At 38.6% G+C, this 71,776-nt stretch overlaps 2 protein-coding genes across 4 annotated transcripts; one reads left to right on the forward strand and one right to left on the reverse strand.

The window, feature by feature from the left end:
- The first annotated feature begins 381 nt into the window (after positions 1–381).
- RMND5A (required for meiotic nuclear division 5 homolog A) lies at positions 382–55,348 on the forward strand. 3 transcript variants are annotated; one of them, XM_016136417.2, is made up of 10 exons: positions 455–632; positions 16,985–17,127; positions 33,835–33,969; positions 35,342–35,442; positions 44,601–44,767; positions 45,476–45,641; positions 47,862–47,964; positions 49,635–49,789; positions 50,957–51,044; positions 51,515–55,348. In XM_016136417.2, the coding sequence occupies exons 1-9, from the start codon at positions 491–493 to the stop codon at positions 51,018–51,020; spliced, it is 1,176 nt and encodes a 391-aa protein (XP_015991903.1). In that variant the 5' UTR covers positions 455–490; the 3' UTR covers positions 51,021–51,044; positions 51,515–55,348. The 3 variants fall into 3 exon arrangements, with proteins under 3 accessions (XP_036080093.1, XP_015991903.1, XP_036080094.1); XM_036224201.1 differs by having other exon boundaries at positions 51,519–55,348; XM_036224200.1 differs by having other exon boundaries at positions 382–632; positions 50,957–55,348.
- Positions 55,349–60,728: 5,380 nt separating this feature from the next.
- On the reverse strand, positions 60,729–69,272 carry CD8A (CD8a molecule). Its single transcript, XM_016136404.2, has 6 exons — positions 68,653–69,272; positions 68,199–68,564; positions 67,456–67,566; positions 67,133–67,240; positions 66,474–66,504; positions 60,729–64,339 (listed from the first exon to the last, which is right to left on the reverse strand). Exons 1-6 carry the CDS (start codon positions 68,696–68,698, stop codon positions 64,288–64,290), a joined length of 714 nt encoding a protein of 237 aa, XP_015991890.2. The 5' UTR covers positions 68,699–69,272; the 3' UTR covers positions 60,729–64,287.
- Positions 69,273–71,776: the final 2,504 nt, after the last annotated feature.

Below are 71,776 nucleotides of genomic sequence, written 5' to 3' on the forward strand. Positions count from 1 at the left end.
TTTAGAGCGGAGGCACGAGCGTATGCCCGTCGCGTTCCTGCGCCCGCCCTCCTCGAGCTGCTTCCCCTCGCGGGTGCGCTTGGTACGGTCCGCGCCGCCCCCTCGCTACGGTGCCCCCCCCCCCGGGTCGGTGGCTCTTGGTGCCGCCCTGGAGAACCAGGTCATCAGCCGGTTCCCGTGAAAACAAAAACAATCGGCGGTCGCGGGCAGCCGAACGCAGCGAGCGAGGCCCGAGGACGCAGGACCGGGTGGGGCGAGCAACCCGGAGTGGCGGCGACGCGCCAGGGGCCGGGAGCCATGAGGCAGGCAGGCACGGGCTGCGCAGGGCTCTCCCGGCGCCGGGGCTAGAGTGCCCGCCGCTTCAGCAGCCCGCGTCGCCCGCCTGGGGGACGAGGAACAGGACGCGGCCTCGGCCGGGCCCGGGCCAAACGACTGCGATCACCTGGGCGCCGGGGAGCCGAGCGCTGCTGCCGCCGCCGCCGCCGCCGAGATGGATCAGTGCGTGACGGTGGAGCGCGAGCTGGAGAAGGTGCTGCACAAGTTCTCCGGCTACGGGCAGCTGTGCGAGCGCGGCCTGGAGGAACTCATTGACTACACGGGCGGCCTCAAGCACGAGATCCTGCAGAGCCACGGTAGGGCGGCCTGGGTGGGCGCACGGGGCCGGGCCCCTCCGGCCCGCGCCCTTCAAGCCATGGCGGGCCGAGATGGGTGCCCTCAGAGGGCCGTTCCCTGACTCCCCGAGCGCGCGGAGACTCCTGTGACTCCCCCTTGCCTCCCATTTCACTTCATTCGCCTCGAACCTGCCCGACCTAGTTAACTAAAAGTGAGCGCGAACCTATTCGTAAATCTATCCCGGAGCCACGTCCATGTTAGACCCGCGTGGTAGTCGGCCCGCCGCACCTGCAAACCTCCGGCCTCCTGGATGGGTGCTCCTTGTCCCTATAGGCCTGGAAGGTCTCGCGTGGTAGCCGCGGTGCGGTCCCGCGAGCTGGAGGTGCGCGAATTGCGTTGGATCCGAGAGTCTGGGTGATGGAGAATGAGAGGATAAGAAGCCCATTTCTTCTTCCCTGCTCCAAATCTTTGGTCGGGGACTGACTTTCTTTTTTACTTATTTTTATTTAATTAGAATGTCGAGTGTTATTCTTAGCCGTCGGTTAACAAAACAGTCGCTCCTTGCAACTTCAGAATTTGTTGTGTGAAAGCAGCGCTGACATGATTCCTAGGGAATTAGCTGAATCAAACTGGTTAGCTCTCCTAATGTAGCCTGTGATGAGACTGAAGCAAATTGTGGCACAGGTTGTTAGTTACTTACCTTAATTGGTCAAGTTTTTCCTTGTTTTCCTTTAAGAAAACAGATTTTCTGTAGAAGGTATTTTACCTAGGTTATTTCGTTGCTTCCCTAGGCCGTGGGGGCAGACACTACCAGAGTTAACTTGTGGAAGCTGGTAGGGAAGGGTTTTGTTTTTGTTTTTGTTTTGTTTTTAAGTAACTTTAAAGATCTGGTGTCCTTATATTGAAATATTCACTTAGGACTAAAAAGTAAAGGACTTCAATAAGTTTATTCAGGAGGTTGGGAGGGGGCCTTTTCATCTTGTAGGCTGAACAGAAATGTATGTAAAGGAAGGTTGGTAGCTCAGGTAAAGGATACTTGTGGCAGGTGAGATAATACCAGTGACATTAGCTGAGCGGCTCTCCTTCTACACCTTCCTTTCTCAGACAGATTTCAGTTGAGAGTAAGTGCTAGCTAGTCCATGGTAAGGGAGTCTTATAACATTCTGGGCTCCGCAGTCACTTTTGAACTCTGGGGAAGAAGCAAACCTGCAACTGTAGTGGGGGTAGGAGTTGAAATATATTAATATGGAAAAATGAGCAGACCTAGATGGTTGTTTGTGAAGGGGAATGGCGGTGGAGTGGGCTGGGAATCCTGTGAAGGCTCTGGCGAATTTGGTTTTGGACAAGTGAGATGAAGAGAAGTCAAGTGCTTAATGTTTACTGGTGACTAAAGATGCATAGATGGAGTTCGGGAAAAAAGGTGTTGGTCTGGAAAAAGAATATAAAAGAATATCATTTTTTAGCTTAGTTTGTCAGAAGTTCAAGGATTGTACTGAGCTCTGATTCTTATCCTTGATTATTTTGATTAAACTTAAGGTTCTCTTAATTTCCCCAACTCCGAGGGAAGAGGAGGGCACTGATGTCCTTCAGTTGTACAAGCCTTTAAATGAGTTACCCTGTAAGGAAGAATTTTTGGTTTTCTTTAAGGTTCAGTATGGTCTATCTGTTTGGTGATCATTTCCAGTGAGCCCTCCTTGATCTAATTCAGATACTGCATTGGTACTTCTCAAACTTCACTCACCCATGTGCACTTTTATTTTTCAGATGGATTTACGATTTTACTAAAGTCTATTTGTCATCATTCCAGGCAGTGATAGTTGTGGTCATAGGTTTCGTATGTTGGGTATAATAAACTACATATTAAAAATCATAACTATTAAAATATTCTTTTACATACAGGTAAAAAATCACTGTTCATATCAGTGGTATGGGAACTACATTTTGGACAACTCTTGATAAACATAAACAGTATGGATAAATATAGGTGATTTGACTTGTGTTTATATGCTTTTTAGCATTTTTTTTCTGTTGGCAAATATATATATATCCTTTTGTAGTGGAAGAGACAACAGAAAAAAACTAGATGTCGTATTGCTGATGTTCTAAATTTACATTTAGTGATAGGAGAGTAGACTGAAACAATTGTTGAACAGTATTATGACATGTTTAAAGTGTACTTAGGAAAATGTCAACCTTTGTAAGAGTAAAGTGCAGTTTTTTAAAAAAAATAATTTCAGGCTGTTCTAAAGGAAGTCTTAATATGGTTTCTGAAAGTGATTCTCAAGGAATTTTGTAAATTTAAATTTATTTTAAGTAGATAATACAGTCAAATGGCATAAATTCAAATGATAAAAAATATACCCAGTAAAAAAATTTTCTTTCACTCTTTCTTATTCCTGGACCACTTAACTGGCCACCTCACAGACAAAATTTCCAGAAAAAATTTTTTAAGGGAGTTCATGGAAATAATTTGTCACTATTTATTTTGACTTTGAAGCACTGGACTTGTAATTCTACTTACTGTGATTTAGGCTTAGTATTATCTCAATTTGCAAGTTGGTAAAGACAATTTCATTTGTGGGACGTATCTAAAACTTTTTTTTCATGTGGTGTAAGTAGTAAAACCCATTTAAACCATGATCCTCTACCTTTGTTTATCTTTTCGGTGAATCGAAGAGAGTTTAGTTACTGGTTGCAGAACTGTTTCCTTTCTAAAAATTTGAGGGTGACTAATGAGAAAGTAAGTAGGCATTTAAGCATGAAAGAAAAAACAAATTACGGTGGTCACATTTTTAATTTCTGTGGAATGGTCTTGTATCAGTAGACAGAAACCAAAGGTCCAGGGTCATATGTTAGGTGTAACTTTTCATTCTAGAATTTGGATTTTACATATTGTTTGTATGTATTGAAAAGTAGGTTTATATATCAATTCTTTCTGTGTTTCAGAGCATACCAGTATTGAATGAATGTAAAAAAATCAGGGTTTGGTGGACTAGTGGTTTGTTTACTTATTCAGCCTTATCCTTTGGTGTGCTTGGAGTAGGCTACATAGTCTGGTCTCTCATTTGTTAACCAAACTTTTTGCTAAATACTAACAAGACACGCAGGAATAATGATTAAGTTTTAAATTGAATAAAATTTGATATCTACATTTAATATATAGTCTGGAAAGTAGCAGCTATGGGTGAATAACAGTGACCATTGTTCAAATACTCTGAGAGGAGAATAGACTAGTAACCAAACTACTTGAGCTATTTTAAGATGGTAAGAATAATAGGTCATTGTTGGTGTTTTCACTTGGGTTTAGAAGCAGATTTAACTTTGTCAGCCGTTCCTTTCCAGGCTCATTTAGGAGAGAATTCTTTGTTATTTGGCACCTTTTTCATTCATACTGGAATATTACTCAGGATTCTTTTGGTTGCAGGTGGCAGAATAGTTTTAATTAAAATGGAATTTGTTGACTCATAACTAAATAAGCTGAGGGTAGGCCACGCTGGCTCCAGGAGTACAAAGGATGTCATAAGGATTGGTCTTGTTCTCTTTGTCTCAGCTGTGCTTTCCATGGTTGGTTTTATTCTCAAGGGAGCTTTCTCCACATATAGATAAGGATGGCCAATGGAGCTCATGTCATCCTTACTACTAGCGACCCCAAAGGCAGGAACAGGCTTTTTGTATGCATTTCCAACAGAATTACCAGGGACTTTTCCCTAGTGCCTTGGGTTGGGTCATACAATTCTCTTCCTGATTCAGTAATGGAGCCAGGGCGTGGAGTTCATTGGTCACCTTGGTCTGTGCTTGCCCTGTGTCAGTAGATGTCTGATCATGTGATCCACTGTTGATCAGGTAGAGGAGTTTTAGAAAGGAAAACTTGCACTTAGGACAGAAATGATAGATGTTTGTTATAGATATATATTGTAGTTATAAGCATGTAAGTTATATCGAGTCAAATGTTTTCTTGATTAGCCCAACCTTTATTTCTCAGTTTTTGCTTTGCCTCCTAACTATAATGTTCTTATAATTCAAACATTTAATAGTTAGTATGACTTAATATGTAGACTAGAGAAAACAACTTGATTCGTGTTACCTTTGGGAACTTACCTGAAATTGCTTTACTACTTGACATAATAAAATCCATTTCCTTAGGTTATTTTATCATTTAAGTAGTTTCTAACTTTGTATAATAACAGGGATAAAACTCACCAGCACTTCTGTGATACTGTCATATTAGAGTTAATCGAGAAATTTCCATTGTTTTCATGTCTTAGTCTGTTATTAGAATGGTGAAAATTATTCACTTCGGATATTAAAACTGACTTGTTTTTATTTTTAGTCTTCATCTGTAAAATCTTTGAAAATAACCTCAAAACACAATTTAAGGGAGAATTGTGCAGGACTCTGGCCCATAGGTAAATACTTGGAGCCTGTGGTACTCCATGTAATTCCAGAAGTTGGTACATACCAGGGAGATGATGATCTCTAACTGGTCATTTCTTTGGAAGCTCCAAGAATTTGTAGAAAAGTGGCAGAAGCTTTCAGTCTTCTTATATTAGGTGCTAGTCTAATGCCTCAAAGACTAGGGACTAGAATCTCCAGCAGGACTTGAGCCTTTTAGAAATATACTTTCACCTTGTTTGGTTGGATTTGGTGATTGTTGATCTCAGAATGGTTCTATGGGAACATTGTTTGGAGAATCCATAATAAGGCTTATGTTGCCAAGTCTTTTTCCACTTAAAATTGAGGCCTCAAGAGTAATTTGTTTTGTACCGTGGTACAGTGTATGCTGTGTATTATCTTTCATGACTTTGCTATATCTGTGGAATCCAGGCCATAGACCAGTAATGGTCCTGGCTTGTTAGGAACCAAGCTGCACAGCAGGAGGTGTGTGGCAGGCAAGCCAGTGAAGCTTCATCTGTATTTGTAGCTCTCCCCAGACCTAGCATCCCGCCTCAGCTCCACCTCAGATAGATCATCAGGCATTAGATTCTCATAGGAACACCTGTCCCTTTTGCCAAAAAGGTTGAGGATTGCTATCTTATTGATATATTAAGATATTTGGGGAGAGATAAGGAGAAATTTCTTTTAAAAGAAACATGCAGGGCCTCAGTGCTCCAGGAACTTGTAGGCCAGTTGAGGAGATGAGTTTGTACTTACCCTTGTCCTTGAGCTCAGAAGATCTGGGTTTGAATCTTTGCCCTGGCATTTACTGCTTCCACAATCTTGCTTAGCCTGTTTCCTTTTTAGTAAACTGTTAGCTTATATCAGTTATGGGAATTAACTAGGTAATAGATGCGAATTGGCTTTGAAATCTGTAAAATAAGGTGTATTTGTTATTTTTTAGGTCTGTGCCTTTAATCAGTGTTAAGCGTTGTTTTAATTGAGACAGTCTTACTCTTTAGGTGTATTTATTACTCATTATGTTAAATACCATTCTTCGCCCAGAGATCTATCTGCTTAACACTGTAAGGAATACTCAAAAGGTTTAAGAGTGTCTTCAAGAAACTTTAGTTGGATCATGAGATCAGACTTTTACATTTAAGAGGGGAAGAATAACAAAGGACATGGCACAGTATGTATAACTGTTTCTGTTTGGTACAAATACTAAGAATTCAGAGAAATGGGAAGGGAAGGAGCCCTTAGAAAGAATTGTATGGAGAGGGAGGGTAGGTATTTCAATTAAACTTTAGAGCACCTGGTCAATAGTAGCTAATCACCAATTATAGGTGAAACTAGGCTAAGTCTTTTGGGAGTTACAGAGGGTAAGCAGTTGTTCTCATGCCCTAAGAACTTTCTGTCTAGTTCCCTATGAGACTGGTATGTTTTTAATAAACACTAACAATGCCTGTAATATAAGGCCATATACAGATAGTCCCCTTATAGGATGGTTCCGCTTATGATTGCTTAACTTGACAATGGTGCACAAGCTATATACATATTCAGTAGAAACCATTCTTCGAGTTTTGAATTTTGATCTTTTCCTGGGTTAGGGATATGTAGTACAATACATGATGCTGTACAGCAGCAGCAAGCCACAGCTCCCAGTCAGCCACATGATCACCAGGGTACACAGTTGATACCCTATAGTGTATTCATTGTGTTAGATGATTTTACCCAACTATAGGCTAATGTAAGTGTTCTGAGCACGTTTAAGGTAGACGAGGCTAAGCTGTGATGTTTAGTAGGTTAGGTGTCTTAAATCCATTTCGACATAATTTCAGCTTAAGTTGAGGAGCATCTGTATATAGGCCAAATGCTGATTGGTACAGACAATAAGGAGTGGGAGTTGAGACAGGGAGAGACTTCCAACCTGCGGGAAGTTTCAGTAACAGAGATTGAATGTGGGTAGTAGGAAGATAGGATGGGGTGCCAAGAGAGGAGGTTGGTAAGAACAAAGGTGCAGAGGAGGGAGAGTACAAGAGGCATTTTGGGATCCGTGAAGGACCAAGGTGAGGAAAAATGGGGTTGGAGAATTTCAGTTATACTCATGGATACCTGAGAAAGTAGTAGACTGGGAAGATATTGATGACTTTGATTGGGAGGGTTTTTTGAACTGAGAGGGACATGGTTAGAGACCAGTTGTCAGCAGCATTTAAGCTGGTTGGAGTTGGAGTCAGGTTTGGCATGAAGACTACTAATTAAGGTTAAGTGTCAGTCTAGATCCGATGAAATAGGGACTGGTTCATGGAATGGATGGAGTCTGGAAGACTGGGGAGAAGGGCTGGAAAAATCAAAGGCTAATTTAAGATTTTGAGCACAAGTGACAGGTAGACAATTATGGAACCAGGCAGAAAAGAGGAATTCTAGGAGAGGGGAAGGTAGAAATTTGAGTTCAATTTTTAAATATGAAATCCACATTTAAATACTAAAACCTTATGAAGTTTACCCTTTCATTTTAAAGATATAGAGATGCCTAGAAATAATTTTTTACATTTTGAATATGAAGAGAGTAGGCTATCTAAAGTGGACTACCCAGCAGACATTTGCAGCTACATCCTCTTTTTCTTCTCTCCCTCTGGTTCTTGCCTCATAGTCTACTTTTTGAAGCCTTTCCTTTCTTGTGGCATTTTGGTCTAGCTTGCTGCTTCAGGAGCACTATCAGTCTGTTCCATGTAATTTAGCTATTTAAAAAAAAATTTTAAGTCTTTTTTTCCCCTGTAATTTAGCTCTCAAATATAAACTTTCTTGGGTTTTTTTTTTTTTTTTTTTTATCCTTATTCTTGGTTTTACAGTACCAGATTATGATTTGGTGCAGTAGATCAGAACACCTATCTGCGTCCACTGTTCTGTTCTGTCAGGGGTTCACCGACAAATAACTATACTTTCCTTTGCAGATTTACCAACTATTAATATACTGAAAAAAGTTTCTTTTGTTTTCAGTGTATACCGTCTGTAGTAAAAAAAAAAAAAAAAAAGAAAGAAAAAGAAAAAAGAAAAAATTAAAAAAGAAAGAGTACATTTTATTTGTGTCTTTTCCTTCCCCTGAGTACATTTCTGTTGAGCAGGTGCTGTGTCCTAGGTTCTGTGGTAGCTCGTAAGAAGTGTAAAACTTTAATAGGCCAGTTTAGGTTGCCACTCACAGTATGATAGTGCTTGTATTATTTTTGTAATACAAACCTTAACTTTTCAAGTTTCAAGTTTTTATATTTTAATATTTTCAAGCATATTAATGTTCACGTTGTCAGCTACTACTTTAGAATCAATCTTGGACCTTTTTATCCTTTATCTCTTTCTACTCCCATTTTAATTTTTTAAATCTGTCTAGTACACAGTCTGTACCCTGAACATGGCTGGACAGGTATTTGGTGCTCAATAAATGTTAATTGAATTAAATGTCAATAGTTTTCTCTTCTTTAAGTCTTTAGAGTTTCGTTTTGTGTGTTTTCTGGTATGAAGACTTTTTTTTTGTGAGAGTGAGGTAAGGTAGATCACTTTCCCCCTTATGGCCTTCTCCCCTTTATAACCTTCTTAATGATGCTCAATCTTTTGGCTTTTTCTACTTTAATTTCTTTCTTAAAGGAACTAATCTAGAATGGACTCTGGATTATAGCTCTATGAGATCTGAGTTTTAGGTACAGTTAGAATTGTTTACTAAATGAATTTCTTTGTATTTACATTCAGACTGTGTGCCATTTTGCTTTCCATTTAATTTCAAATTTAAGCTCTTTGTTCATATTATTAAAGTGGAGTTAACTTTTAAAAACTCAAAAGAGCTCAGATGCAATATATGTAATATTTATAAATTTAAATATTTAAAAATATTCCTGGATATTCGAAACAATGTTAAGTCAAGTCTTTGTAATTTCTGAGAGTCCTGCTATTTATTTTTACCAAAATATTTTAGTCATAGGTTGTGAGGTTTTCAGCCTTTTTGGAAATCTAAATAATCATCATCAACCTTTCGTGTTGTTCCTTATCATTTTTTATAAAGTGCACTCAATTACATGGGTCTCATCTCTCATGTGTTTGACTCTTAGGCAGCATGTACTTCATGGTGTAATTGACATCTCTAAATTGCCTTTTATAGACCAAATTAGAATTTATGATTATGTGCCAGTGAGCAGACATATCAAGCTATAGCCTTGTAGTGCTGCCTATCAACCAGCTGTTTAGTTTTAGTAGCATTATCCTTCTTTAACAGTTATTTGAGGGTCCCTCCCAATTATAAAAATAAGTATCAAAATTGAAAATGCAGTTACTGAGTAAGGATGAGAAACATAGTTTTCATTCTCATTGATATCTTTGTCTTGATTGTAGTAGATGAACCTAAATGATGAGCAAATTTTATCACATAGTTGGCCATAGCTTGTTTTAAGCCATGTGATCAGTAATGTAGGAAAATAATAGATATATGTGCAAAATCCTAAACTATGTTGAAGATTATGTATAAAACCATCATATAACTAAAAATTTTATGATTTTTCACTTTGTGAGAAACAGACACCCCTTTTAACGTGTAAGTTGTTTTTACTTTCCAATATTCTGGTTTGGAATACACTTTTACAGGAATATGTTATGTATTAAAGTTGAGGTATATTTAATTTCCTTGACAAATCTTGGGATACTTTTTTTCACAAGCAAGGACACTGGCTCAGAACACAAGCCCATAAATTCTTATTCCAAGTTTTAACCTACATGTTTAAAGTTCTTTTCTTTTTTGCGGGAGTTGTTATTTGGAAGAGAGAAGAAACATAACTGGAGTAGCTCTATTTTGTGAATGTTTTATTTGAAAGTTGGTGTGTGTGTGTGTATTGACTGATATATTTATTTGGCATTGGGAAAATTTAGGCTGCAGTGCTATTGCATAGGATGCACTAAACATCCTGTATGAGAGTGGAGGATCAGCGAACTGCCAAGTGTGAAACTGTTGACAGTTTTCAGAACGTGTTGGTTCAGAGTGCATTGGTAATGCCATAGTCTCCACTGCTGGCCTTGAAATTGAGAATATGTAATATACAATTTATTATTTTTCTATTCAGTTACTGAATGCTTAATATGTGCCTGTTACCATGTTAAACACTGGGGATCAAAAATTCTATTCCTATCTCTAAGTAATGTGTGTGTGTGTGTGGGGGGGGTGATAGACAAATAAATATTTATAATGAAATATGAAACTCTGATAGGGAAGTATTTATAATGAAGTGTGAACCATGATAGAGTAGTACAAGATGTTATGGAAACATATTTTTCTAATTTGTTGTTTTTGTGAAACCAGTGGACATAAATCCTAACATGGCTCTGCAGTGAAGCCCAGGGATGGAGCTTGAAGTCTTAGCTTGATTCTCTAAGTACAGTTTGAGAGTTAACCTAAGTATGCTTAATTCTGTTTGGTGAATGTCTGATTTTGGAGGAAACCATGACTATTCCAATTTCTGAGAAGATCATCTTTAAAACCTATTTATAAAAGATGCTTTTCAGTATTGAAAGGAAATTGTCTATAACTTAGACCAATCATGTGTATTGGTTCTTTGCTTGGATTTAAATCCCTTATTGACATGCTAATTATTTTGTTGAATCAAGTCATAATAAAAGGGACCTTACTTGCGTGGTACAGCCACTTAGACAGTTTGGTAATTTCTGACAGAACTGAACATACTCTGACCATAAGATGTAGCAATTACTCCTTGATATTTACCCTGAGGAGCTGAAAGCTTAAGTTTAAACAGAAACCTGCACATGGACATTTATAACAGCTTTAGTCATAATTGCCCAAACTTGGAAGGAACCAAGATGTCCTTTAGTAGGTGAATGGATAAATAAACTGTGGTATAGTCACACAGTGGAATGTTATTCAGCACTAAAAAGAGTTGGGCTGTCAAGTCATGGAAAGACATGGAGGGACCTTAGATACATATTACTAAGTGAAAGAAACCAGCCTGAAAACGCTATAGATTCCAACTACATGACATTTCTGAGAAAGGCAGAGCTGTGGAGACAATAAAAAGACCAGGGGTTGCTAGGGGTAGGGTGGAAGAGAGAGAGATGAATGAATAGGCAGAGCACAGAGGGTTTTTAGGGCAGTGAAAATGCTCTATATGATATTATAGTGATGGATATATGTATACATTTGTCAAAACCCACAGAATGTGCAACAGCAATGGGGGAGGCTCTGCATGTGTGGGGACAAGATGTAAATGGGAAACCTTCTTCTAAATTATGTTGCAAACTTCCTCTAAAAATATAAACTTTTTTTTTAAGTACTTGTGATGACTAAATGATGACCACTGCCTCAGAACTATATCCTTCATTATTGTGTATAGGGCCCGAGTCCACAAAGTTAATTGCATTGAAAGACAGTTGGCACAGGGTTTCATCCTGGGTAAAAAGCGACCACCACAGTGGCCATCCTGGATTCCATCATTCACCTTCAGATCTAGTTTAGTTATGGTAAAGATGGCTGTCACAGTAATTCCTCACGGCTTTACCTTTAGGAACTGGGTCCAATTAGATTTCTTTCACAGAAGGGTTCTCCTAGAAACATTTTGTTTTCAAATGGGGAAGTCAGAAGAATAGTAGAAGTCTCCTTTAGGTCTTAGGAGTTTGGTTTCACTCAGTTTGGTTATTACAGTGATTTTCAAACCTGTTTTTACCTTTGGCTATAGTCCACTGAATCCATTTGAAAATGCATTAGTGGAATCTTTCTCTTTGAACAGGGCTTTCCCGGGGTTCTCTTTCAGATCATTCCATTATACTTTTCTTGTGCTTCCAAATACTTTGTAGAAACTATTTTTCCTCTGGGCATATCAAAAACTCTGTGTTAATTAGCTGACTTATAGTACTGGTATCTATCATTTATAAACTTGACAACCAAAAAGTATAGGGACTTATAGATGGTAAAGAAAGAGAACAGCAGCATCAAACTCCAGATTATAACTTGCTAAGATTTGAAAATACGAATTTCAAGGTTGCAGCATGGAAGTTCAGTTGATTAAGTTCCAAATAACCTCTTTTCTAGCTTGGTCTCTGCTTTTTGTTTGCTAAAGTATTGTTTACTTTGTTTATTGATTGTAGACACAAACATGACTAGAAAGATAGGAGTTGTAGCTTGCTTTGTAAAGTTTTTTTTAAGTTGAGATATAGTTCACAAACTGTAAAATTCACTTTTTCAAAGTATACAACTAACTGGTTTTTAGTATATTCAGAGTGGTACAGCCATCACCAGAACATTTTCATTAATCCCCAAAGAAATCTCGTACTCATTAACCATCACTCTCAATTTCTCCCTTCCTCCAGCCCATGGCAACTGTGAATCTACTTCTGTCTGTAGATTTGCCATAATATGTGCCTATTTGTGTCTGGCTTAATTCACTTAACATAATGTTTTCAAGATTTATCCATGTTGTGGCATGTGTCAGTGCTTTGTTCCTTTTAATGGTTAAATAATATTTCATTGAATAGGTATGCCATATTTTGTTTATTCAATCACCATTTAGACTTTTGGCTGTTATGAATAATACTTCATGTACTGTGTGGACATGTTTTCAGTTTTCTTGGGTATATACTTAGGAGGGGAATTTCTGGGCCCTATGGCAACTGTTTAACTTTCTGAGGAACTGTCAAAGTGTTTTCTATAGCAGCTGCACCATTTTACATTACACCAGCAATGTATCGAGGATTCTAAATTCTCCACATCCTTGCCAACACTGTTGTCGTCATCCATCTTTTTCATTATAGCTATCTCAGTGGGTCTGAAGTAACTTCTCATTGTAGTTTTGATTTTTCATTTTCTTATTGACTAATGATGCAGAGCATCTTTCCCTGTGCTTATTGGTTATTTGTATAACTTTATTTGAATCCTTTGCCCATTTTTTGTTACTTGGTTTGTTCTTGTTGAGTTGTAAGAGTTATTTATATGTTCTGGATATTAGACCCTATCTGATATATGATTTGCAGATATTTTCTTTCATTTGGTGGGTTGTCTTTTTCATTTTCTTGGTAGTATTTGAAGCTCAAAAGTTTTAATTTTGATGAAGTACAGTTTAATTATTTTTTTCTTTGGTTGTTTGTGTCTTTGGTATCATGTCTGTATAACCCAAGGTCAAGAATACACCCATTTTCTTCTAAGAATTTGATTTCAGCTTTTACATTTAGTTCTTTATTCCATTTTGAATTACTTTTTCTATATGGTGTGATTCTTTGAATATGGAAATCTAGTTATCCCCGCACCATTTGTTGAGTATGGCTTTCTTTTTAACTTTCATTTTCCCTTGCTTTGTTTACCATCATTCCAAATACTTAAATAGTGCCTGCAGATGTGCAAGGCATATGATAAGACAGTGGCGTAGACAGTTTATGATAAGAACCTTGTCTTCCCTTCAGGACTTACATGTGGTTGAGACTGATGATAGCATGTATATGTGAAGTTGTTAAATGATGTATGATTCAGTGCCAGAGAGGTGTTGGAGAGAACAGAGTTTGTTAGGATTTGAGAAGACTGAGTAAGTTTAGGCAGAGAGGTTCATAGTGGAGACTAAGCCATTGAGGTTAGGTAAGGTTTAGATATAGAAAGACCACAAATGATCAGCAGAGCTACTGAAGTGGATAGATTTTTTTGTGGGGGCCAACGTATCTATGGAACGCACCTTTTAGATAGATTTTGAAATTTCCGGATTTACCAAATCTTCTCTTAGCCTAAATTATGTTGTTAAGAGTTGGAAGCACCTGACACATACTTTGAAACTGTACTTAGAGAAAAGGGGCATTTCTGTTTTGGCCATTCAATATTGGATTGGGTACCTATGGGTACCATCTTCTGTTTGGTTATCTTTTTATATCCCTCAGTAGTTGTCATTGAGCTAGACTTTTTGTATTCCTTCTTCACAGTCCCTGCAACCTTCTAGGATTTCTTTTCTTGAAACCCTAGAGAAACTGTTCTTGTCATGGTCACTGATAACTTCCACATGGTAAATCCAGTGGTCAGTCTCAGTTCACTTCTTATCTGACACTGTTGCGCATTTAACACAATTGGTAACTCTCTGCCCATTGAGACATTTTCTTCACTTGGTTTCCCCAACACTAGGCTTTCTTGATTTTTCTCTGATATCACAGTTAGTGTTTCAGTAGTCTTCGTTAGTCTCCTTTTCCAATTCTCTCCAGCCCAGACCTTACTCTTGAACTCCAGGTTTGTATATCTAGCTGACACCTCCATCTGCACTGGGGTGACTATTCAACATCTTAAATTTAACAAGCACCAAACTGAACTCTTTATCTTCACCTTCCTCTCATACCTGCCCAGCCTTTGGTTTTTTTCATCTTAATTGAAGACAATTCCATCTTTCTAGCTGACTCAGGCTAAAAACCTTGAGGTCATCTGTGAGTTCTTTTGTTCCTTCACATCCAGTCAGGAACTCCTATTGGCTTTACCTTCAGAATATATTCAGAATCCAATTGCTTCTGACCACCTCCATATCTAACATCCTGGTCCGAGCCATTGTCACTTACCTGGATTGCTACCACAACCTTCTAACTTATCTCCCTGCTTCTGTTCTTGTACAGAGCAGACTTGTCAGCCAATTTTACCATATTAAAATCTTATGTCAGTTTATGTACCAGCTGTGCTCAAAAGCTGGCAGTGGATATCCCTTTCACTGGAAGCAGAAGCCAAAGTCTCTGCAATGCTACAAAGGCCCTACAAGATTAAGACCCCCACTATTTCTTGAGCTTCTCTCCTCCCGTTTTCCTTTGCAGGAAATCTACTTTAGTCACACTGGCATCCTCACTATTCTATGAATAGTCTAGGTATAATTGTATAATACGGTTTTTGTCCCCTCAGCCTGGAATGCTTTTTTCTGTAGGGGAGGAAAATAATTTTCACTTTACCGTTGTGAGTTTTTGGCTGCAATCCCTGTAATAAAAGACAGATTAACAAGAGAAAAACAAGCTTATGAACATGTATACCTCATGTGTACAGAGTAATACCTAGGGGAAAATGAGTAACTCAAAGAGGTCTCTTAAAATTGAGGCTTAAATACCACCTTCAGCTAAAGACAAAAAGGTGTGGGGAGTCTAGTTATGGGAAGGTTACCAGGAAAAGCAAGGTAAACAAGAATATGGTTTGTTATGCAGATCTGAGTCCTACCTTCTCTGTTGATAAAAGTTTCTCATAATTTAGAGCCATTCTTCTCTTCCTGGAACTGAGAGGGACTCCATTTCAAATGGAGCTTTCTTTTATAAATGTAAATTTCCCTTACTAAAGGGTAACTTCTGTCATTTCTCAAAGTAATCCTTATGCTAAAGAAGCATGTTTTGGGGTGGCATATTCTGCTACCCTTCACCCCTAAGGTAGTCAGATTGCTAATTCCCTATTTCTTTCAAGCCTTTGCTCAAACGTCACTTTCTCAGTGAGGCCTACCACATCTACCCATTTTAAGACTGCAATTTCTTAAGCCACATATACTCTCATCTTTTTTATTTTGATTCTTTCCTCCACAGTAGCATGTATCATCTTTTGCCATACTATATATAATTGACTTATTTTGTGTATTGTTTATCTTGTTCACCAGAAGATAAGGTTTAGGGCAGAGAGTTTTGGTGGTTTTGTTTCACTGCTATACTTATCACATAATGAGTGCACAATAAATATTCATTGAGCGAATGAACATACTAGGGTTACTCTACTTTTGGGCTTGTTCTTGTTCATATTCTTGGGCCCTAAAGTTTAAGAACCACTGCTATATAATATTGAGTAGGATTTTGGAAGCCACACCTTTTGCTTACAGTGGAGATATGTAAATACATGAAGTAATTGATAGATATAACTGAAATTGCCTTTCTCCTTCCTTCCCTCCTCCCTCCTTTCTTTTTCCTGAGGAGGTAGCACAGGGAAAGAGAATATAAACTATAGTAACTTTCAATTCATTTATCATTGTGAGTCAAGGGTCCCCAAGACCACCTTTAGTGTCCATTGATCACTAGGAGGGAGAAATGGGACTCAGCATGTAGTCACACTTATGGCTAAGAGTTATTATAGCAAAAGGATATAAAGCAAAGTATGCTAAGGGAAAATGTACATGGGCAAGGTCCAGAGGAAACCAGGAGAAATCATCTAAGAGTCCTCTCCCAGTGGAGTCCTACTGGAACATGTTTAATTCTTCCAGCATCAAATTGTAACACTTTGGAAGTGTTTTCTACCAGAGAGATTAGAGAATTGTACTCAGGGTGTTTTATAGTAGACTCATCATATGGATACCTTCTCCTCTGCCTAGCTGTGCACCAAAATTTCAGTCTCTCAGAAGGAAAGCAGGAGTTTAGCATAAACCACATTGTACAAATAGTTGAGGCACAGTGAACCAATTCTTTTCAGTTAAGAGTAGTGGGAACCCTCAGGTAGTCCAAGTTCCCAGATAAGGGTCAACCTTGTAAGGAGGCCTTTCTAAAGATAGCGGTCTTAGGCCTGTTAACTCATTTTTACACATCATGATATCCAAAGAACTTTGTTATTTTTCCTTCTAGTTCTTTATATAGAATATAAAGCGTTTAGACTAAATAATCTCTCTTAGGAAATTTAGTAACAGTCAAAATGTTTTGAGAATGACTTGAACAGTTTAAGTGGATTGAGTAAGTGGGTTTATTTATTGATACATATTTTCTGAAAAATCCCTTGGCAGTATTATTCATAGTCTGTGCTTATTTTAGTAATTACAAAAGTGGTTTGCTTTGTAGTAAAATTTTATTCAAAAAATTTTTTAAGAATTAAGATAATTTTCTTAGTGTTCACTTGAAAAATATTATCATGAATGTGGCCATCTGCTTCAAAGCAGACACTGATTTTTCTTTACTTTTCTTCTACTTTTCATGTTCCAAAGGGCCTATTTGAAACTTGTCATCTTTGCGTTTGATTTTGTGAGTAACCAATCTTTTTTTTTCTTTTTTTTAATAGGCCAAGATGCTGAATTATCAGGGACACTTTCACTTGTTTTGACACAGTGCTGTAAAAGAATAAAGGATACTGTTCAGAAATTGGCCTCAGACCACAAAGACATCCACAGCAGTGTTTCTCGGGTTGGAAAAGCCATTGATAAGGTATGGTGTTGAATGAAGTGTTTGGTATTTTTAGGCATCAGCCTTCATCTCCTGTCACTGCTTTAATAACATTAGCTTCATTATTTTATGCTATTCCTCTCATTCCTGCTTTTAATAACTTTTGCAAATCTGGTTTTACTATATCATTCTTAAAGTTCCCTGTTGCTATTATTTAAAAAACAAAAATAAAAACAAACCAGAAAAAACTCTTTTTGCAGCCTGGTTATTTATCCATCTGCTTAAATGAATACAGCTCCTATTGTCATGATGAGTAAATTTCCAAAGAAATTTTAACTTACTATGAAGGAGTTTGCTTACAGAAGTAACTTTTCTTACTTCCTGAGTAATTCCCTGGCTATGACTCTGTCTATGTGATGGAATGATTAAGAAAACACCCTTGCATCCATTTCCCCTATATTATCCTAACCAACTCCTGTCTTCTGGTGGGCATACTAGTCACTTTTCTTCAGTGTTGCATTATGTGTGAGTGAGGTGGTTGCTAGCCATCAAGGCCTATCACTTGTTGGGTGATTTTTCTTATAGTATCTCTTGACTCTTTGACTTAGTGGCTTCATTGTAAGCAGTTATTATTTTTAGCAGTTGGCCAGTGTTGCCCTTGGAGTTCATAGTCTTAGTGGGGCCTGAGAGAAATGGCCTAAGATTACTGTGTTATATTTCTGAATACATAAGCCACTGGGGAGTTTGTGACTGGTTATAGACATTTTTGTTCACACATTGTAAAATTCTGGGAGGACAGGAAGAACTTTTGGGGTCGCTCTTTGTAGCAAAGGCATCTCCTAACCCATCCCATCCTATGAGTTTAGTCTGTATACACAAGAGCAATAAATTTAATGTAGATAAAAACTCAGGGAATTCCAAGAGTAGCTCTGTCTAACTCGTGGATGGATAAGCCTGTTAGAAATTATCTTATGGAACAGTTGTATTGAAAGGCTAAACTTGAGTCAGTCTAAGTCAGAACTATGTGCTTCTAAGGAGATATTATTAACTGGTGTGTGTGGTATGTTAGGACCGTGAGAGGCAGGAGTTCTGGGGACTGTTTGTGTGGCTGTGGCTTGCAGAAGTGTTAGTGACCTTTCAGAGAGCTGACCACTCCCATAGTGCTGAGGGCTTCAACCTAGCAAAAGTGGCCAGAGAAGTGGTGTGGGCAGCAGCAGCCCTGTTTTTGGATCAGTAATGGCTATTTCCAGCAAAGTCTAGGAAGTCAGTGAATATTCTCTGAAATAACTTTGAGGTTGTGACACCTCTTTGGTAACTCCAAGGGAGTGAACCCAGCTTTGACATCAGACTGTTTCGGCCTGTGACCTTGGAAGTCTTCAGTTGGTACCTGAAGTGATTATTGGTGTGTACTAGCTTAAGGACTTACTAGAATGGTGGTGGAGCACTTTAGAGATTCTTCAATTATTGTAGGTGAGAAACGTTCAGTTTCTCTAGGATGAAGTAACTACCAGTGGTGTTTAGGAAGCTTCAGATTTTGGTGGCTGGCAGTGACCAAGGCATTCTAGTGATTATGATAGTTCATACCCCAGGAGGTTCCTGGAAGCATTTGATTTGACCACAAGGTTGCCTACAATTATGATAGAAGGTGGGACAGTAGGACCAGAAGATACCTTAACAGTGAGAAGAGCTAAAGCTTCCAAAGCAGCCATCAGAGAAAGTACCTGAGAAGCACCCAGATTTTGGAAATATGTGGGGATCACCTCAGCAGCTATATCACAAGTGTGTGGACTACTGGCCACTAGGATCAGGAGCATTTGGGCAAATAATTCACCAGCTTTGCATTCTGCCGCTGGGTTCCCCATTTCCCAGTTTATGTACATTGTCCTATCATAGTTATTGTCAGGACCCTCTTTTACTCTTGTCCTCCTAGCTGGTGGTAACTTGCTGAGCATGTCTTCTACTTGATCTAGCAAGTCTTTACAAATATTTGTAAGGGTTATCAAATAATTTGGTTAATCTTTGAGACAAAGCATTTAAATGTATTTGGTGCTAGAAATGACAGTATCTCTGAGAATGGATACCAGGTAAACATAGTGAGTAATCTAAAGTCTGGCTTTTTAGATAGGCATGTGTTTGGGGAGAATGTTCCTAATTACCTGTTTTAATTTACTCATTTCTCCTTCGAGGACTCTTTTCACATACTTGGAAGTTATAAGGATTTTTTAAAGTAAACTTTTTTGTAGTTTTATGTTCTCAGGAAAGTTCTAGGTGACCTAGAATTCTTCTGATCCGTCATATGAAATTATGTTACTGAGTTGATATTGATATTTGTTGAATTATAGTAGAAGGGAACAGAAAAAAGCCTGAATCTTTTAGCTCAGTTCTTTAACCTCTTTCAGTGCATTCTCTCCAGTTGTTTTTTGTCATCTACTTGGCCTCAGCTGTAGAGGAAGCTGTCACTATACTAGACCTACCTAGACATTATGCATGAGCTTCTTACATACACAAGAACTTCTGTGTAGGCCGTTGTCGTATGAGACTCCATTGACTCGTAAAGTCTTCTTCTTTTTTTTTTTTCTTTTGAACCTGGTAAATTTGTACAACCTTTCAGGGCCACCTGTTAGAAAGGCTTGGTGGACTCATGTACATTGGTGGTAAACAAACAGGATGAAGCCGAAGCCATTGTGGCACAAGCCTTTAAGTACCACAACAGACAGACTTGTGTAATAAACTGGAATGCTGTTCAGCAGCCTGTGAGCACCATTTTATGGACACTTGTCCCTACCCTCCAAGAAGAGGACAGTCAAAAAAACTGGTGACTCCTTTATGAGAAAGCTGGTTTGAGTAAGGAACTTTAAGTAAATTTTTGACACACTAAATAATTTTTTTTCTTTAGTGTTTTAATGCTGCTTGTGTTTTAAAGTTCTATAGTTCTGAAGTTCTATAGTTCTAAAGTTCTATAGTCATCACTTCTGTGAAATGTAAGCAGAAAAGCAGTTTGTGGTATTAGCTGAGGTGTTTTGTGACTTTTAATTATTGTAAACATAAAATGCTGTTGAAGATTTCTGTCTTAATGTGTTGACTTTTCATATATTCATAGTATTATGCTCACTATTTAAAATACATAATATCAATGGAATATAAACCTAAAAGCAACAAATGAACAGGACAAACAAACAGAGACTCATAGACATGGACAATAAACTAGTGGTTACCAGTGGGGCGGGGAGAGGTAGATGGAGAAAAGGGATCAAATATGGGGTGACAGAAAGAAATCTAATTGTGGGCGATGATCACACAATGCAACATATATACATGCTTTACTGCTAAATTGTGCACCTGAAACTTACTGGATTTTCGTCACCATAATTAAAAAAATAAATAAAAATAAAATAACATAATATCAGCCACTGGGTTCTATGGCTGTTTTTTTCTTAAAAAAAAAAAAAAAAACCATAATATTCTGGTCTATTTTTAATTTCTTCTCCTATTTTAAGAGAATCTAGACATATTGAATTATACACTTAAAACCTATATGATTTTATTAACCGGTGTCACCTCAATACATTTAATTTAAAAAAAAAAAAGACTATAATTCTCTCCTGTTTAGTGTTTTATTTAGTGTTTTACTGGTTTTGACTTTTTAGTTTATTTCCTAAGTAAGAAAAGTTAATGAAATGATTGCTGCTCTAGGGATGTGTGTGTGCATATTAAAATAACTAATACAAAGATTTTAAGGTGTTTAAAATTTACTGTGAGACAGTTGAAAGCAAAACACATAGTACATGTTCTTTAGAAGATTGTGGTCTAGTTTGGTCATGTAAGTGTGCTTTCTGTGTATACAGAAGAACTGAAAAAATTCTGAGGCAACATAAAATAAGTTTGCTTGGGATAGACTCTACTTACTGTAAAGTAAGGGAAAGATTATTGTGCCCTTAATTAAGGTTCGTGGCGTTGGCGTCTTAAATTTGACTTGGAAGAATAGGTAAATGGTTTTCTGTGGGGCCAGGAAAGGTGCTAAACAACTTGAGAATATGCTTGACTCTTGTTAAAGACTCAGGAACTGACATGATGAGAATGGTAACCCAGTTGGGAATAAGCCAGGATCAAGTTGTGAGGGAAGGCCTAAGGATTTGACCCAAGGAGATTAGGGGAAAACGGAGTGAATGATAAAAGCCGATGCTTGCCCTCATTAAATAGTATAAAATTAGACTAAGGACAAGTCAAGAGTAGGAAGATAATAGCTATCACTTATTGAGTATTGACCATGTTCCAGATACTGAGCTAAGTGCTCAGTATATTTATATCTCATTATAGGGGTACATTATTCCCATTTTATGTATGAGGAAACTAAGACTCAGATACAAAATAACATACCCTAGGTGTACAGCTTAGAAGTGATGGATCAAGATTTAGAAAAAGATGTCAACAGTCTGTTTTTAAACACTGTGCTGTAATAGGAAATTAGGGCATTGCAAGGCTGGTGAGGTTCTGCTGGGGAGAATAATTGTTAAAAAACATTTTTTTTAACATTGCCTAAACTGATCTTTTGCCAGTAGAGGGCGCATCTACATTGGTGAGGCAGATACTATATTAAAAACAAATAGAGTGTATAAAAAGTGAAATATAAATATTTTAAGATAGTTTTGGTGAGCAGTCTGGAACTTCCATGTAGGTATGACCAGGTGTATGAGAGGAAAAAAAGATACCAGTGGGAGATAATGTCCTAGGTTTAGCCTTCAATAGTAGTTCAGGTAGACTGTGAGTGAGGACAGGTGTATACAAGCTCTAAAGTTCTGCTACGTAATGGATAAACCCTTGCATAGTAGAGAGAAATTACTGTTAAGGGGGAAAAAAAACAGAAAATGTGCTTTGCTTAAGAAGAAAAAGAACTAAGTTGAGTTCTGATATACATACAGATAATTCGATATATATTCTAGGTGGAATTTTTAGAATTACTGAAAAGGAATAATTAACAAAATTATAAAGAGACAACAGTGATGAAACCAAGGACATGTTCCCTAAAAATAAAAAATATCAAACTAATTCCCCTCTCGCCAAGAAAATACAGTAGTCAGTGTGTCTAAATTTTTGCAAGGCATTTTATAAAAATCTCATCTTTGGTCAAGATGGAATATGTTCCTTTGGCCATAGTGCCTGGTCTGGCCATTTGGCCTGACCCACCGAAGCTTGGCAATGATTGTTTCCTGCAGGGTCGGTATATCAGTATCCCTCCCTAGGATCTTTCTCATTAGAGCTCTTAAGGGAAAGAGGGCTGGGAATACATGAACCTAGGAGTGATTAGTAGTCCCTAAGAGAATTTGAGAGACCCCGGTTATCTGAGCTTTTCTTTAAATCCAGCTTGTTTGGGGAAAAGAGATTTCTCTTGTGGGAACCAAGAGTCCTAACTCCTACAAGCAGCTAGATGCTCTCTGGGTCTCTTCACTTGTAGTGGGCTTCAGTTTCTATGAAACAATATTAGTTTTGCCCTCTTCAGTCTGAAGAACATTCTCAGAAGATGAATTCTCCCTTCTCTGCCATTTGTCACATTACATCATTGGCTCTTAAGCTGTGGGCCTATATTATTCTTACTACTTCTGCTCTGAGCAGAATGAAAAAACATTATTTAATTGATAATGATAATTATTTGATGAGTTATAGTCCAGTCATCAGAGGAAAACCTGGACCTTTGCAATCAGGTCTTACATTAAGATGCAGAATCAGAGAATCCCACTGGACCCGGAGGTGATATAGACCCACTTTTGCCTGAGGCTACAAAGTGAAATAACTTACTTGGTCTAGCATCTAACTCAGGTTGGACTGAGAGGGGAAAAGGACCTTATACCGATTAAGCTGTGCCAACTATTCCAGACTGTAATCGTACTCAAGTGAGACTTTGAGGAGCTTTTCTCAACTGGAATTCCTTCAGGGAATTAATCACTAGTACCCTGAGGCTCCTGCTGTATGCATGAATTTCTCTCCTATACAAGGTGTGCTCTGTCTTTGGAAAAATTAGTGAAATTGTCACTCAACATTTCCGTAATCTGTTCAGATACAGAGGCAATCAGACAAGGTCTACCAGAGCTGAAAGGTATCAAAAATAGTATGCAGAATAATTGTGAGGGGATTGTGATGCGCATTTGACAGATTATGGAGGATTTTAAGGATCTTAAAAGCCCATGGGAGTTCGGCATATCTCTGACCATGCCACATAACCCCCGTTGGTAAAAACGTATCAGTATGGCTTTATGCCCTTCCCCCTTTTTTGATCTGGCACAACCTACCTTTCTGTCAACTTTGAAAACCAAAGTGGAGATATGAATATTATACAGTGGGGAGGATGGGATGTCTAAAAATGTAGTATCTGCATCTAAAAATGCATCTGTAAATGCTGATTATGACACACTACTAAATTTATTTTCCAGTCCATAGTTTGCAAAGCACTGCTGTCTGGAATATGCCTAAATATGGATTATTTCATCAAAGGCCTATGCCTCATCATCAACTTTAGTAGGATTGCTAAATTTTTCCCTAAAGGATTTATACCAATTTGCAGTCCTACCAATTGTGTATAACAGTTCCTGTTTCTTTACTCCTCATGTACAGTTGGTGTGATCAGCTTTTTAAAAATTTTTCAAATTAATCACATGGATGTGAAATAGTATCTAGTTGTATTAATTTGCATTTCCTTAATCATCTTTGAGGTTTGAGCATCTTTTCATATGTTTGATTATTAGAATTTCCCCTTTTTATAAGTTTCTTAATTTTTTTTTTTCTGTTGGGTTGTTTTTATTTTTGATTAGTAATCTGTGGGTTATATGTGAAGTAGCTATCATTTCCCAGACTGAGTGGAACTAGAATCCAGATCTTATTCTGTACATCTCTCAGTACATCTCTCCTAGACCAGATTAACTGGATGCTTAGAAGGGAAATTGATTCCTGTAAGTGCAGCGGTACCCTGTTAGACTTAAACAGTTTTCCTTCAGAAGTAAATGGGGAAGTTAAAAAAAATTAACAGTCCTGAAGAATTGGTAATTAAATAGTGGGTTTTATCATGTACTGTTACCACTGCGATCAGTAATTACAATTTCATAAAATGTACTTCAGAATGGATCAATTTTGGGCAATGAGCAGTGAAAGCTAGTCCTTAAGTTCTAACCAGTTTGTAAGCATGTTCGTGTTATGGCTAAAACATAGATTTCAAAGTATCATAAATTTACTTCTGCTTCAACTTCCAGATTTTAAAACTTTTAATTCATCAAAAATGTTAATGACACTAAAAGTACATGAGATAGTGTATGAATTAGTGTGTCCTGGATTTCTCTTTTCAAGCCATAACATCTTCTGCAGGTAGACAGACCCTTGAATGTGTGTTTTGCCTTTGATTCTTTGAATCCTGTCCTTACATTTAAGGACATTTTTCCTTTTTTAAAAGGAAAAAGTATAGTAAAACAGAAGTGCTAATAATAGATATTTCTCTTCATTAGTTACTTCTTGGCTGGGTCACAGTGCTGCTGATTTCCTGGGCAGCCTTGCAAATGAGTTTGGTCACTTAGCAACAGAAGCTGGAACCTGTCCTAGCTCTGATGCAATAGTAAGAACAGACAGTTTTAACAAAAGGAGTTCTGACACTGTATTGCATTTCCTCAACCTCTTTTTATAATTTAGCTTTAATTTTTACTGCAGGTGAGCAGAAAATAAGCTATGAAAAAAGCTTACTTATCTGCCTCAGTGATTTAAACTGGAAAATCAGAGTGGTAGAAAGGTGCTCAGAAATTTTCATCAAATGTGATGCTTATTCACATTTAGTTATATTTTGAAGACTAGCAAGTAAGTTTATTATTCGAATGTAGTAAAGATATTCCGAGTGTTAGGGGTTTTAATTTTCTTACCTATAGAATAGCGACCACGGTACACCTTATGGAAATAAGAGTACATGAAAAGCATCACTGTAAAACTTTAAATTTGTTGAAATATTAGACTCATATTTTAAAGCTTCCTAGATGATCAGAATTTCCTTTTAGTATGTAAAGGAAAGATTTGAAGGAATTCTGCTTGATCTAAGAAGTTTACTCTCTGGTGGTAGCCATTAAAATTCTGACTTAATATATACTGCCAGATAAAATTCTTTAACATGATCTGTACTTTGAGCTGAGTAGTGTGTCTTCCAAAGTTGTATTTCTTTCTTGCAGAACAGACAACTTATAAATTTGTTATGGGTTGATAGGGTGGAGAATAATTATTAGATGAAGAAGTAGAAATCCGAAGGTTATATTTGGATTGAAAGAGGTTGATAGGTCTGTAAGGAATCTTTCTTAGTCTTAGTGATTCTTGCTTATAGGGTGCACTTAGACATTTAGGGGAGTTATTGGCAGATTTCTGAGTTTGTATTCTATTATCTTCACATACCTGTTCTTTTATTTATTTGGATGACTGTCCCCAGGATAATAAAATAGAGTATCTGTGACATCAATCACCCTTCAAGTTCTCTGCTGTAGTCTAGAACAACAAAGTAGCACCATCTCCACTCCCAGTGTTCTAGTCGTCATAGATAGCACAAAGATAAAATAATTTGCTTAAAAGTATTGATGACTGTTATAAAATCATCTCTCAACAGAGAGAATCTGATGAGCAGATATGAACTTAAAGAATCTTAACCAAGCAATTTTGGCTCTTTCTTCAGACCTAGGGATAGTCTGTTCAGTATGTGCATGGAAGCTATTGCTTTAGCATCTAGGTACTCTGTATTATTTTCATTCGTTAAGTCTGTAGTAGGCCAAGAAAGAGATCTATAAAAAGAAAAATGAATAAAAATTAAGACTCTGACAGTAATTTTGCTTTTTTGTTTTTGTATTCTGTCTAAGTAATTCCAAATCTTAATATATTATATTTAGTTTTAGGCTACTGACTTGACATCTAAGAATAGGGTAGATAACTCTTTAAAGAAAAATGTCCTTAAATTTGGAGAATTCTTCCTCATTGTGGTAATGTAAATGATAGGTGGTTTGCAGTTTCTACTGCAGGTTACCTTCTACCTGTTCTTGTATGTACTATAAAACAATCCTGTGTCGTTTGGATTGTATTTAAACAGTGATTGACTAGGTTTGTAATTTCAGTCCGAAAAAAAAAAAAAATGCAAGATAAAGAGGGTATTGCCTATGAAAGATAAAGGAGGATGGCAGGGAAACTTTCATACCACAAAGTAGACTTGTTCTTTCCTCATACTTGATGTTCCAAGTTGCCATTTGGTATCATTTCCCTTTTTCTGAAGAACTGACTTTAGCTGTTCTTTTTAAAGCAGGTCTTCTGGCAGCAAATTTAACTTTCCTTCATCTGAGAATGTCTTTATTTCATCTTCATTTATGAAGGGTATTTTGACTGGATATAAAATTCTGGGATGACTTTTCTTTTAGTCCTTGAAAAATGTTGTGCCACTTCTTTATGGTCCCCATGATTTCTGTTGAGAAATTTGTAGTCATTTGAATCATAGTTCCCCTTTAAGAAATGCATCATTTTTCTCTAGCTACTTTCAAGGTTATTTTTTTTTGTCTTTAGTTTTCAAGTTTGATTGTGAGGTGTATGGTGTGGATTTTTTGATTTGATCCTTTTAAGAGCGTTCTGAACTTCTTGAATCTGTAGGTTTATGTCTTTTGCTAAGTTTGGGATATATTTTTCAAATAATTTTTCTGTACTATTCTCTATTTCTAGTACTCCAATGACATGAATGTTAGATCCCTGAAGCTCTGTTCATTTTTTTCAAACTTTTTTTCTCTTGTTCAGATAAGACAATTCCTATTGATCGTTACTAACTTTTAGCTCTGTCACTTCCATTCTGCTATTGAGTCCTTTCAATGAGCTTTTATTTTGAATTCTGTATTTTCTATTTCTTTGCTAAGACCCTCCGTCTTTTTTCTTTTTTTCTTTTTCAAGATGTTTGCCAGTTGTTCTTGGAGCATTTTATAACTGCTGTAAATAAAGTCTGATGGTTCCAACATCTGTGTCATTTTGGCACTAGCGTCATTGAACATCTTTTCCAATGAAAGTTTAAATTTTCTTGGTTCTTTGTATGCCAAATAATTTTGTATCCTGGACATTTTTATTTTATTTCAGTTTTCAATTACAGTTGACATATGCTATTCTAGTTTCAGGTGTACAACATAGTGATTAGACTTTTATTTTTTAACTTACAAAGTGATCACCCAGATAAATCTAGTACCAACCTGACACCATATGAAGTTATTGCAATATTATTGACTGCGCTCCCTATGCTGTACTTTACATCCCAGTGACTATTTTATCATTGCCAATTTATAGTTCTTAATCCCTTAACCTTTCTTACCCAGTCCTCTAAGCCCCCTCCCATCTGTCTACCATCACGTTCTCTCGTGAATTCGTTTCTGTTTTGTTTGTTCATTTATTTTGTTTTTTTTTAGATTCTGCATATAAGTGAAATCACATGGTATTCGTCTTAAAATGTCTGACATATTTCACTTAGCATAATGCCCTCTAGGTCCATCCATGTTGTCACAAATGGTAAGATTTCATTTTTTTTTATGGTCAAGTAATATTCCATCTTAGATATGTACTACATCTTCTTTATCCCATCATCTATTGATGGACACTTAGATTTTTTCCCTAATATTGTATTGTGAATAATGCTGCAATGAATATAGGGGTTCATATATCTTTTCAGGTTAGTATATTGAATTTTTTTGAATAAATACCCAGAAGTGGGTCATAAGGTAGTTCTATTTTTAATTTTTTAAGTTAAAAAACTTTTCGATAGTGGCTGCATCAATTTGCAATCCCATCATCAGTGCAGAAGGGTTTTCTTTACATCCTCACCAACACTCGTTGGCTGTTGATTTTTGATGATAGCCATTCTGACATGTGCGATATAATCTTTCATTGTGGTCTTAGTTTGCATTTCTCTGATGATTAGTGATGTTGAGTATTTTTTCATATGTTTGTTGGCTGTCTGTAAGTCTTTGGAGAAATGTCTGTTCAGGTCCTCTGTTCTTTGTTTAATCAGATTGTTTTTTGGGGGGTGGGTTGTTTTTGCTGTTAAGCCGTATGAGTTCCTTATATATTTTGGATGTTAATCCCATTTCAGATAACATCATTGGCAAATAATCTTCTATTCGATAGGTTGTCTTTTTGTTTTATTGATGGTTTCCTTAGCTGTGCAAAACTTTTTAGTTCGATGTAGTCCCATTTGTTTATTTTTTATTGCCTTTTCTGAGGAGACATATTTAAAAAAATATTACTGAGTGATTTAAAGAGTTTTTACTGCCTTTGTTTTTTAAGAGTTTTATGGTTTTGGGTCTTACATTTAAGTCTTTCATCTATATTTAGTTTATTCTTGTATATGGTGTAAGAAAGAGATGTAGTTATATTTTTTTGTATGTTTCTTCCAGTTTTCCCAGCACCATTGGGAAAACTTACCACTTACTGAAGAGACCGTCTTTACTCAGTTGTTTTCTTTGTCATCGATTAATTGGTTGTTTTAATTGGGTTTATTTTAGGGTTCTCTATTTTCCATTAATCGGTGTGTCTGCTTTTATGTCCGTATCATGCTGTTTTGATTACTATAGCCTTATAGTATAGCATGGTAATCAGGTAGCAGGATATCTCCAGCGTTGTTCTTTCACAAGATGCTTTGGCTCTTCGGGGTCTTTTGTGTTTCCATATAAATTTTAGAATTATATTTTAATTCTATGAAAAATGCCATTGGTATTTTGATAGGGGTTGCTTTGACTGTAGATTGCTTTGGGTTGTATGGACATCTTAACGATGTTAATTCTATCCCATAGCATGGTGTATGCTTCCATTCATTTATATCCTCTTCAGTTTCTTTCTTCAATGTCTTATAGTTTTCTGAGTACAGGTCTTCTACCTGCTTGGTTAATTTATTTTTTGGTATTTTATTTTGTTTTGATGCAATTGAAAATGAGATTGTTTTCTTAATTTCTCTTATAGTTTGTTATTAGTGTATAAAAATGCAACCAATTTCTGAATGTATCCTGCTGCTTAACTGAATTCATTTATCAGTTCTAATAATTTTTCGGTGGACTTTTTTAGGGTTCTCTCTAAATAATATGTCATATGCAAATAATCAGTTTTACTACTTTTCCGATTTGAATGGTCTTTATTTCTTTGTCTTTTCTGATTGCTTTGGCTAGGACTTTCAATAATACGTTGAATAGAAGTGGAGAAAGTGGACATTCTTGTCTTGCTCCTGATTTTAAAGAAAAAGCTTTGATGTTAGCTATGGATTTGTCGTGTATAACCTTTATTATGTTGAAATATATTCCCTCTATTCCCACTTTGTTCAGCATTTTTGTCATAAATGGATGATGGATTTTCAAATGGTTTTTCCCCATCTACTGATATGATTGCACGATTTTTATCCTTTTGTTTATTTAGTATATCATGTTAATTGATCTGCAGATATTGAACCAACCTTCCATCCCAGGAATACATCCCACTTTATCTTGGTGTATGTTCTTTTCTACGTATTGATGAATTTGCTTTGCTAATATTTTGTTGAGGATCTTTGCACTATGTTCATTAGAGATATTAGCCTATTATTATTATTATTATTTTTTTTGTACTGTCTTTTGGATTTGGAAACCGGGTAATGCTGGTGTATGAAATGAGGTTGGGAGCCTTCCCTCCTCTTGAATTTTTTTGAATAGTTTGAAAGGGATAGGCACTAATTCTTGAATGCTTGGTAAACTTCACCTATGAAATCATCTGGTTCAGTATTTTACTTGTCGAGAGTTTTTTGATTACCGATTTGGTCAGTTGTTTTTGATCTGTTCAGATTCTGTTTCTTCCTGATTGATTCAGTCTTGGAAGATTGAATGTTTCTAGAAATTTATTCATTTCTTTCAAGTTCTTCTATTTGTTGGCATATCAGTCTTTTTAAATAAACCTTTGTATTTCTGTGGTGCAGTTGTCACTTCTCTTTCATTTTTGATTTCATTTATTTTAGTTCTTTCTTTTACTTGATGGGTGTGCATAAAGGTTTATCAATTTTCTTAACCTTTTGAAAGAACCAGATTTTGGTGTCATCAATCTTTTGTATTTTTTTTTTTTTTAATTCTCTGCCATTTATTTCCACTCTGATCTTTATTATTTTCTTTCTTCTGCTCACTTAGGGCTTTGTTTGTTATTCTGTTACTAGTTCCTATAGGTGTCAGATTAGGTTGTTTATTTGAGCTTTTTCTTATTTCTTGAGGTAGGCCTGTATTGCTATGACTTTCCCTCTTAGAACCACTTTGGCTGTGTCCTATAGATTTTTGTGTCATTGTATTTTTATCATTTGTCTCAAGGTATTTTTTTATTTTTCTTGATATTGTTGTTAACTGATTCATTGTTTAATAGCATGTTTTAGCCTCCACGTGTTTGTGTTTTTCAGTTTTCTTCTTGTAATTGATTTCTAGTTGCATACTGTTGTGATCGGAAAAGATGCTTGATATGATTTCAGTTTTCTTAAATTTATTGAGACATGTTTTGTGTCCTAATATGTGCTGTATTCTTGAAAACGTTCCATGTGCACTTGAAAAGAATATAGATCTTACTGCTTTTGGGTGAAATGTGTATCCTAGACATTTTTAATGTTCTTTTACGAGACTCTAGTTTTTGTTTAAAATCTATGGAAAATATTAATGTTTTTGTTTTAGGCCATTGTCCTGGTAGTGGGTTCAGACTTCGAGTTATAACCAGTCTTCTCTGAGTTGTAATTTCAATGTCAGCTTTGTTTCCAAAGCCGTTATAGAGCTATTGAGATATGTCTTGTTTGTGTGCCAACCACTGGTCATACTAGGACCTGGAAGCTAGGTCTGTCCCTTAGTTCAGTTTTCAAAGTCTGTGATATGCTGCTTAAGGTCAGACCCATGTATGTGCAGTTTGAAGATGAGCCCAAGAGTTCATAAACAACTATAAGGGGCTACTTTCCTGAGTTCTTCCCTCTGTGATTTTTCTCGTACTTTATGGTTCTCTGGGGCTACTTTATTGGTCATCTGGTCAGAAAGCTGGAGCTTCATTTATCTTGCTTCCTGTACATGACTGTCTGTACCTAGGGCTAGGTAGTGGAAGGGCGGAGAGCAAAGATGCAATAGGAGTTGTTGCTCTCTTGGCACCACAGCTCCTCTGACTGAAGAGAAAGGATCTTCTCCTTCAGACTTTTACTTCACTTGCTGTGATAGGCAGATTTCTAAAGATATTCTCCCTAGATTTTTGTTCTCTGGTTAGTCTATCAAATATTAATCTTGATACTTCTATGAAGGAATTTTGCAGGTACAATTAAGGTTACTAAGCAGTCTACCTTAAAATGAGAAGATTTTCTAGGTGGGCCCAATGTAATTAACATGAGCCTTTTAAAAGCAGCAGAGGAAGGTAGAAAGAGAAGGCAGAGAGAGTCATAGAGGAATGTCACCTGTTGTTGGCCTTGAAAATGGGGGGGGGGGGGCGTGAATCTGGGAATGGAGGTGGCTCCTAAAAGCTGAGAACAATCTCCACTCTACAGCCAATAAGGGAATAGGGACCTCAGTCCTATAGCTACATGAGACTGAATTCTGACAACAGCCTCAATGAATATTAAGTGGATTATTCCCACAAATTTTCCAGATAGGAGCCCAGATCACTGAAACCTTGATTTTAGCTTTATGGGGCCAGGAGCAGAGAAATCACAGCCTGTTGGACTTCCGCGAGATAATAAGATTGTGTTTAAAAAGTGGCAGTAGAAAGCTAATATACCTACAGATTGCCTTGAGCTAGAGGTGCAAGAAAATGGAGGGGCAGAAGTATCAAACTTCCTCTGTTCTCTGATAGGAGGACCTTTCCTCCAGTTCCTTATGGCAGAACTAAAGGGCTTCTTCTGGAGCTCTCTGACCACATCCTGGGTACCCTGTTCTGAGTTTTGGCTACATTGCATCTAGGCTGAGAGATATTGGTGAGAAAAACAGTAAACTCACCACCAGTTCTGTGACCTTCTTTCTCAATCTAGTTACTATTATTCAGTTTTTAGTGTCCTCATATAGCTCTTCCATTCATTGTCCTTTTATAACTACATTCAGTGGAAGAGACAGGATGGAGTGCGCTTATTTGATGTTACCCTGAACTGGGTAAGTATATTATTTTACTATAAAATGAATATTTGCTCTTTGTATGGAGCATGGTAATCTCCAGTGATAATTTCTCCTATTACTTTAGTGCACATTCTTTCAGAATTTTTTCCTTAGCATTTAAAAAAATGGGGTCATAATTTTGTAGTGGTTGTTCATTTTCACCTAAGGCATTAGGGAAATTTTTTCATGTGAGTAGATAGAGTAATGAACTTTACTTTCCAGTTGTGAATAGTAATGGAATAATAGCGACTACCAATAATGGAGTGTGTTTATTTGCTAGGGCTGCTTTAACAAAGTATCACAGACTGAGTGGCTAAAAAGATATTTATTTTCCCACAATTTTGGAAATTGGAGATTCGAGACTAAGGCGTTGGCAAGGTTGCTTTCTTTTGAGGCCTCCTTGGCTTGTAGATAGCCCTCTTCTCCCTGTACCACATGGTATCTTAGCTTGGGCTGCCATTACAAAATACCATAGACTGGGTAGTTTAGAAAAAAAAATTTGTTAGAGTTCTTATGACTGGAAAGTGTAAGATCAAGACCCTGGCCAATTAATTCATTTCCTACTGAGAGTAGACAGCCCCATTCCTGGCATGTTGATCACCGTGTCCCTGCGTGGCGGTGGTGGTGATGGTGGTGGTGCTCTGGTATTTCTCCCTTGTCTTACAAGAGCACCAGACCTATTGATTTAGCCACCCCACCCCCGCTCATGATTTCCTTAACCTTTATCACTTCCTTACACACTTTATTTCCAAATACAGTCACATTGGTAGTTAGGTCTTTAGTGTAGGAATTGGGGGCAGGATTTGGGGGAATATAGTCCATTATACATGGTCTTCCTTCTGCACTTGTGAGCTGATTTCCTGGGTTTTTTTTTTAAGGATACTGGTCCCATTGGATTGGGACCCACCCTAAAGATCTCATTTTAATTTAATGTGGTATATACTGGGAGTGAGGACTCCACAGGAATTTTAAGAGGATACAGTTCAGCACAAAACAGGGAGGTACTGTTCTTTTCTTAAGGAAGCTGAGGCTCAAAGATCTTGAATAACTTGGCCAAGATCACACACCTACTAAGATACAGAACCAGGATTCAAACAGGTAGACTGCCCCCAGAGCCTACCTTTTTAACCACCTGGCTGTTCTCCCACTTTTTTCCTCCACCTTGGCACTGTAGTTGTTGGGATGTGCCATGCATTATTTAACTGATCCTGTGTTGAGCATATGGATTTTCACTTTTTTTCCCCCTGTTAGACAATGTTGCATTGAATATGCGTTTACAGGTATCACTGCACACTTCTGAAAATAATTGCTAATGTATAATGCCTAGAAATCAATTTATTCACAGAAATCAATAGTAAATTTATATATTTTTACAAACTGCCCTCTAAGCAAGTACCTGTTTACTCTTCCAGGAATAGTCAATGAGAACTATAAGTTTTAGAAAAGAACAGTGGAAAACTAATTTCTGTCATAGGCTACAGATAAATTTGAATTGGGTACTTATTGACGGTATCTCAGTGTGAAATGAAGGCCATTCTTTCTGTTAGATCGCATAAAAAACATATAAAGTGATGTATTTTAATCAATTCATGAGTTCTTTTTTTTTTTTTTCCAGAATTTTGATTCTGACATTAGCAGTGTGGGGATAGATGGCTGCTGGCAGGCAGACAGCCAAAGGCTTCTCAATGAAGTGATGGTGGAGCACTTCTTTCGACAGGGAATGCTGGATGTGGCTGAGGAGCTCTGTCAGGTAAGTTTGTCAACTGTGAAAAGATGAAAAAGAAATAAGGGAATTCCTTGGGGATTTCGAGTCTTCTTCTAGCCATAGATTTGTAGTACTTTAATTATCAGGGCTGACCTCATTTTACCTGGAAATCTTATTTTTAATTGGTGAAAATTATAATCCTAGAACTTTTTTTTATTCAAGTTATTTCCATATTCCTGCCCCATAACATTGGTCTCAAGTCCTCAATCAATTTTTTCTTTTCATAGAGAAGGTTAGTATAGAAGAAGAAATAAAGAGATTTATGTTTATTCTTCTGTTCTGGCCCAACTTGTAGAATTTCATTTTGTCAAATGAATTTCAAGCTAAAATTAACTTTAGTTGAGATCATTTTTCTTTTATTTCTGTTTGACATGAGCCTAGGGATCTCAGAACACTACCATTTGCCACCTAATATCATAATGGTTGCTAGCAGCTGCCATGTATTGAGTATTTACCATAAGCCAAGCTCTACCTTTATTCCTCACCTTAGTTCTGGGAGGTATAAATTACTGCTTCCTTTCTACAAATGAGGAATCTAAGGTTTGGAGCAGTAACTTGCCCAAGGCCTTAAAGATTCTTAGTGAAGGAACTAGGATTGAGTCCCAGATTCACATGTTTTCATATTCCGTCTTGAGCTACCATGTGCTATTTTCTGTGTAAGGATTGTTAGGATTAAATAATTTAAAGCTAGTTTGTAAATAGAACCTCTAAGCCTCTTCTGTTTTAAACAGATAAACTGTAACTCAGGTCTTTCTCTATACCCATATGGGAATTGTATTTGTGCCCATATACATTTTCTAAAGTAAATTATGTCATTTAGGGTTAAGTTTGCTTATAAGTAACAAAGACCCAAAATGCCAGTGGCTTAAACAAAAATGAAGTTTATTTCTCTTGAACAGAAATAGGAGATGGTAAGTCTTCCACAGCATATATAGTAGTTATGTTCCGTGAAGCTCTTAGGAACCTAGGTTTTTTGTAGCTCTGCTATTTCTAAGGTGCCCCTGTCCTTATGGTTCAGGCTACCAGCGAGAGCTATGTACCTTTTGGTATTCCAGGAAGGGGCAAAGAAAGAGTACATGCTTATATTTCATTGGCTCTGACTTAAATCTTGCAGTCATACCCAGCTTTATTCTATATGGTTATATGCCCATCTAAAATTTGGGGATTCTACAGCTAAGAAAAAGAGGGAAGAATGATAATAGGGATTGATTATCTGTCTGTGCCATAGAAATACATGTTAAAAAAAAATTTTTAATGGATTGTTCCGTATTTAATTTAGAATGTTTTTATTTATCTTTATTCTGATTACTTCTAACAAAAGTCTTTTTGTTTTTTTTTTTTTTTTACATTTTTTTAGGAATCTGGTCTTTCTGTAGACCCCAGTCAGAAAGAACCATTTGTGGAGTTAAATCGAATATTAGAAGCATTAAAAGTCAGAGTTCTGAGACCTGCTTTGGAGTGAGTTACTGAGTTTATTTTCTTTTGAATACTTTGAGAAAACACCATATAAAAAAAAATTAGAAAACTCTTTAGAGATTTTGAGATAAATATATCTCGCCTTCAGAGAAATAAAGGAAAAAATATTTTTTTCAGCTAAGTGAATATGGTGGATGTGTAATATGAGAAATGATTAAAGCTTACTTCATTTATCAGTTGGTCTGAATTCCCATGAGCAAAAGGGTTTCCTTTGTTTACGTACATACCGTCACTTTAGCATTATAACTGAAGTACTGTTGTTCAGGTGGGCTGAGTTTGATATTTATACTTCCATAATGTGCTGGGTTCTATGTTAGTATTCTGAGAAACAATTTAATTGGTTATTGGAACTAAGTGATATGTATAAAGAGAGCAAATACTGTTATGATGGAGTTCTATTCTAGTTATTACTATTATAAAATTTAATGAACTTGTCATTGATAGGAATTATCTTAAATTATTGAGTAACCTATGATAAATATCATCCTAGAGCAGAATCAGCAAATTTTTTATGAAGAGCCAGGTAGTGAATATTTTAGGATTTGCAATCCACATAAGATCTCCATTGCATATTCTTTTTTGCTTTTAATAGTCTTTAAAATTGTGAAAAACCATCTTGGTCACCTGGCATACAAAATAGGTAGCAAGCTATATTTGGCCTTTGGCCATAGTTTGCTGACCCCTGTCCTAGAATTTTCTAATGTGAGGATTACTAGGTTATTCGTTTGAAAAGAAAAAGAAAAAAATCTCAAAAAATAAAAGGAAGAAACTAGATAATAGAAACAGTGATATGTTGTGAGAGCATATCTTTAAAATTCTAGTATTTTAAAACTGGCAGTTTTTGAGATCATCATTATCAGGAAAAATATATTGGGAGGATCCTTGTTGATTTTTATAAAATGCACAGTTTTCTTCCACTAACCTCTAACTTATTTAATTCTTATAGGTTAGTTTTCTGTTTCTTATCATTTCTCAGTTCTTAGAAATTTTTGTAGAATCCTAAAATCAGCCCAAATGAACAGATAGAGATGGATTATTCCTATGTAAATTTATAAATTCCTATATAAATTATAAATATGAGGTAGGTAGGTACTATATTTTTAAAGATAGATTTTACTTAAACAGTACTTTTGTGTGTGATGCATAGTGCCTTTATGGTTTTTTTGGTCTGTTTTTCATTTTTTTTTTTTTAAGCAGATTTTAGATTGTGACACAGTTGGAAGATTAAATTCAAGCAAATACCTCAAACACCTTTTAAGTAAAGTATGGCAAACAAACACTTCTATTTTTATAGTCCATATAGATTAAACATCTGTAAAGGTTAGTGAGGGAGCCTAAATAAAAGTATAATGGGTTTCCCAGTTGTTTCATAGTGATTTGGAAATAATATTCAAGTTATTCAAGGTAGTATCCATTTATCCATTAATTTTTCAGGTTTTTCATCGAACTTTTTTGAGTGCTTACTATATACCAGAGACTGCTGAGTATTTGGACCACCTCAGCACTCAAAGTACTCTAGGCTTTTTCCTTTTGGAATAAAGGAAATTTATAAGACCTTTTTAACTTTGTTTTCTGTAAGATCCAAATTTCTTAATGATAAATATACATGTCAATTATTTCTGTAAAGATTTTCTGTTATTTGTACCCTCAAGCAGTGCATTTCAGGCAAAAGGAGGACTTCTTTTATCCAATTGGTAGTTAACAGTGGATATTATTATACAGTAAAAATTTTCTCATTTCACTTTTCTGGGATTATTGCCATGTTAAATATCAGCATAAGGAATTAGTGGTAATTATAGTTTTTAGTACTTATTATGTGCCTAACATTATTCTAAACACTTTACATGTATTAACATGTATTTTAACATACATTATTTTAACATGTATATTTTACCATGTATTTTACATGTATTAATTTATAATCTTCATAATAATACTATGAAGTAAGTATTCATTTTACGAGGAGAAATCGAGGTCTGGAAGATGCTCCATGAAAAAGGATATGGAATCAAAGGTTATGTGAGAAATGTTTCAAATATTTCCTTAATACTCTCCTCTTAGCAATCCTATAGTAAAGAAACTCATTTACATTTGTTAAACTTAGTGTTTCCCATGCGCATTTGACCAAAGAATCCTTGTCCCCACCCCACTCTCATAGGACCTATTAAAATCCACAAAATTGGAGTTCTATAGAACATCCAAGTTTAAGATAAATGATAGTTTAATAGACATCCTGATTCAACAACTCAGACTTTCCCAATTCTTGCCTATTATTAGTGAATGCAAGCACACATTTTCAGCATCTTTTATGGGCAAGCTATAGAAAATACACTCTCTTCAACTTGTAGAAAAAGTTGAAAAATGTAGAACTTAGGTTTTGGGGTTTCTGATTTAGATACAAAGGGGAAGAATCTTTCAGTTCTGTGGCATCTTCTGTTTGTGCATCTGGAAGGAAGCATGGAACCACCCATGAGGGGAGGTGAGAGGCTACACCAGTTCCTCTAGGCAGTCTAGGCAATTGAGGAGACAGATGCCAGCCCCCCCCACCCCCCCACCCCCCCAAAATTGATCTGAACAGAGGCCATGGAAGGACTAGATGAGAAAGAAGTCTGGAGAGTATTAGCTCATAATTGCACATGACGAGACAATGGAAAGAGGGCAGAAAAGAATGGTGATATGGCAGAGAAGTGGCAGAACAGCAGCTAATTATATATACAGATCTAGTCGTGGCCGTGCCTATTCTTTGTTCCTGCTCTTATATTTCTGAGTTTGTGTACAGATTTTTCTCTTCATCCAGATTATTTAATCTGTTTTTTTTTTAAATTTCTCTTGGCACCTAGCATAATTTTTATTTCATAGTAGGCATTCAGTAAATGCTGGAATAGTTTGAAGAAGAACTATGAACAAACAGGACCTCCTCTTTCATATGGCAGATAGAAACAAAACCAAAATAACTATAGATGCTCCTCAACTTTCAGTGGAGTTATGTCCCAATAAACCCAGCATAAGTTGAAATGTTGTAAATAGAAAATGTATTTAATACCCCTAATATACCAGACATCATAGCTTAGCCTTGCCTATCTTAAAACATTCTCAGAACACTTAACATTTCGTCAGTCTACAGTTGGGCAAAATCATCTCGCTTGCTGCTGCCAGCATCACAAGAGAGTATTGTACCACATGTTGCTAGCCCAGAAAAGATCAAAAATCAAGAATTAAAGTATAGTTTTTACTGGATGCAGATCACTTTTGCACTGTCATAAAGTAAAAAAATTCTGAATTCAGACCATCATAAGTCAGAGATCGTTTGTAGTATCAGCAAGAGAAGAACAGTAATTTAATACAAAGAGATGAATAAATATTAGAAAAATAGAAACTGACCTTGTAGCTTGTGCCAGCATTTTGAAAGAAAGTGCTTGCCTTTAGGGGAAGCCACTTGGTTGCTTTTCTAAAGGTGCTTCAAAGAGTAATATTACATTGATGGATTTGGCACAGTCCAGGACCTGACTTTCAGCCTTGCAGATTTAGGAACCTTGTTTTTTCAACACCCAGAGCAGGCCCAGGGGCCTCATAGCGCTTTAGAATTTGCAAAGCCTTAGTACAATGTAATAAGGGAACAGAATGGTTATAAGAAAGAGAGAAGTTACAGAATTTTTTGCAGAAGAGAGAAAAAAATATTAGTGTAGACCACAGAAAGGTGTTAGATTGAACAGACCATGAGTAATTTGAGGCAGACAGTTGCTCTGTGTTTCTGTCACAACTTTAATGTGGTCTCAGGAAGGGATGAGCAAAGCCTTTATCATCTACGCCATGTCGCCTGGTCTCTACAAGAGGCATTTTTATTTCATTATCACCAGAAATAGACAACAACAAAGACTGGTGAAATTGTGAGAGGAGAGAGATAAAACGACTAATTCAGTCAATTAGGTTTCTGGAAGAGAACAGCTAACTCTGGAGATGGAATCTTGTTTTGATTATTTTTGGAATAATATGGATATTCTAAATATGGGGCTAACAATGTGCCAAGTCTTTTCAGAGACCCAAGAATTAGAATAATTAATGCTTGATTTTTCTGTAGGACAGTTATATAAATAAATGTGAGTTGTTCTAAGTAAGTAGTTTTGTTTCAGGGTGTTTTTATGGAAGAGGGCCAGAAGGTCTGGAGGATCCAGTGGCAGTGAACAGAGATGATTGTGACATTGGTGTCTTTACTGGGTGTCATTTTTTTTTGCCTACAGTGCTTCTCTAAATGCGGAATGGTTCCAAAGCCAACAGTACTCTCATAGCCTTAGATTAGGGAGTAGAATTTATTTCTAAAAGTCACAGTAAAGTTATAATTTAACTGAATGTTTAGTTAGCTTGCTGGTTGTAGTATAGTGGTGGTTGGTTTTTTTAAAAAAATTAAAAATCACGTTTTCTGCTAGAAATCCCATTATCTAGAATACAGAACTCTGTACCCTAATATATCTGTTTTTTTTTTTTTTTCCTCTTTCTGGTCATATTCTTCTACTGTTTTGTAAGACAGTGTGTTAAGTTTTTGGTGCTGATTATATTTTTGTGCTTTTGTAGTTCTGTGTGCTTGGTAGGTTTTGGATTTGGTTTTTATGAGGTTAATTAAGGCAGTGACTATCTTCTATCCCTATTTCTGCTCCATAAATCAAATACCCTTAAGAGACCAGAAACTCCTACCAAATACATTGTGCGAGCCATGTGAGAGGTTCAGATAAGGACATCTAAAGTTCAGTGCATGGAGTGATTATTAGGAAGGTTGTAGACAATACGGTAATTGAACCTGGGCCTTTAATTTTTCAACTCTTTCTCAGCTACTCAATTTGTGTTTGTACTGTTGAAAAATTAACTTAGGACCTATGTTAGAAGAAAGTCTTCTAATTTCATAGCGGGAACAAGCAAGTCTTCTATCTGGATTGGCTTTAGTTCACCTGGACACATCACTATTGATGGTAATGTTAGTTGCTAGATCAGATTATTTGAATATGTTTGCATGTTTTTCTTAGCCTATACCTTTCTCTATCTCCATTCTATTCTCAGTGGGCCTATTTACCCCTTTAATTCTTCAAATCACATAACAAATGCCTTTAATTTATCCTGTTGGCCAGCCACTGTTTTTTTCGCCTAGTGGCGGCATAATTTCTCCTCCTGGCATAAACCTCTGGATTTTCCAGCTGAGCCTTTCCTCATCAAAATAAAAAATAAAAATAAAAAAAAGAAGCAGCAGGGAGGGGCAGAGATTTTGGTGAAAAATAGAAAACTAATCTCTTTTTCTTTCTAATTCTCTGAGTTTCATGAAAATAGATCATGGACACCCTGACTTACTCAGTAACTCAAATTTACGTTTTTCTTTGTTGTACCACTGTGAGCCTTCCTTGTCTTTATAAAGTAACCTCTTGCCTCTAAGATCCCTGTGTTCTTTTCTGTTGAACCTCTGGGCGGTCCTCTCTGCACAATTCCAATGTGCCCAGATTTCATTTACCAAAGTTTAGTTAACACAAGTTCCCCAATGACACAGTTCAAATTTCAATTACCATGATACGTTAATTGTGAATAATAGCATAAAATACAAACTTCTCTGTGCCAACTCTTCAGTCTACACATCACAACATAAATAATAGTTGTGCATCATGATCACATCATTTCTTTCAAAGTCTGTCAGTGATTGGTCACTGTGTATCACTCATTCACCCTCAGACAGCAAGTATATAGTTACGTTGGCACTTCATCCCCCCATGATAAACCCATGTGGCATATTACCAAAATGGAATAATTGAAAGAGAGGGACTTGGTCAGCAAAGTTGAATTGCTAGATGTATAATTGAGTGAGATTAAAAGACTTGAAAATGATGACAGCAAAGTGAAACTAGGATGAGACCTAGGCCTGCATGAAACTATGATACAGAGCATACTGAAAAAGTTTTATGAATATAAAAACCAAGTAAAGTTGCTTCAGCATCCTTTATTTAAATTGCACTGAGAACACAAAGCTCCTTATGGTTTAAGTGATGGAATGCTTACATCTACTTTGGCTCGAAGACAAAAAAAAAACAGCTCCATCAGTTTGGCTAACATTCAGGCCAAAATGTTGATGAAGTTGCCTCATTGAAACAAAACAGTAATTATAAGGAGATTGAAGAACTTTCCTGCCAATAAAAAATGGTTTCATCATTTCAAAAGTCATCATGAATTGACTAATGTTAAATTATCTGCGGGGGCTGCTAGTGTGGATAAGAATGCTGCTGTGAAATTTGTGCCCAGATCCAAAGATTAGTTAAGGAGAATGTTCTGATGATTGTCATGGAAGGTAACCCCATCAGGAACTTATACAACAAAAGATGTAGGATCACGAAGTTGTCATAAAGGAGGTAAAAGCTATATGAACTTTCTTATTAGGAGGCAACACATAGTGACTTTAAAAGCTATGCTTATCTGGCCAGTTAATTGTAGCCAAGGAATTGAGGTCAAGAAAATACAAATGGTGATTACCTAGGTACAGTCCTGGGAGTATGAGGGAGAGGTTGTATCAGGCAAGGATTTCACCTTGATGTTTAAATGTGCTTACATGTTTAGGGGGTAAAAATGGGAAATGGCATCCTTAATTTAGAAAATGACATTTTGCCAGAGAGGGAAAAGCTTAGAAATAGTTATTCTAATCCCCTGCCTTGTGATATTTAGGCTTAGTATAATACTCAGAAATGAATATAACATTGTTTCAGAACGGAATGACAAAATATATGACTAAGAAACATGTGAAAACTTGTATTCTATGAATCTGAGATTTTACACTCTCCCTATACTTCCTCAGCTCCTTTTTGTAATGGGTATCATTTACTTTTCTAAAAATTTCTTGGTGGTGTGGGGAACAGGAATTCACAAAGCCAATTTTTTATGATTATTAGCCTTGTTTATAACAAATTGAAAATGTATAAAAATAAATTCAAGCAATATATTAAGGAATTGTCTAAACACCTCTCCAAGTTAAAAGAAAATGGGGCATATATGTTTAAAGCTTGAAAAGCTTGAATTACTTTTAAGAAATGTGATTTGCAATTACTGTTTAGTTTTTTGATGAAAAAAGGAAATAAAGTTTTGTTTCTTTAGCTAGCATTACCTTAAAAATTTATTACCTTTTTAAATGTAAAAGTAATATGTTTTTATTATAGAAAACTTGGGAAACATAGGACACACAGACTATTTTAAAAATCACTGTCACCTGGATTACTGTTAGCTACTGTCGGTGTATCCTTCTGGTTGTTTTAAGTCCCCTGGTGCTCCTCCAGTGGTTGCTGTTCTGATTAATCATAGCCCATGCAGTAGTGAGTGATAAGCAATGCATGAAGTCCAACTTTCTGGGAGTTATTACTGTTAAAAATTTTGGTGACCAGGGTTACTTTTTTCTATATATCATACCTTCCCTCCCATCCCCCTGCCCTTTTAACATTATATCATGAACATTTGCCTATGACAATGAAATAGATTGTTTTCTTTTGTGAATCACCCGCTTGTAGACTTTGCCCTTTTTCTGCTGGATTTCACCGTTTACTAAAATTTATAGCTGCTCTATTAACTCCCTTCTTTAACTTTAGAAACTTTTACACATATACCACATATCAAAAGCGGAAAAAAAGGTTTCTTGCTTCTTTTATTTGTAGGAAAACATACTCAAGCTTTTATGAATGAGAGGGGGTGGGATAAATTTAAGGTAAATGACCTGATTTAAATGCACTCCTTGGATTTGGGAGTCAAGAAGGTGACTGATAGACTAGAGACTGCCAGAAACACAGTACTTTTGATGCTGACGATTGGTGCTGGGCAGTTACAAAAGATAGCTGCTGGAAGTATCTTGTTTGTGTGGGAGGATTTATCAGATCTGATGTTGCATCTTGACTGCATTCACCTTAGTGCCAGGCAAGGATCCAAGGCTTACTTAAATATAAGTATTTCCAAGATCTGGGTAATTGATGTTTTTAAAAATCATTTTGACTTTGAGGTCAGAGAAGCTTCATGATTTGACTCAAAATATAGATGTGTCAACAAGCTGAAGAATATTCATATGCATGTGCAGCCCTTTTTGGGAAGGATAGGATCCAGTGAAAGTATAACTCTGTAAAGTCTCATTTCAGTCAGCTGATTCATTGTGAATAATTTGAAGCATTTTGCTCTTATAGTTGTAGTTACTCAGACTTTTATTCACACCCAGTTCAGATTTCAGTGGTCCTGGCAAACTGGGTTAGGTAGGGAATATTTGCCCAACTAAAGGTCAGATTAAAGAAGAATGTGATACTAACAGCTTTTACATCTTATTATGTTTAGAGAAGTAAAATAATGCTTCTTACCACTTGATTGCAAAATTGAATTTAACAGCTGGCTGATGTACTTTTCTACTTTAGTGCTCACCTGAACTGGTAGTCCCAATTTAAGATTGGTTATTCCAACTGTGTGTCATAGAGGCCCAAGTCACTGTACTTTGGATTATTCAAAACTGACAGGAAAAATGACTTTAAAAAATGTTAAAACATTGTTTTTTCTCTCATTAGCACTATGTTTGTATAAATCTTTTTGGCACAATGTGATACAACGTATGATGTTTATGTAGGTTTATCTGCCTGATTAGTCTGAAAGCACTTTGAGGGTAAATGCCCGTGATTACTGTTTTTAATGACACGAGTAGCTCAACATTTTGCACCTAACAAAAGTTTGAAGATAGATGTTCCCCCTTCAGAATCTTGTGATTCATTTATAAACATGTCAGTTTAACAAAAGAGTAGTGGTTCTAGGCAGCTGAGTAGTGAGTCTCATTGCTGACACCTGCTTCAAAGTATGGCCTTGTACAATTCCAGATCTGTTATGTGCTCATCAGAGTCAATCTTGTCTTAGTGTAAAACCTTACTAAATATGTAGTTGTCATTTAACATACTTTTCATTTTTCTCCACTGGCTGAAAAGCCTCTTTAGGTTAATTGTTATAATTTACTTTATTTATAAAAGTTTCTGGGCCCAGGGAATGATGTTACCACTGACTCCCACAAGATGGCAGCCCAAACCCTTTTTTCATGTTGTTAGGTTTCAATTTTTAACACACCTTGCCTGTGCTCTTAATTATTAAAATCTTTTTTGCTTTTTCTTTAGATGGGCGGTATCAAACCGAGAAATGCTTATAGCCCAGAACAGCTCCTTGGAATTTAAGCTACACAGATTGTATTTTATTAGCTTATTAATGGGTGGAACTACAAATCAGCGAGAGGCATTACAATATGCTAAAAATTTTCAGCCATTTGCCCTAAATCATCAAAAAGGTAAGTCTAGAGCCAGATGTTTTAATGTTTAGAATTGGTCTATAGTCACCGCTGGAATTTAAATTTATCTTAACTAGATCTAATACATATTTGCTAATAAACTAAAACAATTATAGATGATAATCACAGCAAAAGCTCTGGAACAAAAATAAAATATTGAAGACTCATGAGTGAAAAGTCAGAAAGAGACATTGCATTTTTTGGGATTCTGTATTAAACTAAGAGCAGACATGAGAAAGAATGAAGTATGTACTGGCTCCCTCTGGTCCTCCTTCCCCCTAATGCTGCTGCTATGAAACAACAAAGTGTTTCATGGTGCACCAGGGTGGCAGCAGTTAACCCTAAGTGTCAGTGTATGAGTACTGGCCAGTTCTGCACCCAAAGATATATGATGGCCCCATTTATAACATAATTGTTACTCCTCAAGATAATGGTAATTATACTATGCTATGTATAAGAATAAAATGACTGCAAGTTCAACATTTAGTGCTTTCCTTTTCTTCTCCTCTTTCTCTACGATTTCTTTTTAATTTAGAGTAAAGGGAAAAAACAAGCTTAAGGACCAGAATTTTAGAAGACATTGTTAATAAATTATCTTAGGCTGTGTCAGTTGGGGGTATTCTCACCTCTCTCAGCTTATTACCTGCAAGCCAGCTCTATTTCAGGTGTAATCATTCACACCTCCAAGTCGCTGCTGCTTTTGTTTAGACATTCAGGTTTTGATGGGAAGCCTCGTGTACCTGAGACAAGGGATTGAGAACTCGCCGTATGTTCACCTACTTGATGCAAACCAGTGGGCTGACATCTGTGACATCTTTACACGAGATGCCTGTGCCCTCCTGGGTCTCTCCGTGGAGTCCCCTCTCAGTGTCAGGTATGGAAATTGATCCTCTCTTTTACTGAAATATGTATCAGATCGGTCAGTTCTTCATAATGTTGTCTAGTTCTTGATGTTTAAAGTCAAGAAAATGTTTATCTTTCTGAAGAAGAATGCAGTTAGTATTTCAAAAGATGGTCACAATTGACAGTGACAGCTTTAGAGCTGTGGTTCTCAAAGTGTAGTCTGTGAACCCCTGGACGTCTCTGAGAGCCTTTTTCACTGTACTGACATTTGCACAGGTGGTGCGGAAACAAAGTGCTTGAGTGTTAGCACAGATCAGGACAGTGGACTCAAAATCCAGTGTTCCTCGCCACCACACACTTGCAGTTTAAGACATGCTAGTTTTACTCAAGGATGTTCTTGACATTAAAAATGATTAGTTTTATTAAATCTTGACATTTGAATACACGTCTTTTTATATTTTGTGTCACAGAATAGTAAGTTCACATAAAAGACCTCAGCTTTGTGCTAAAGTGTGATTGTCTCCATAAAAAGCACCTGTATATTGTTTAAGAGTTAATAAGTTGGTTGCTTTTTTCATGGAACATAGTTTTTACTTGAAAGAATCACTGAAAGACAAACTGTAGTTATTTACACTCAGGTTTTTTCAAATGAACAAAGCCTGCCACATCAAGGAAAACAACTGACAGTATCTTTTGCCATAATGATAAAATTCAAGATTTCAAGCTAAAGTAGAACTTTTGGAAAACTTGTATGGCCAATGTGAGCTCGACAGCTTCCCCGGTACTTAAAGACTTTTCTGATGAGATTGGATGTGATAATTAATGAATTTGATTTTGTGATATCATAAGATATGTGTTAACACTTTGAAGATCTTAATTCATTATGATCTCACTGAATCATGCTTCTGTTAAAGATTCAAAGTACAAGATAGACCATTGGATTTTAATGTAGCAGGGTACAAAAAATTCAATGGTAGGGATGCAGATTCCACTGTGCAACTAACCTTTAAGAAACTACTACTTGTTGAGTTTTGGTGTGGCATTAAAGGATATCACAATTACCTGAAAAGGCAATTAAATTTCTACATATCTCTGTGAGGCTGCATCATTTACTTCAACCAAAAGAACACATTTTACAGATTGAATGCAGAGGAAAATTTAAGAATTCAGCTGTCTTCTATTAAGCCAGGCATTAAAGAGATTTGTAAAAGTGTAAAGCAGTGCTACTCCTCTCACAAAGTTACTTTTGGTTTGGAAAATATGGGAATCTTGATAAGAATGTTATTATAACATGTAATATTTTATTTTTAAATGAATCAATATTTTTAAAGTTGTGGTTTTATTTTCTAATATAATAAAGTGTGATAGATGTAACCCACAAAAACAATTGCTCTTTGATATCCCTAATGTTTAAGCAAGTGAAGGAGTCCTGAAATCAAAAAGCTTAACTGTTTTAAGAAAATAACTTCTTTAGCTCTTCTTTTCATTTAATTCCTCAAGTGTTTTGAATCTCTTCTCTGCTCCAGGCAGTGTGTGGGATATGAAGACAAATAAGGTACAGTCTGCATCCCACAGGGTGTTCCATCTGAGATAGAAGACTCGCATGCATTTAACTATAATGAATGACCAGGCTGCAGGTCAGCTTCTCTGGGGAACAGACTCTGAAACAGATGGAAATTGACATGAAATTTATTGGGATCCACCCCAATGGGGAAATGAAAGCAGCAGGATTAGGCAGAGGGAGAAACTGGAATGTGATGCCGTCTCACCAAAGACCTCAGCCCATCCCTGAGGAGCTCTTGGAGCTGAAATGGGCCTGTGGAGTTGTCCCAAATTGGGACAGCAGGACTAGACTTTTGTATCTTTGTGGAGCAGTCATCAAATGTGACCTTCGTCAGGTGGCTTTCTTTAGCCAAGGGCAGTCTTGAAGAGGGATTCAGCTGAGGGGTGACTGCTCGCACTTCTAGATCTGAGTACTTGTGCCCTTGACAGGGGTGAATCCCAGTCTAGAAGGAACTGTGCAAGAAAATGTCAGAATGTCATTAATGAAGGGTATGCAGAGTCCATTAAATCTTGTGGGTTTATATAATTTAAAACTTATTTGTGTGTGTACTAATTTAGCAGAGCGAAGGGCTCTGTGCCTGGTATCCAGGGCACCCGCACACAGTCTGGAGGAATCAATATGCATAGGACCAAGCTGTCTGACACTGGCCTGATACTGGTATTGACATTTCCTCTTCTGTTCTCCTAGTTTCTCTGCAGGGTGTGTGGCACTGCCAGCTTTAATTAATATTAAAGCTGTGATTGAGCAGAGGCAGTGTACTGGAGTTTGGAACCAGAAAGATGAATTACCTGTGAGTCATTTTTCTATTGGTTATTTACCTTTCTTGCTACTAGAAGAATGTGCATGTTAAGGGTTTAAAATGTCAGTCTTGCCTTTTAACTGGGGAACATTATTGTAGCTCTTTGATAGGGCTTCTTTTATGTATGTGGTGACATGACTAAATAATAGAAATGAAGAGTGAGTACAAATTGGAGGCACTAGACGAGCCTTCTTAAAATTTTGTCTTTGAGTGGTAATGAAAGCTAATGAAGGAAGACATCGGAAGTAGGGAGGGTGGGGTATACTGTAGCATGCAGTGTGTTCTGCATTGTAGTTGACAAACCACTCTTATACAATTTTTTTAAAAATATAAAAGCAGTGAATCAATTTGATTGGATTTAGTTTTGTCATAAGCATTGATATTTATGAGATCATGGATTTGTGCTGGTTATAGTTTTCTAATACTAATTATATAGGCACATCGTTATTGAAGTCAAGTTTTGCTATCATGGTAGGGATGAAGGTCACTGTAAGCAGTTTCTACCAGGCCTCTGACAATAGGCACTGTCACTTTGGGAATTATTCCTGCATGGTTGTATCATGGACCCTAAAGGGCTAAAACGTGACATGCATTTGGCTTTTGCTTCTTTTCTGCCACATCTGTGCACATCTTTATCTGCCCTTACTTATTCCTCCAGCTGGTAACTGTCTGTTGGCTGTGCCAGCTTCTCTTCAGAGATCTGGTTTGATTCAAAGCACAGGTGCATCCCCAGTCTTGAGTGTGGTCAGGACACAAGCAGCAAGCACCCCTGCTTGGCTGCTGCTCATTTGAGCTTTGCTGAGGCTGGTACCTACAAGAATCTGGCAGTTTCCCAAGTTAATGTTGTCAGCATCTCCGACACTTGTGCACTAACTGAAATCTGAATTCACCTAAGGTTTGTGTGTCAGGTAATAAAGCAGTCGAAAGTGATGATCTGGCCATTTTTTCTCAAGATTATGCTGTTACACTTTGTCAGCTTTCTTCAAAGAGTCTGGGTGTAGACTTTTATATTGATAGCCATTTTAGATTTCAAAAGAAAGAAAACAGATTTGGCATTAGGGGAGCCTCTGTCACTTGCCAACTGCTATGCTAGGTGATGTCATAGCTTTTGTTTTTGTTCACTGCAAAGAGAAATAATCGATATAAGTGCTGTGGCCCCTGATGTACAAATTGTGAAAGGTTCTGCTGAACTTTAGCTTAAAGTCCTTGTTTCAGGTGGTTTCTCTGGACTTACAAACAAAACATGGAAAACTCAGATCTGGAGTTCGCACAGAAGTAAACCATGTTTAGCTTGCCTTTAAAGGAATTACTGAATTTTATCATCTAGCTAAGTGTGCTAAAAAGCACTTGGGATTTCTGATGGGTTTTGCTGTTAGATATAATTTGATGAACTTTCAAGACTTTGAATTTCAGAGCATTGTTTTGCCTTTTACTCTTAACTCTTAGGCAGCAGAATTTGGTTTGAAAGTAGTATTATGAATGAATAATTTCGAAGGTTAATTTAGAATTATAAAGTAATACTTGAATTCCTTGAATTAGAAGAGTACTATAAAAAGGTACATTCAGATAAATAGATTTGATAAATGCTCTTTGCTGCACAGTGCATACTAACATGATGGTGTTCTGAGCTATAACTTGGGCCTTTTTACATTTTTTAATAGATTGAAGTGGACCTTGGTAAAAAGTGCTGGTATCACTCAATATTTGCCTGTCCCATTCTTCGTCAGCAAACAACAGATAACAATCCACCAATGAAATTGGTCTGTGGTCATATTATATCAAGAGATGCCCTGAATAAAATGTTTAATGGTAGCAAGTAAGTGTCAGACTTTTTAAATGATAGTAAAAAATTTTCTTTTGTAACTTGATGGGAAGATAAGAAGTAATGAGGGTAAATAAATGTCACTAAAATTTAAAAATAGATTTTATAACTATTCATTTGGCATTGTGGTTTCTGATCTTTTGTCAGTCTTTTAAATTTGTTCATGAATTAGGTTTATAAACATGATCTTTAACTCTTTTGGGTAGACAATACAGTGTTGTCCCTCCTTCCTTTTTCACAAATGGTAGCATGTAGCATATTATATACTGTTATGTCACTTAGTGGTATATCTTGGAGATCTTTTATGTTCTACAGAAAGAGACTTCATTCTCTTTTTAAAGCTGTAGAGTATTTCACTATATGGGAATAATGATCATTTAACCAGTTCCTTATTGGTGAGCATTTAACTTTTGTTATTATTAAGTGAATTACCCTATCTATATGTGATTTTAAAAAAAAATTATAGAATTGAAATTGCTAATTCAAGGATATATACATGTGTAATTTGTATACATCATGAACCCAACTTAAAAAAAAAGTTCCAGAAGTCTATTTCTAGCTTAGGCAGCTAGAAAATTTTTCACTGGCATTTATTTCAGACCCAGTATAATAAACTCTTTCCTTTAAGAGGAGGCCTTGGCATGTAACGAAGGTGTTTATGCCCTTCCCAAACCGTGAAACATGCTGGTTTCGTGTGCTCTACTACAAGGCATATCGGTTGCTCTTGGTAAGCTACATGCCTTGTAGACTCAGCAGCTGGCATCAAATTTGCTGCACTTAAGTGAATTGTGTGACCAATAGATTTGAAATTCATTTGGAAATAGGTGCAACCTAAACCTTGAAGGAGAAAAGTTGAATTTACTTTTGAAACCCCCAAAAGCAGTTTTCAGAACAATTGTCTTTTGTTTACAAAACAATTTTTACTTATTTCTGCTGAAAAAGGGCCTTTCAGGTTAGGGTTTCCTTAGATGGTATCTATTTGTGACCCTTCAAAGCTAGTTATATTAAGGGAAAACATAGTTAACCCTCAAAATACAGACATGTGTCTGAGTCTGTGTGTGTCTAATCGCTAAAGCCATTTTATAATTAGATGATATTGAATGCTCATTACTGATGCTCATTACATGTTCTTTGAGTCAATGTGTTTTTTCTTGTTTTTAGATTAAAATGTCCATATTGTCCAATGGAACAAAGTCCAGGAGATGCCAAACAGATATTTTTCTGAAGAAATGATTTTAGTTTGCAATTTGTAAGTGAAACTGAATTGTGGATTTCAGAAGAGACCGTTCCATTTAATGCAGCTAACCAAGGACTCCCGTGTTTATATAAGCTAATGCTCCAGAAACTTTGCCAACATTTTAGTGCACACACACTGAGGGAGTGCTCCAGATGAATATTATCATAGGGCTTTATTATATTCTTGGTCTTCATTTTTGATCAAGTAAATACACCAGCAGTTGTCATTCAATGCAGGTTTTTGTACTTAATTATATGGTGATTTTTTTACTCTTTAAGAGCAGAAACAGAACTTGACCTCCCTGCCATGTGTTTAGTATTTCTCCTGCTTTTACTTTTGTCATTTACTTGATAATTGTAAGCTTTGAGAATGTTTGTGAAAAGGTTTTATTTTTTGTTATGTGTACATAAGTAAATGAAAATTCTTCAGAAAAACTGAAATGTGGTTATAAAACTAATTTGCATTTTTTTTTTTTGCTTAAGGAAGAAAGCTGTGATAGATTCCAAATTTGCTTTTTGATGTTTTTCTCTGCTCCACCTCTCACTGAGAAGTCAGCAGGCCTGCATTTGAGCTCTGTTGATAGCATGGCTACCTGTTTAAAATTCCTTCATGAATTTAGCAGGTTGGTGTGAGAAATCTTCCACTATAACAGTGGAAGGAGTACTATTGTTTCTTTGCTTTTATTGCCAAGAGGTGCTTGTTTTAAAAGTGTGCTCAATAAAATGAAATTCTGAAGTTAGAAGTGTTTTTAAGTTGATATTTGCTCTCTTGGTCTTGGTAGCCCTGTTCTCTGAAATTGGCCTTCAGGACTTGACTGTCTCCTGCATTTGTATATCATTGCAGACACAGTGTTGTGTGCGTGCGCGCGCGCGTGTGTGTGTATACACCAGCATCAAACATTGTGCATCTGAAAGGGAGGAAGCATGTTCAGTCCTAAAATGCAGTTACCAACTCATTGTTAAATCCTAAAAGTTAGAATCTAGCACATTTTCTGTAGTATGGAATATGTTTATTGCTGTTTTTGTATTTGAATAGTACACTGTTCATTGCCTCTCCTGCAGCGTATCATCTCATTGACTGTGAATCTGTATATTATTCTAAAGGATACACATAACGATCTTTTCTCTTGTGAGGTATATTCATTTAATGCACTATCCAGAAATAGCCATGTGTAAGAGTCTTTCTCTGTATGATGAACTACAAGGAAAAAGACTTCTGTGGACATAATTCTAACTTAAACCCATTAAGTTACTTCATTATGAGAAGAATGTTGTATGAAAATCACCAAGTATTTTGCAACTTTATTTCATCTGACATGGAAATGAACATCAATATAGAAAAACTTTCATGAGAAAATGAAAAGAGAAGAAGGCACAGAATCAAAGAGAACCATGACACTTCACATTTTAAACTACAGATTGGCTTAGTTTGAGGGGGGAGGGAGAGAACAGATTTGGTGCTAATTGGAAAATGGCAGCATTTGCAGTAGTGTACCAGCCTGAATGAATGGCTTCTCCTGAAATGCTTGCTTGGGAGAGCTAGGTTTTGTTCGTAAGGTTAGATGGGTACTGTGGAAAGCCCTGCCTGAACGATGTGTCTGGTCAGGCCTTACATGTTGAGGGTCACTGTGGGCCACGTAGGTTAGTTGGCCGAGAATCGTGATTAGCCTGTTCAGAATGCTTGCTCTGTCCAGCCTTGGTCTTAGCCTCACGGCAACTTTTTCCCTGTGTGTCTGCTTTCCTGTGGGAACCCTCTCTAAAGTTTCACCTCTCTCTACTAAAGCAGTGAAGGAACAAAGCAGAGAGAAGCTCTTTGGACTCCAGAGGGAAGGTAGAGAATTCAATACACTACTCTGGTTAAGGATGTAAAGCTGGTTTATTATATATTTTTTATTTTGAAATAAACCCAGAGCATCTTCTTTAAAACCTTTTTCTCATTAGGTCAGATTTAGCTTTATTTACAACTTAGTCTCACCTTTTCCACCTCAAACACCTACATAACATTTAGGTTTCATAAGGTTTGAATAATATAGATGTTGCTTTAGAGGCTGCTGGTAAATATTTTTGGTGGCCAGCGACTCACAAAGTAGTCTCAGGCCACTTTAAAAGACAAAAGCCAGAGCTCTGCTTTGTCCCTCTCCCAGTGTTGGGAATCCTATTGACAGTTTTCTGTGAAGCTCATGGAACTTTAAAAGGAACATGCTTTAACTGAAACATTTGATTTTACAGCTTTCTGTGCAAGGTCCTTGTAGTCCTGGACAGGATTAAGGCCAAAAAATTGAAACTCTTGATCTAACAATTTAATGTGAAAACTATTTGTTGTGACCTTTAACTAGATGCATGGATTTAAAAGTCATTGGTGACTAAATGTGAAGGAGAGGTGGATTTGAAGAGGCCAGACCTTAACCAAAGATACTGAAGTATAACATGTTGTCTTTCCTGCTCTAGAAACATCTTCACTAATGGTGTCGGGGCCACATCATTGCTGACGCGATGGGTATCAGCAGTGTAGGAGGATGTTCTTCACGTTCTGCCTAGAGCTAAGATTTTTTACAGTCAGACTAATTATAATTACATTGAAAATGATTTCAGAGTGGATTCTTAAATTTCTCTGGGAACCATTTCCATTTATCAGCCATGGACTGAGCTAAACTACTAAAACCTTACTAGATCCTTAGGTTCTGGTTTAGCCAGAGCATCTGTGCTTTCAAGTACAATCTGAAGTACAGTGGTTAAGGTTGTCTTTAAATCTTTTCTCCTTTTTGTGATCATCAGATGCCATTTCTGCTGTTTTAGTGGTGGTGTTATGAGACTTTCAATACATAAGTGAACGGGTATTGGTGCCTCTTAATTTTAAAAATTTTGAAGAAAAGAGCCACCTCATATTCATAGAGTATGTCAGTATTTTGTGGGTGTTTGAGCATTTAATTGAACATAAGAAAGTTATAAAGTAAATCGTTCATTTTGATTTTTCTATGGCAGCCGATGCATACAGAGACACTATAAACCCACACCAAATTATGTGGGGAATGAGGATCCTTTTTTCTCTCCAGGTAGTCCCACAGGTTATGCAGTTTACGTGCAGTATTCTTTATGCTGTGAGTAATTTCCACCTCAGTGGTTTCAGCCTTTGGGATAATACTACAAAAACCAAGAACTCTTGGTTACCCGCACAAGACAAGCCGCTGGTAGACATTAGCCCTCTGGTTTTCCAGCTCAACCTCTGATTAAGTCAACTGCTAGTCCATCTGGTCAGTTTGCTTAGTCAGAAGACTCAGGTTATTTTCAGGGAAGAAATGGAAGCATAGTTTAGTTAATTTAATTTCATCACTAGGGTGTATAAGGTGAAGACAAACCAAATACCTTTCATTACATACACTATCTTTGGTAATACTAGAATGCTGTGGTCTTGAGGGAATGTTAACAAGGAACACATACCTTCAGTGTACTTCGTAAGCCTGTCCAGCTGTCGCAGGTTTTATATGGTACTGCAGTGTTTACCATAAGCAGGTACAAACTTCATGGACTGTTTATTGAACTATAATTGAATAGATACCAAAAATAGAATGACAGATGTATTTTGGTAACAGATGAGGCAACTAGTTTTAGGGCAAGTTTTCCACTGTTGATTTTACTTCAAGACATAGGGAGAGAAAACAGTTTTGTTTTCAAGACATTTCCCTCTGTAGTTTTAAACTACGGTAAGCATATGCTTCATTTACTTCCAAAGAGGTGGAAGAAGCTGGAGTTGACTTAGAGCACATGCTTTGTTTCCTATTATGGGTGAGGACCTACACTTTTATTTTAGCAGTCACTTAACATTCTCCAACAAACATATGTGGGATTCACTAGGATTTAGTGCCTGATCTTTTCTTTTGGGAAAGGGTGGGAGTGAATGTAGTAGGGGAGGGAGGGAAGCAGGAGAAAAAAATGGGAGCGTGAGTGAGTGTGCATGTCTTTGAAATTCACCGTTATCCTCACCTGTGTCTAGCAAGAAACAGGTATTTAATGTATTTTGCTCATGACTGCAGTGTGCATGTTTTTTTCCCTCCTCCGTGTCCTCTAAACTTAAAGGATTCATCAAATCATTTTGATCAGATGGCTCAGGATTGTATTTCTTTTGCTTACTCTGTGCTCTTGGGTTCTATAGTATTTCTATAAATATGTAACAAGAATAGTGTTGCACTGTAATCTATTATATAGAGCTATATGTATGGAAAATTTTGATCAGTTTTTTAAGAAATGTATCTTGTTTGCAAAGGCACAATAAAGTTGCATATTATAGACTATAGGCAATAAAGCTAACAATAAACCTGATTTAACACAAACCATATTCTCTGTTCATTTGATTTTGGAAAAAGTTTAGAATATCCAGTAATTCCATGGATTTCATTTTAACTTCGAAAGTTCTGATATATTAGAGTTTAGGGGAACTTTAAGAAATGCGTTGTTAACATGTTTTCCTATGTCAAATGCATGGCTTCTCCTGTGTATGTTTTTTAAAATTAAAGAAATGCATATCTTAAAAGTTCTGTGGAACCAGTCCGTATAAGTGTAACAGAGGTAGGAGGGAGGGAGGGTGTATGGAGGTGCCAGTTGTGAGAAAAGAATATTGCTGAATGTACAGAAAAGAGAATTTGCTAAGAGTCTGCATGTAAAGAACTTAAATTCTTTGTCACCAACTCATCCTTCTTCTGTGCTACTAGCAGTATGAGGAGAGACGGTGGCTCCAGGGCACAGTCCCCAGTTTTTAAGTAGGTGGTTTCCTTACTGTTACTACTAACTCTCCCTGTGGGTGGCCAGGACCCTGCCCTGCTCTCTGACCAGAGCGATAGTGTTTTACTAGGAAGAGGAGCCCAAAAGCGTTCTACCCAGGCTGCCGGTGGAGTGGGGCTAACACTCAGCTTGGCCAGGGAGAAACAGAGGGTGAGTTGTCTCTCCTATTCAGTGACAAGATAAAGTAATAGACTAAGAATCTGTTTGTGCTTCTCTTGTATATATATATTTTTTCAGAGACTCATCTGAGATTTTAGAAGAGTTCTTACCTGGGTAGCGGATACTACCCAGGTTCATTTGGAACTAGTGGCCCAGGTAATATAGATCTCATCACCTGTCCCAGCAGGACTTGGCATTCTCTTGGACTCAAAGTGTGGTCTATAGCAGCACTGGTATTGCCTGAGAGCTTATGGGAAAGGCTAAATCTGGGGCCTCAGCCCAGACCTACTGAATTAGAACAGAATCTTCATGTTTAGGAAGAAATTGGCTTACCTTACATGGAGACTCCTGGATGCTCCCTATTTTATGAAGTATTTTCCCCTTTAAATGCAGCAGGTAAGGATCACATGTACCGAACATGAGGAGTACGTTTTCCCTTGATGACTAAGTCCTGAGTCATCAAGAAAAGTTAATTTAGTGTTGCTTTGAACTGTTTTAGTGCCCAGTTACCCAGTTATTTTAAAAATCACTGTATTCTTTTAAGCATCTAGGTAATTGAGGGAATTCTAGTTGCAGCATGATGAAATGCATTTTCCACCTCCTCTCCATCAAAATGAGGAAGGATGAGCACCAGAGATGTAAAATGATAGAATTTTGTAATGGCAAATGCACATAAGACAAAACCATAACCTGGATGCCCCTCACCTTCCTATAGAGGAGCTTGGTAAATATTATCCCAGCAAACAAATGTCACTCCCCAGAGAACATGCTTCCCTAACTTTCTGGCACCCACCAAGAAATAAGTTGAATGTCATAAACCTCGATACACATAGTTATATTTCTGAAACAAGTTTTACAAAATTTTAATCCTTATAATGTGTGATGCACTCTGATGTTTTTCATCTCTTACTTGTTTAATTGATTTCATGACTTGCTAATGGGTCAAGATCCACAGTTTAAAAAACCTTGTATTAAGGGGCAATGATAAAACAATCCATTCACAAATCTACTTTGACATCTCTGGCAGTATGTGTATGATAGGAAGTATTTTTTTTCCCTCCCCCCACAACCCCCCACCCCAAAATCTGAAAAAGCTTTTCTTGAGGTAGGTTTTTTCCTATGCACTTATGAGTCTTCTAGTAAATAAATCTAAACACTACAAGTATTACCTATATAAGAATTCTTGAGTGTGCTTCCAATTTAGAGAAGTGCAAAGTGCTTCAGGCTAAATGTTGGCCTGTGCAATAAAATCATTTTAATTTGAAACGTGTTTTTTAAGTGCAGAAAATAACCGTGTTATGGCACCTTCAGCAACTTAAAAGGATTTTTTAAGTGCCAAGCACTGAGAAAGAAGACGGAGTCGTTAGCCTCCAGGAGCTTATAGATTGCTTGGTGCTTACTGAAGAGTAGAGTGCCAAGACGCTGTAGTGAGGTTAATTCCACCAATGACCTAACTACTGGAAGTTGATGGGCAGAAAGAGAAGGGTGAGACGGAATAAGTGTGTCTTTAATGCCCACTCTGGCTACAGTAGGAAGAAAGGTGGTTGAGGTGGGGTGAGGTTAGAGCCAGGGAGGCCAGTACAGTAGGCAATGAAGGTGAGTGGTCGTATTTGATGAGCATTGTTGGTCCTGGGGATAGAGTGGTGAACAACACAGGTTTGGTCTCTACTTTGTCTACAACTCAAGATAATTTGATAGTGAGAAATGTAATGAAGAAAACAGCAAGTTAATGTTCTTGTCTCAGAGCTAGTGAGTGCTTTGAACCTTTTTGTAATTTAGAGAAACATTAAGGTGTTCTTGTCTTTCAACTGATGCACTTCTGTCTTTTAAAATAGCTTCCCATTTCTCTTATCTAGGAGGGTGGATTTCTAACTTTACCATACTGTCTTAACTCATACTGGTTCCTGTATTATGTGGCTTGTGTAATATTTTGCCAGTTTCCAGTTGGGATCGGTGTTTTTACAGAGATTGGTGTTTTTATGCCATTTGAAGGCTGCATTCAGCTACTGTGCAAGTACTGTCATTCAAATAAAGGACTTTTGTGTCCTTTCCCCTCTAAACCAAAAATGTAGTCCTCAAGTCTAATCATTTTGAGAGCTTTTCCCTTCTGAACAGATTAGAAATGCATGTCAGGTTTTCTTTTATTCCTAAGCACAAGACTCTGTTGCTTTTAGTTATTTTAGATAAGTGAGCTAATTAGCCCTAAATTAAATTTCAAAAAACTTTGAGAGGTGGTTCAGGAAATTTGGGCCGAGGGCCTTTGTCTTTGCTGGTGTGTACCAGTTAGTGGCACGTGTAGAGTAGGCAGTCTAGGGTTTTTATGGTGGCTTCATGCCTCAGGGGCCCATGTTCCTGTTTCCACTCCACAGCCTTACATGTGGCCTCGGTTTCACCCCTGTCTAATTATAACTTTTCCAGGCAGGAAGGAGGGAGTGGGAAAAGAAAGTGTCCAGTTGATTTAGACCCTTTGAAGAATCTTTCCTGGAAGCTCCACCCAATGGTTGAATAGCCACATTTGGCTGCAAGGAAGTCTGGGAAATGTAGTCTTTTACTGGTCACATTGCCTCTTGTAATAAAATGAAGGCTCTGTTAGAAAGAAGGGGTGAATGATTGTGATGAAAGAAACTTGCAGGCTGTGCCACAGTTAATGGCATTTCAGATAGAAAACCGATGAAATTTCATTCACGTAATGAAATTAAGCCATCAACACCAGCAGTTGGCTCCGCCTTTCACCTGATACATTAAGCAAATAGAGTTAGCTCGCTGACATGTATTCAGCTGCATTTCTCAGACCCTGGCAGTATTCATGTTAGAAGCAGGAACCTTGGCCTAATTCCAGACAGGACCCTTGCTCCACACTTGCTCTAGAACAGACTCTTTCCCATTTACTTCACATCACAGCAGATGGCGACCTTTGTTTTCTATCTTGGGCTGCATAGGTAAAAAGTATCTTTGGTTTTGAGGTACTTACAGATTTTTAGAGAATTTTAAAATGTTTTATTCACCTAGTTAAATAAAAACACTATAAAATATTCAATATAGCAGAGATATATTAGAAACTATAGCGTTTGGCCTTGGGAATGTGGATGAGTAGGAGGCCATATACTAAACCTAACAAGCTGAAGGGAGGGCCTGCATGGTGGGTCTTACAAATTCAGAGACCAAAAATAACCATAGGGTGGTGTGAATGTAACGATTCCTAACTAAAAGCAGGTCATGGATGGGTAGTCACATCTAAACCTATAGTTTCCTTGATGAAAGTCAATCTCTACCTTTGAAATTGTTGTCTTTGGGCATCTAAGATAACATACCTTTGAAACGTCAGAGGTTTTTTTTTCCAGACCTCTCAAAGGCACAACTGCCATCACCAGAGCACGAGATCACGTTGTTATCTTGTTGCCCACATACCATGTACTGTAAACGTTAACTATCCTGTACTCGCCAATGTAAAAGTCGTGTCTCTCCATTTTCCTCTTACCAGTCCCAGAGATATCCATGCTTTGCTTTCTCCCACCTCCCTAATCAACCATCAGTGAAGTTCATGTAACCTTCCTTATGTCTCCTCCTTTGATTCTAATGTACTCCTCCTATGATTCTAATAAATTGCCAGACTGCCATTCTCCAGAGCTTTTTCTCAATCCATTGAGATTTTGTCAACAGTTTGTCATCAGTTTGGCTCAAAGTCTTATAAGACTTTCCTAAGCTGGATGTTACTTTGTCAATAGACCTGAGTGTAAATCCTGATTTCATCAGATTCTAGTTGTGTGAACTTGGCAAGTCCTAGAAACTTTCTCATTTGTAAAGTAGAATGATAATAGTTCCTACCTCATAATGTTGACAAGGCCTAAGTGAGATTGGTACCTGGCCAACAGTGAGTGCTAAATAACTGGTAATATTATTTTATTAAGTCAGTAAAACATCACATCTGAAGACATCATGGAAGACATCACATCTGAAGGTCATGACTAGTTAAGGGAGAGCAGAAAAGGGGAATTAGTAACTGGCATGCAAAGGTGAGATATGCCCAAAGGGATGGGGACAGGGATGGCAGGATGATAGCATGTGTTTATCCTGCTCTGCTAGCCTTCTCCAGCTGCTCTAAAGATGGAAGAGCTCTCTTGTGCTGTGGATGGGCACAGCCAGCAACAGCACAGTGGGGTGGTGGCACTCATGTTGCAAGGCTGAAGGGAGCTTCAAATGATGTAGGGTAGCAGCTTTGTCCATCTGGACTGAGTTCTTGTGAGATGTGTGAAGGGCTGTCCTGGGGCACTGGGGTCCCTGGATATATACAACAGCATGTGTATCCATCGGGACTGAGTACCGTTGTACCCCTGTTTAAGGATAAAAATGAAGAGTATCAGACACAGGGGCTGCATTCTGATAATTGTTATGATGCTAGTTTTGAGGAATTCAGTACGATTGATTTATTCAGCATTATTTGTTACTATGTGCCAGGTGCTGTTTAAAGCACTTAAAAAATAAATATAAGACTCATATAGTCCCACCAACCCTTTGAGGTAGGGACTATTATTACTCCCATTTTATTTTATTTTATTTTATTTTAATTAAGTTTTTGAGGTAACATTGGTTAATACAATTATATAATTTTCAGGTGTACATTATAATTTAACATCTGTATATTCTATTGTGTGTTTACCATCCAAAGTCCAGTTTCCTTCAGCTACCATATATTTGATCCCCTTTACCCACTTCACCCTCCCCATACCCCTTTTCCCCATATTTGGCCCCCTTATTACTCCCATTTTACAAGTGCGGAAACTGAGGTATCAAGACATTAGGTCACTTGCCACAGAATACAGTAGATAGAGCCTGGAAGCTGGTTTCAGAGCCTCTGCATTTAACCTAATCTAAGGCAATCATGGTCGCCTTTAGTTCTCTTTGGTGGGGAAATGCTCACACCTGCTTTTAGGAGCAGGTTTATAACTCCTACCCGAGGTGGTCATAAAATTGTGTGCAGGGAAGGATTTCCACACGGCAGGGATGGGGGAGGGTGGTGCGGGGACAGCTTCCTATCTGTAAAAAAGGGAGACCTATTCCTGACCTACTGGTTGAAGAGTTGCAGAGTGTAGAGTAGGCTCTCTCAAGAGCAGCTTAACAACTGAAGAAATAAATCACAATTTTATCTGTTTCATTTCCTCCACAAATAGGATATGTTTTTGTTAAATGAACGTTTGTTAAATGAACTACATTAAGGCTGAATTTCAGCCAGCTGATATTAAGTTTACGGTGCAATAGAGAGTCATTTCCTTTCTTCAGGGTCCAAAAATGTATTGTGGGCATCTTTCTTATGGGAATATTTGTAAAACCGACACTTCAGGGTAAATATTGGCAGGTGAAATATTACTGTTGGACCTGAGGCTGCCAGCTTTGAACTGTCTGGTGCTCCTTCTGCAAGTGTAGAGCAAACGAGTCACCAACAAGCCCCGAGCTGAAGTTCGCGGCCCATCTTTAGCATGTTTAAGCCTCATGGCCTACAGATTGGGTTTTCTCCCTGGTCCTGAAGGCCAATCTAGTACTTTTTCCTACACTGATATTTTTAATCTCCAAAGTATTGTTTACCATTTTTTATTTGTGGTAAGTGAAACCATTTTTTAGGGGGTATGGCAAAAAATCAGTAAGTACTTAACTCTTTGAAGCCTCCCCAGAGTGGCTCCTGAGCTGCAGGTTGAAGAAGTACTGCATGTGATGGGAATGCCCTTTTTCTATCTTTGCCCTGGGTCAGATTCTTTGACATTGGTGCCCCACAGCCATCACAAGTTTCTCCATGAGGGGAAGAGTTCCTGTTGTAGGATGTTCCTCCTCACTCTTTGCAGGGAACCCAGAGACAGCCCAGAGCCCAGGCTCTGTTTGCACATGAAGCCTCAGAGCCTGGAGCTTGCTCCGGAGCTGAGCCTCAGTCCCTGGGGGTGTCCCCTGGTTCTGGTCAGCTGGATAGATTCAGGGAGGAGAGAACAAGAGCAAGACTTCAACTCATAGGAAGTGTTAAAAACTTTCACAGCTGAAAGCTTTTCTGAAAGAAAGGGTTTATTGAGCCACGTGCTAGCCAGAAAAGGACTGGGTCCTGGGGCATGAAGTCTGAACTACCAGCAGCTTGGCTAGGTGGAGAAGACATGTCCACTGTCCTGGAGGTGACAGCTTTTTTATACGTTACATTTTGGGGAAGAAGGATGGAAGTTGTTTTGAAAGAATTTACATTGGCTATAGATAGGGGAAAAGGTGAAGTGGGCACAGTTCTAGGTTAGGTGCACAGTCTGTAAGGAAGAAATATTTACAATTGCTTGGTCCTAGGCAGCAGTCCAAAAAGTTCATGTGTAAGCAGGATTTAGTGGCATCTGGTGATCTGCTACTTCTATTTAGATAGCCATCTGGAAGTTGGCTCAGAGCTCCAAGATTTATTCAGGATTGTGAGCAGTCATTTTGTTAGTTGGCCCACAGTTATTAACTAGGTAATTCTTCTTATCTCTCTCACTCTCCAGCCTGCTGTAATTTAAGATATCTCAGAATTTTTCTCTTGTCAGAAATATTTCACCTTTCACTTTTGCTTTCTCACACGTGAGATACTTTTCCATCTCACTTTCTGTTCTCTAAAAGTACCTGGGTTTTAAATTTTAATGTATGGAAGGCAGTTTCTGGAAGACAGGGGAAGTTCTATTTTGACATGGTGCTGGCTGAGTGTGCTCACTTAATGGTGTCTCAGAGCTGTACACTTATGATTTGTGCATTTTCCGGTATGTATATTTTACCCCGACACAAGATTTTGTGATTTAGTACTAGAGGAGTATCAGCTCGTTTGTTATCAAGAGAGAAGAAAAGAAAAGGTGATGCAAGGAGAGGCTAATCTGTTTTAATTAATGTGAAAATGGGGGAGTCCACGGAGAAAGTGGGGACTGACCCAGTCATTTTACTTTGGGGTATTTATCTTAAAGAAGTAAAGATGTGTGCAAAATTTTAGCAGTGTTACAATAGTGAAAAATTGGAAACAACTAAATGCTGAGTAATAGTTAAATAAATGATGGCACAACCAAAATGGAATATTATTTTGCCATTAAAAGGTATGCCATAAATGTTTATTAAAGCCACTTATAAAGAGCATAGTGCAATCCCATTTTTTTAAAAGCAAAGTATATTTTTTACATATATGCATAGAAAATAAGCAAGAAGAATGTATACCATAATATTAACAATGGATTATACCTGAGGTAAAGAATTGTGGGTGATTTTTATTTCCTTATCTATTTAAGTTTTTTCCTCCAGCGAGCGCATATTTCTTGTACAACACTGTGGAGAGGAAATGCATTTTAGGGCAGCAGCTTAAGCAATTAGCCTCCTCCTCGGAACAGACTCTGTTCTACCACATTCTCACAACTGCTGGTTGAGGGGAGGCCAAGGCTGGTGCTGGCAACTCTAACAATTCTGCTTTTATAAACTAAAGAGGCATCAATGATCCCAGGAGCATGTTCAAATATAGCATGTCAAGTTTACTGATACTCCAACTTTACTGATGCTCAAATCATATTTGTAAAGAGGTGGCTTCTCCTCTTTCATGGGTCCCTCTTCAATGAAGTGTTGGACAGCAATTTTGCCTCCACTTCGGGATTTCAGAGATTTCCTTTAAAGATTGAGTTATACATTTTCCAGGATTCGGTCTACCCCATCCAATTTATTTGCAGAATTTCATGCTTGTTTATATACAATTATACTATACAATTTCATTTTGATTATTAAAAAAAAAAGTCTGGTACCATTCAACTACATTATAGAACTCTGTGAAAGGCAGAAGTTTTCATATTTCTTTACCTTCTCAGGGTTCTGTGTGTAGTAATGGGTCTATCACATGTGCTCAAGAAGTGATCTGTTCCCTTGCGGTTTGAAACACAAAACCCCGTGCTGAGACACAGGCACCTGGAAGAACAGCTCTGGCCTTGCTGTGACTCTGGTCAAGCTTCTCCCAGTCTCTGGACTTCAGCCTTCTTCTTTGTAAAATGGGTGGGAAAAAGGTTTGCACCAAGGGGCCATGAGGCCCCCACTAGCTCTAGCGGCCCGATTCCGAGAACACAGCCAGCCCTTTCCCACCATACATGTGCGTAATGGTATTGTAACCCTTCTGGTGTACCATAGACATTATATAGTTTTGTTTTGTGTCAAAGTAAAGGCGTGAAGAAAAAGTAATCCTTCCTCCCACCCCCACCCATGAAAATAATAATGAGAACGAAAACCAAAAGAGGACTGTTGCTCTCCTTGTAAGGGGAGTTCTCAGGTTGGAGTCTTGTAGTGGCTGTTGCTCAGGGTCCGTCGCCGTGTTAGACATATCTCTCTGAAGGGCTCGACTTGCCTCCTGGTCGGACCTGGGGCCTGAAAAAGAGGCAACCATCATTGTAGCAAGAGCCTGTGCAATGTAGTGCAGCATTTTTTTCATGTCTACCCACCTGCCCCCGCCTCCCAGCATAGAACTGGCCTGCTGACCTCAGGAACCTGCCAAGTACCTTATTTGTGCCATCTTGTTTAATCCTCACAGCAACCTGAGGGATAGGCACTGGTAATAAGAGGTTAAAGAAATGTGCCCGAAGTCACATAACTAGGAGGTGAAGGAGTCAGGATCTCAACACAGACTGCCTCTTGGAGACTTTGTCAAGGTCCCCATGGAGGTGAGAGAAGGAGGCGGATAACCAAAGTCATCAGCTGACCTGCTTCTCAGCCCCTGGGAGGGTCTCAGGGATAGGGAAGCATGTAAACAAACCACCACCATCGGCCAAGTAGAGCTGCTTTCTCTAAAAGCCCTCGACGACCCAAACTTGGTGTCACACTAAAAACGTGTGCTAATTCAGTACTGGGCTAGCATTTCCTAAATGGGCAATTTGTCATGAGTGTCGTGCCTGCACACACCATCCTCCAAAATCTATCTGTTGAAGCTGAGTTGCCCTGGATCATCACTGAGTATGTTAACTCTGGTATGTGGGTTCCTCGGATATGTTTAATCTGCATAGCTTTGTATTTCATAGCAGAATTTTATTCTCAGTTATTCATTTCAAAAGGAGAATTTTCGGAAAAGATAAAGATACGGAATGATTTTTCTCCAGAAGATCCCAACTTCACCCCAAATATTAAAATTGCTAAAACTCTTTCTCTGTTTTTAATGAGTCTTTATCCCTTTGGTATATCACTTATAATATATGCATTGGAAATTCATTTATATTTCCACTGTTAAAAAGAATGATGTGTAAGATTATTGAACTTGGATTCCTGCAGAGAAATATAAAGGAGTGTGCCATGCAAACCCCAGGTATAAAATTTGAAATGTTTTCATCTACCGAAAGAAACTGGTGAAAACAGTTGGTTATCCTTAATTCCCTCCTCCCTTAGTTGCCAACTACAGGAAGGAGCCTGAGCTTTGGATAGAAGCTGCAGCTCTGCTACTTGCTGGCATTACAGCCTTGAACTAGTTACTACATGTCCTAAGTCTCAGTTTCCCTATCTATAAAATAATGGTCACAGTAATTACTTGCAAAATTATTAAGAGACTTGAAATTTAAAAAAGATATATTTAACATACATACACGCATCCATATATATGTAAGTATATATGCAAGTAAGTATATAGCAAGTAACTGGTACACTGTAGGCTTTCATCAAATAATGGCTGCTATTGATAATCTAAGTATAATCATGTCTCTGCCACCCTGAGTAGGTTTCCTGATCTCTGAGCCGGTGATCTGTGAGATGGGACTGTGGTGTCTACCACATGGAATTTGTGTGAGGATAAGAGATCCTGAGTGTAACCCCCATCACAGTGTGGGGCTAGAGTGGGGGCTTGTTAGATGTTAGCGCAGGGCTGCCTTTGCCTCAGCAAGAAGGAGAGAGGAGACTGAGAAATTGTTTTTTGTTTTGTTTTCTTTCTGATCATTTCAGAATGATCCTGGGCTGGAATTGGATGGGGCAGTCACTTGAGCTTCCAGATAGCTAATTGCCCCTCCTGCTGGTCCCCTTTTTCTTCCACTCCAGTCCTTGGCAGCAAATCAAAGCCTTGTATTGGCACAGGGAAATTAGGAACCAAAGCTATTATTTATTTGGTTCAGGTGTTAAAAGACTGACTCTCTCAAAACACTAGACCAGGCAAGTAGAAAAAAAGAGTTTTCTTAAGAAAACAAATCCCAGCTGGAACCATCAGGGTAAGGAGACCCCAGGTCTTTTGAGGAGTTAGGGTTAATTGGAGGAATCTTTCACATGGATTTTTTGGTGCTAGCTGGAATAAGATGTAGATTTACTAAAGTCACACTGCTCCCCATCAGCCCAACCTGGGTCCCCATTTTCTTTAGTTGCCAACCTTCTGCCTCTCTCCTAAGTCACTATGCTGACTCTCTGTCCCCAGGACTCCAGGGCCATGGCCTCTCTCTGAGACAGGTTCTCACCATCTGCTGCTTGAGAAGCTAGGACCTGAACCCAGGGCTGCCCAAGGGGTTAGAATGCCCAAATGTTATAAGAGACTCACCTGGGACATTTGCAAACACGTCTCCGGTTCCCTGGATAAGGAAAAAGAAGGGGTAAAATGACTGTCCCCCCAGGGGTCCCCAAATATGGTTTCCCTTTTCCATTTCCTGTTTCTTTAAGATTGTATATGTATAACTCTTGAGAGCCCAGGTGAGGGCTCCTTTTCCATCCCTCTTCGCATAATTAAAAAAAAAATGCAAATACAGTATAGGTGACATAGGTTAGTACAGTCACCTGCGGGGGACCCAAAGCCGGGTACGGGGTTCACCGGGAGGGAGCCAAGAGTGAGTAAACCTCAACCCGTGGAGATTTTGACCCAGCCCTCTTGGGCACTGGTCCTAGAGCCCCAGAGGCCCCCTCGCCCTGAACCTGTCCCGTCACCACTGGCGGCGCGGAGGGAACGAACACACCGCACGTGCTGCCGCCTGGGGTTAGATAGGGCTCCGTCTTCCAAAACACTTCCCAGAGAGTGGAAAAGGGTAGGAGAGGGGCTTCCCCGCGTCCTGTCTCCAGGAAGAAATGAGCTGTGCCAGGGCGTGCGGTGCAGCTCAGAATCCCAGAAATCTCAACCTCATGTGCTCTCAAGGGCTGTCCCGAGCGAGCATCGCGATGGCCTGGACCGAAGCCATCTTCTCCCCACGGTGATCTCCTTGGACTTACTGTGATTGCAGACGATCGTGATGATCAGAGATAGAAGAAGGACCACACAGGTCCCAGCCAGAGGCGCCCAGATGTAGATAACACAGGCGAAGTGCAGCTCCTTCGTGTCTGCGGACGACACCGAAGACACAGACATTTAGGAGCAGGGTCGGATCCTCCACCCCACCCCGACAGCCCCGGCACGTCTCCCGGCTCCGGAACTCTGTTTCCCCACCACCTGAACGGCCCTCGGCTCTACCTCCCGGATCGTCTCCCTGGTATGGCTCTTCCCGTGCTCTGCAACGTCCCTGCCACACCATCTCGGGACCCTGCGCCCGCCTCACCTGTGCTGCCCGCTGCCGGCCGGCACACCTCCGGGCTCAGGGACACTGGCTGCGGAGCTTTGGTGGGCACCCGCGTAGTTGGTCGCGGCGCGGGCGTCGTGGTGGGTTTCGCTGCAGGCACAACAGAGCGTGGTTGGGGGCCGGGCTGGGGATCTGGACGCTTACCCTCCCCCACTGCTCCGTGCGCCTCTGCCCTAGGGGACGCCTTCTCCCGGTGTTCCCTGGAGGAACGACAGACTGTCCCCCGCGCTTCACTCTGCCCTCAGGGCGGGGGAGATGGGATGGGGACCTCCTGGCTCAGCGCTGATGCCTTCGTGGCGGGTACGGTAGCCTGCCGCGTCCCGGGCTCCACGAAGTGCACCCGGCGCTTACGAATGGAACACAGACAGGAGCCCGCTCCATCCCCTGCAACAGCCTCTCTCCGAGGTTCAGCGGTTGTTGGCTCCCTTGTGGGCTCGGGTTGAAATCCACATTTACTAACAAGCAAACGGAGGCTCAGCATTTAAGTACCGTACCCGGGGTGCGCACAAGCCCCTGAACTCGAGCCCAGATCGGCAGGACCTAAAAAGCCACATTCAGACGCACAAACTTAGCCTCAGTTTCCTCGTCTGCAAAATGGGAACAATATCTAAGTAGCCCCCAGGGGCGCTAAGAGGCTCCAAAGCGGGCCTCTATGTGAAAATGGGTTCAGAGGTGAATCCCAAACCCCACACCGAGAGGAGCCGCGCCCTGGGCGCCCAGACCTGGCAGGAAGACGGGCACGAAGGAGCTGAAGTACAGAATCGAGTTGCCTACAACCGAGCAGAAATAGTAGCCTTGATCCTCTTCGCGGAAGTGGTGCAGGGTGAGGCCGAAGACCTGGGAGTCCTTGATCATCTGCCCCGAGATGTGTTTGCTGTCCAGCCCATCGGCCAGCTTGGTCCGGGTTTTGGAGATGTACATTAGGAAGACAGGGCTGGCGGCGGCTCCAGGTCGCTGTAAGAGCCACGAGCAGCCCGACGCCAGGTTGTCCAGCAGCACTTCGCAGCGCAGCTCCAACGGCTTGCCCAGGTGCGTCGGCTGTTTCTGCGACACCCGGAACCGCGGCTGACCGAGGACCGCGGCAGCGTCTGCGGAGGGCAGGAGGAGAAGCTGAGGCGGGAGCCCCGCGCCCCCCACCAACTCCGCCCCCGCCTTTCCCAGGGGTCGCAAACTCACGCAGCAGGGCCAGCGGCAGGAGCAGCCGGGTCACCAGCAAGGCCATGGCGCACTCCTGCGGCGCGGCTCAGCTTTCAGCTCAGACGCGAGTGGAACGCGCAGGAAACAGCGAAATAAGGAGTGGGGAAGTGGCGCCCTCCCGACGGCTGCCGAGTCCGATTTTGCTTTCTGAGGATGTGATGTCATCTAAAGTCCGCTGAGAATAGAGTCGCCCTCCCTTTCGCAGTTGTCACCTTCCAGTCCAGTGAGGGAGCTGGGGCCCATGAATGGGAGCCGTCTAGGCAACCTTGTCGGCGACTGGGGTCAGTTGAAAACTACAGGTTTGAGAACCAGGGAAAAGGCTTGGAAATGGCCCTTTAAAATGGCACTCTTGTGGGAGTGACAGAAGATGAAGAGAGAGTAGAGATTTCAAGACGCGAGGGTGAACAGGAAAGCAGAGAGTAGTGACCACTTCCTTAACCCTCTCTCAAAGTGTCTAGTACTGTTATCTTGGAGCTTTGTCTGCAAAATGCTGCTGAGGGCTGAAAGGAAGAGCGGTTAGTGACTTGCCCATCTCCCGGAGAATTCAGTCAGGGTAGCCTGGTGTTCACAGAGGTAGGGTCTTCTCCCTTCCACTTAAGAGACTTCAGTGAGGCAGCAACCACCCCAGCTTCCTGTGAGGCTAGTGGTCCTCTGCTAACTGCACCCTTGGGAGTTTCTCCTAGTGGCTAATCCTTTGCTACACAACATTAATTACTTCTTAGGGTCATTGCAACAGTGTCCACACCAGTCTCTTTTCTGTTCAGTCCTCGAACGCCAGCTGTGAACATTAGTCTCATAAAGGGATCTGATAGTGTCTCTCCTGCCACCTCCGGTGACCTGCAGGACTGGACGGATGCTTAAACTTGGCTTGGATCAAAGCCTTTGTTTGGGTGCTGGTTTCGCCCAGCCTCTGCCAGGTCCCCTACCGCATTCTCACAGGCCTTGAGGTTGTCTAAACTCAGGGCTCCCCTTGTCTTTGCTGTTCCCTTTGCTTGGAAGGCTTTCTGCTTAAGTCCTGAGGCCAGCTACAGTGCTGTGGGACTTGACCTCATTTCTCTGTATCCTTGTCTCTGAGTGCCGGGCAGGGATGTGTGGAGTTTGAGTGAATGTGTGGGTGAAGGCAGTTTCCCTCGCCTGGCCTTGGCACACATGTGTTCCCTTCCTTTTTGTCTGTTGCTGTCCTGAAACCTTCCAGACCAAGTGGGTGCTTTCCTCCAATTTCTTCGGGGTTCCCTGGTCTTCCTACTTGAATCCTATATTAGGTGATCTTCACATTGCTTGGTTCTAGAGTCAAGCCATCTGGCCTTACCTGTTACATGTGTCTGCCTCACCTGTGAGTTCTGTCCAGTGGGGACCGTGTCCCCTGGATGGCACATCACAGCTTGGACTGAGCTGTGTTTATGGAACTGCAGTCCCTCTGTGAGGTCTGAACTTGTGTTGAATGGGCTTTAAAAAAAAAATTACTTCGATTTTGATGCTTCCATACCCCTTCTCAAAGCATCTAACATGCTTACCCTAACATGGAACATTTAACATTTTTTATTTAGAACAGTTCTTTAAAGTGTTTTTTAATTCGAAAGAATTAAATATTCTTGAAAAACTTCAGACAAAACAAAAAAGAATACAGAGGAAATTCTCTCTCAGCTTTCCTTCTCCTCATCCATTCTCCAAAGAAAATCAGTGTTACATTTGAGTATGTGCCTCAGTTGTTATCTGTACATAAACAAATGTTTATGCATGGTTTTAGACATATGCAGTTATACTATGTACTTATATTTTACATCTTCACCTGTCTTATCTAACAGTAGAAGAAAGACTTGTCATATCAACACATTTAGAACTACCCCCATTCTTCTAAATGGGTGCATTTTCATTTAAGCAGCTTCTCACTTTTAAGCAAAGCTGTAGTAGATATAATGCCTCTGTGTCATTGAGGATTTGCACCAGCATTTGTAACATTTTCAAATTAAAGCTGAGGGAGGTTGGGGAAGGAAACTCTTTGTAATGATACTTATGAAAGGATCCCCTGGCATATCTGTGTGTGTGTGTGTGTGTGTGTGTGTGTGTGTGTGTGTCCTTGGTTATGTAGACACAATGCTGTGTCTTAACTCACATAAATGAAGGTAACAGCAAAGTCCAGACAGGCCACCGACATGGCAATCTTCATTTTAAATAGCAGCTTCCCATTTTGCATTATCTCTCTGTTCCCACTGCAAAAAAGACTGTAAAATGGCTCTGCCGGCCAAAGGATGCAATCAGGAGGGTGGTAAAGAGGATGGACGTTATGAAAGTATATCTTGCCTAGTGGAGGATGCATGGAGAAAAGCCAAAGTCAACCTGAAGATATTTGGATCTTGGGAACTATGCCTCTGAGTATGATGATGGTCAGATTTGGGGGTGCAATGATTTAAAATAGAGTAGTCCCATCTTAGTCTCCTTGAAGTGAGCTGCAGCTGGCTTGGAGGCCTTCCAGCCTTATAGCTAAGAAAAGTACCAGCCATGAGAGTGGCAGCCCCTTTGTACAGAGCACGACGAAGGGTGAGGGGAATGCCAAAGAAACATGTCAAACCCACCAAGGAGGCTTTGTGACCCCAATGATATTTTCACAGAACTTGGTGGATTCTCAATGTAACCACAACGACATCCGCTCTGTAGCAGGCAGGAGAGCAGATGCAATTGCAAAAGTTCTAGGGATGCTTGCTTGCTCTAGGGCCAGGTATGAAAAGGACTTGATGAGCCTTGCCCCTCACCTCCAGGTAAATTCCCATCTCCCATGCTGCAGCACTCATGCAGGATGGTGTGTAGAAATGAGAACCACTGTACTCTGCCATGCAAGCTCCTTATGTTTGAAAACATCCAGAGAGAGAAAGAGAGTAAAAGACTAATCAGTTTCTATGCTGAATTTAAACAGGTCTTCGTTTTTCTAAAGATGTTTGTTCTTAAAACATGGAAATAAAATAATTTCAATTGACATGCATTCAGAATGCATAACCAGGCAGGTCCATGGTAGAAAATTAATCAGGGCTCTGTGCTACGGTTCCTAAGATGCTCATTCAGAGACGAGCAGGAACCATGGCTGTGGAAGTTGCCTGCTTTCTCTTCT

Source organism: Rousettus aegyptiacus, unplaced genomic scaffold (genome assembly GCF_014176215.1).
Source record: "Rousettus aegyptiacus isolate mRouAeg1 unplaced genomic scaffold, mRouAeg1.p scaffold_m13_p_7, whole genome shotgun sequence".
Taxonomy (NCBI): domain Eukaryota; kingdom Metazoa; phylum Chordata; class Mammalia; order Chiroptera; family Pteropodidae; genus Rousettus; species Rousettus aegyptiacus.

Bases quoted from the DNA above. Each gene is read 5' to 3' on its own strand.
- RMND5A (XM_036224200.1), top strand. From the start codon at position 491: ATGGATCAGTGCGTGACGGTGGAGCGCGAGCTGGAGAAGGTGCTGCAC. The intron at 44,768-45,475 runs GTAAGTCTAGAG...GCTTTTGTTTAG, and splicing joins TGCCCTAAATCATCAAAAAG to ACATTCAGGTTTTGATGGGA. The intron at 45,642-47,861 runs GTATGGAAATTG...CTGTTCTCCTAG, and splicing joins GAGTCCCCTCTCAGTGTCAG to TTTCTCTGCAGGGTGTGTGG.
- CD8A (XM_016136404.2), bottom strand. From the start codon at position 68,698: ATGGCCTTGCTGGTGACCCGGCTGCTCCTGCCGCTGGCCCTGCTGC. The intron at 67,567-68,198 runs GTCTGGGCGCCC...TTGTGCCTGCAG, and splicing joins CGTGCCCGTCTTCCTGCCAG to CGAAACCCACCACGACGCCC. The intron at 67,241-67,455 runs GTGAGGCGGGCG...TGTCGTCCGCAG, and splicing joins GCCGGCAGCGGGCAGCACAG to ACACGAAGGAGCTGCACTTC.